Below are 70,095 nucleotides of genomic sequence, written 5' to 3'. Positions count from 1 at the left end.
TTGTATCTTAAAGCTCCCGGTGGAGGCCTGTCTAGTAGCAGTCTGGCTTGGGAGTTTGCCTCCTCGGTCTGCTGAACCTCGTCCTCAGGTGATTCCTCCAGGGAGGGGTCCTGGGTGACGGGGTGAATCAGCTCTGCTGGGTCTACAGTTCGGTGTACATGACTTTTGTGGATCCACAAGGGACGCTCCTTTACCTTCACTGCTGTGTGGGTGACAAGCAGCACTTGGAATGGTCCTTTCCACAGGGCTGCAAGGCAGTTCTTTCTGAGATGTTCCTTCACAAGCATGTAGTCACCTGGTCAGATGTTGTGGCACGGTACATCAGTAGGTACTGGGAGGGCTTCTTTCACCTGCAAATGTAAGCTGGGAGCAAGCTTAGTTAGTTGGATAACAAATTTGGTTAAAGAGTCAAACTCCTCACTTAAACTTTTTACAACTCTAGGGGGTGATTGTCCCACTGCCATGGGTCTGCCAAACCCTATTTCATGGGGTGTGAGGTTGTGTTTTCTATTAGGTGTATTTCTAAGATGCAATAGTGTTCAGGGTAGGGCTTCTGGCCACTTCAGTCCGGTGTCAGCACGCATCTTCCCTAACTGCCGTTTTATGTCAAGGTTCCTTCTTTCTGTGTGGCCGCTGGCCTGTGGGTTGAATGGAACTGCTGAGAGACATTTAAAGCCTTGCAGATGGCAGTCATAAGGGACGCAGTGAAGTGGCTCCCTCGGTCAGAATCAATTCGTAAGGGCACACCAAATCTGGGAATGATCTCAGTCAACAGCTTCTTAGCTACAGTCACAGCATCTGCTTTTCTGCAAGGGAAACACTCAATCCAGCCACTAAACAAACACACTATAACGAGGCAATACTGATACATCATACATTTTGGAAGTTCAGTAAAGTCTACTTGCAAATACTGAAATGGTCCTTCTGGCCATGGAGTGGCGCTTGGAGCTGTAGTTTCTCCTCCTGCAACATTAAACTGCTTACAAGTCATACATGAATTAGATATCCTTGCAGCTTCTATGTGCATGCCTGGGGCGTACCATTGTTTTAGGATCTGTGAGGCCACCCCCCTTTTGCTCATGTGTGTCATCTGGTGAGACACCTGAGCAAGCTGTCGTGTCAGAGTTCTCGGGGTGACCGGGCGACCGTCAGGTGCAACCATGATCCCTGCTGGGGATAAGGAGCAGCCTGCTTTCTCCCAGAGATTTTTCTCTGCAGGTGGAGCAGCCTTCTGTAGCTCTATCAGGTCCTGCAAAGAAACAGGGAGAGAAAGAGTGACCAGAATCTGAAAAGGAGCGAGAGGTCCATTTGCTGCTGCATGTCTGGCCGCAGCATCAGCACTTGCATTGCCCATAGAAACAGGATCAGTGGCACCAGTGTGAGCCGGGCAATGGGTAATGGAGAAGGACATAGGGAGCTGAATGACATCGAGAAGTTGGGAGATAAGGGGACCATGGGAGACAGCAGAGCCAGAGGAGGTAAGGAAACCTCGCTGTTTCCAAATTTGTCCTGTAGCATGACAAACAGAGAAAGCATATTTTGAGTCAGTGTAAAAAGCAGCAGACTGTCCAGAAGCTAGGAGACATCCACGGGTTAAAGCGATAAGTTCAGCTGCTTGAGCTGATCTGATACCTTGGAGAGAAAATGCTTCTAGAACATCATTATCTGAAACCACTGCATACCCAGTCTGCAGTTCACCAAATGGATTTCTTAAACATGACCCATCAGTGTACAATACCAGATCTGCATTTTCCAGGGGCTGATCAGACAGATCAACGGGAGGCTTAACACAGTGTTCAAGCAGCTCTTCACAGTCGTGGATATGAGGTTCACCATCAGAGGGTAAAGGAAAAAGAGTAGCTGGGTTAAGCACATTACACCTTTGAATGACAACATTTGGAGAAGAAAGGATAACATTTTCATAGCGGGTCCGTCTCTGAACAGACAGATGCTGGGTGCGGTGTCGCTGCAAGAGAGCAGAGACAGCGTGGGGGACTGGCAGGATAACACTCTGTCCTAATACGATAGGTTGAGCTTTTTCAAGTAATTCAGCAGCAGCTGCAACTGCTCGTAGCCAGGGTGGAAACCCACGGGCTACTGAATCCAGGGTTGCTAAAAAATAAGCTACTGGGCGGGGTGTGGACCCAAAGGGTTGGCAGAGAACCCCTGATGCAATTCCATCCCGCTCATCACAAAATAGGGTAAAAGGTTTCACATAGTTGGGTAACCGAAGTGCTGGGGGCTGTGAGAGAAGAGTTTTAAGAGAAAGGAAGGCAAATTCGCAATCTGTAGACCATTCCACAGGATCAGAGGCTGCATCTAAGAGTAGTTCAGTCAGGGGTCTGGTGAGCACAGAGAAATGAAGAATCCATTGTCTGCAATACCCAGCAGCAGCCAGAAATTTGCGTACCTGACATTTGGTTAATGGGCGAGGAATGGAGAGTACTTGTGAGATTCGCTCAGGTGTTAACTGGCGGCCATCTCCTGAAAGTAAATGTCCCAAGTACTGAACCTGTTGTTTTACAAATTGCAATTTGGCTTTGGAGGCCTTATGACCTCTTTCAGCCAGGCATTTTAACACATGCAGAGTATCAGTTCTACAATCTTCCGCAGTCTCACTGGCAATTAACACATCATCCACATACTGAACTAGTGCAGACCCAGAGGGGAGAGCTATAGAATCAAGATCAGCTTTCAGAAACTGAGAAAACAGGGTAGGGCTTTCACAATAACCTTGGGGAAGACGTGTCCAGGTTAACTGACGACCCGGAAAAGAAAAGGCAAAGAGGAACTGGGAATCCTCATGCACTGGAATAGAGAAGAAGGCAGAACATAAATCTATTACAGAGAACCATTTAGATGTGGGTGGAACAGAGGAAAGAAGAGTAGCAGGGTTAGGTACTACTGGAAACCTGGGGATTACAAATTTGTTGATGGCTCTCAGGTCTTGCACAAACCTATAGATTTGTTTACCCTGGTTATCAAATTTTCCTTCCTTTTTCACAGGTAGTATAGGTGTGTTACATGGTGAGGTTGTGTAAACAAGTATCCCTTGTTCAAGGAGGGAAGAGATTACAGGCTTAATGCCCTCTTCTGCCTCCCTCAACAACGGATACTGGGGTACCTTGGGAAAGGCTTATTGTGTTTGTATGTTATTTGCACTGGTGTCGCAGAGGCTAGCAACCCAACTTCATTTGCATGGGCTGCCCACAATGTCTCTGGGATATCTGAGAGGTCCAGGAGGGGTGCATGTCCTGAGGCCTCATCAGATTCCACTGAGAGTAGTAATGCCATCAAAGTTGGAGTCTGATAGGGAGGAAGGTCAACAAATATCGGTTCCTCTCTACAATAGAGGTTTGCTCCCAATTTACACAACAAGTCATGTCCCATACGGTTTACAGGAGAACTGGGAGATAACAGGAAAGAATGCTCAGCTGATGAGGGTCCAACAGTCACTGACATGGTTTCTCAGAGTGGATGAGGAATACATTGACCTCCTATTCCCACAGCATTAATCACAGAAGGAGTTTTTTTGGAGGGAGGTTTCAGACTATTTTAAAGTAGAAAGGGTAGCTCCAGTGTCAACCAAAAATTTGTGGGGTTGTCCATCCACAGTTATTGAAATAAAAGGTTCAGGAACTTGTGGGGAAGTCTGATGGGGTAATGTGAGGACCTCACGGCATTGTCAATAATTACAGGCATAATTTTGATCAGCTCCCAAGTGGCTAACACGTGGGTTAGGCTGTGGAAGCAGATTTTGGCTGCTTGGGGGATCAGGCCAAGGAGCAGCAGCAGGATTGAGTTGGCTCTGGTGGTGTAAGAGACCCCGATTTTGTTGTGCCATGTCCTGCTGGTGCTTGCGGCATTCATTTTTCCAGAGGCCATTTTTCCCACAGTAATGACACTGCCCAGTTCTTAGGAGTCCCCGGTGCTGAGATAGTGAGCGTTGCTGTTGTTGTTGGGGAAAGTTAGGTTGGCCAGAAAAAGGAATAAAGTTTCCACTTCTAGGTGGCAGTGGTGCACTAGTTGGGCGCCGTTTAGGGTTTCCCTTTTTCTGCAGATCTGCAATTTGCATGGCCATGAGAGTTGTTTTTAATTCCTTTTTCTTTGCTTTGTCAGCTTGCAAGTTTTCCCAAAACTGTGTAGCTGCCCCCTGAATTTGAAGGATTGTGTTCTCTCTCCAGCCTACAACGTTGTTTTTAATCCTGTCTCTGATTTCAGGGAGGAGATTGTCCACTACAACTGCAATAATAATGGGACGATTACCTTCCACTTCTGGGTCATTTTGGGAGAATTTTCAAAAGGCAGACAGGAGGCGTTCAATGTATGAGACAGGAGGGTCATCTGGCTTTTGTTTTACAGCTCGTATTTTTGACCAGTCCTGCCGCACTGGGACAATCTCAGTGATTGCATTAAGGAGTCCCTTGAAGTCATTATTTAAAACATTTTGCTCATTATCGTTAGTGGGGGGGCCAGGGAGAGGATCATTTGGCCACCGAGCACCCTCATGATGTGGGGCTTCTAATTGAGCCTGCCGAATTAAAGCTACATAATCATGTGGAGGCAGATTACCTCTTAAGAGCCAGTCCATGTCCCGATGCGTGGGGTTATAAATGTTAATAAGCCTTTGTACTTCCTCACGGAATCCTTGGGGGTCCTCTCGGAAAGGAGGCAAAATGCTCTTAAAATTTAAAATAGCAGCAGCAGTCCATGGTACATGGATTCGCTGTGGAGCCTCTCCTGAAGCCCCTGGAAACAGCCTAAGGGGAGCCTCTATGACTTGTGATGAGTTTCCCTGATCAGAAATAATGGTGGCTGGTGACAACTCTTGTGAGTTCTTAAATAAGGTCGGGAAGTAGCGTTGCTCAAAGGAAACTTTAGATGGGGGAGCACCCTTCACAATTGCAACAGGGTCTGTGTCAGTGTGGATTCCAGTTGGCTTCCAACCAGCTTTAAGCAATATAGGGTTAAGGCCATTAATCAACTCCTGAAGAGGATGTTCCTTAAGAGGCTTAATGGGTACAAAAATCATATCAGGATGGTCTGGTTTAAGTAAGGTGAGGGATACTTCAACCTGGCGCAGAGATGGGGGCTGTTCTGGCTGATTAAGCAGTGTCTGGTTTATTCGTGAGGAAAAAGCAGTGTGATCTGGTGGAGGGGATGGATGTGTGGGAGGAAGGGGTGGCGGTAGCCAGCCTGTCCACATGTCCAAAAGGTCCTCTGGCGGGTCAGGGATTGGGGCTGGGGTAGCGTTATTGTCAGGCAACTGAGGATGTAATTGTGCCGTTGCTGAGTAGAGTGGGGGTGCAGACGGCGATTCTGGGGAATCGGGCTGTTTCTTTAGAGTAGCCAATTGTTGCTGCAGCTTCTCAATAGAGTCTTTTTGGCTAGCCATTATGCTTTGGTTCTTTTCCTTTTCTGCCACATCCTGCCAGAGGTACCAATATTCCATCTGGTTAGGATGTGTTTCCTCGAGGAAACCTCGAAGGTGGGCAAGCTTTTCCAAATCAAAACTGCCCTCTAGTGGCCACTGTTTTCGGGGATTCCCATAAGTGGAGCCATTCCAAATGTCCATCAATTTCTTAAGTCTCCTACGTTTGAAGCCTGCCGGCAATTTCCCCAGCTGACTGTAAATTCTTATTATCTGAGACAAGGGAGTCCCAGGCTGTGAGGTGCCTTTCCCCTGAGCTGGAGACAAACTGGAGGGAACATTCCCACCCATGTTAGCACTGTCCTGTCCCAGGACAGTACAGGAGCCCAGCAGTGCTACCCTCTCCAAGGGCAGCACAGGCGTCCAGCAACACTACCCTCTCCAAGGACAGTGTGGGAGTCCAGACAAACTCTCAGCTTCACTCACACTTCTCACGCGCCGGAGAGAAACCGCCCTTGCTTTCGGCAGCTGTTCAGTAGCACTGACAGCGCCGGTGCGGCTGCGGTTCTATTCCGGACTTCACTCACTCAAAACCATGCGCTTGGACTCGCCACCAGTCAGTCGGCAACAACCCAACCCCTATTTTGGCTATACCCAACCTTTTAAATCTCTCTCGAGCCTCCTGGAGAAAATTTAGGAAGGAAAGATGACTCTTACCACCAACCGGTTCAGCCAGCGAGGAGAACAGGGAGGCGGACCGGAGATTTTAAATGGATCCCTCACCCTTTAGGTGCGCGCTGTGGCCCGATCCTGTTCCCCGTCCTCAGCCTGTCCAGCTGGAGTTCCAAGCCGTCCCTTCGCGGTCGCCAAATTGTCGGGGAAGCCACTTTTCCCTGGGGTACAGAGTTCCCCAAAGGTCCGAGGCTGGAGGTCAAAGCAGTGAGGCAAGAGAGAGATCCAAAAGGAAAGTTTATTTGCATATCTGCAGGCTGCCAGCTTCCAGAGAAGTGGGAGCCCTGAGAATCAGTTTTCAGGCCTTTTTATACAGTTTGTTGAGACACTTTGGTAGTTAATTGTCTTCTTTAACATAGCAAAGTCTCAGCCAACTTCTCCTGAGATCTGTCTGCAAACACCAGCTCTGCTGACTTCAGTTTACCCGACAAAAGTACATGATGACCAAAACAAAGGAGTGTTCAGGGTAAATTGTCTCTAAGTGACAAGGTAAGAACTTCAAAGAGGTGCAGATGACCCCCTAATATCCTCTCACAGAGTGGGGTCTGCTTATTTTGGAAAAGGTAAAAATTTTAACCCCTACAGCAGTTTTTCTTTTTTCTTTTTCCCCCCACACAGCGCCCAGCAATTTGGGGACCTGACGTTTGGTTAATGGGCGAGGAAGGGAGAGTACTTGTGAGTTACGCTCAGGTATTAACTGGCGGCCATCTCCTGAATGTAAATGTCTGAAGTACTGAACCTGTTGTTTTACAAATTGCAATTTGGCTTTGGAGGCCTTGTGACCCCTTTCAGCTCGGCATTTTAACAGGTGCAGAGTATCAGTTTTACATCCTTCCTCAGTCTCACTGGCAATCAACACATCATCAACATATTGAACCAGTTCAGATCCACAGGGGAGAGATATGGAATCAAGGTCAGCTTTCAGAAACTGAGAAAACAAAGTAGGGCTTTCACAATAATCTGGGGGAAGACGTGTCCAGGTTAAGTGACGACCCTGAAAAGAAACAGCAAAGAGGAATTGGGAATCCTCATGCACTGGAAGAGAGAAGAAGGCAGAACATAAGTCTGTTACAGAGAACCATTTAGATGTGGCTGGAATAGAGGTAAGGATAGTAGCAGGGTTAGGTACTACTGGAAACCTGGGATTATAAACTTGTTGATGGCTCTCAGGTCTTGCAGAGACCTATGGACTTGTTTACCCTGGTTATCAAATTTTCCCTCCTTTGTCACAGGTAGTATAGGTGTATTACATGGTGAGGTTGTGTCAACAAGTATCCCTTGTTCAAGGAGGGAAGAGATTACAGGCTTAACGCCCTCTTCTGCCTCCCTCAACAATGGATCCTGGAGTACCCTTGGGAAAGGCATGTTGTGTTTGTGTGTTATTTGCACTGGTGTTGCAGAGCCAAGCAACCCAACTTCATTTGTGTTGGCCGTCCACAATGTCTCTGGGATATCTGAGATTCCGATGAGAGTAGTAATGCCATCAAAGTTGGAGTCTGATAGGGAGGAAGGTCAACAAATATCCCTTCCTCTCTACAATAGAGCTTTGCTCCCAGTTTACAAAACAAGTCACATCCCATAAGGTTTGCAGGAGAACAGGGAGAGAACAGGAAAGAATGTTCAGCTGACAAGGGCCCAGGAGTCACAGGTGTGGTTTCTGAGACTGGAGGGGGAATACACTGACCTCCTATTCCCACAACATTCATCGCAGAAGAAGCTTTTTGGCGGGAGGTTTCAGATGGTCTAAAAGTAGAAAGGGTAGCTCCAGTGTCGAGGAAAAATGTGTGGGGTTGTCCGTTCACAAGTATTGATATAAAAGGTTCAGAAACTTGTGGGGAAGTCTGAAGGGGTAATGTGAGGACCTCATGACACTGTTCATAATTAGAGGCATAATGTTGGTCAGTTCCCAAGTGGCTAACACTTGGGGATAGTCTGTGGAAGCAGATCTTGGCTGCTCGGAGGATCAGGCCAGGGAGCAGCAGCAGGATTGAGCTGGCTCTGGTGGTGTAAGAGACCCCGATTTTGTTGTGCCATGTCCTGCTGGCATTTGTGGCATTTATTTTTCCAGTGACCTTTTTTGCCGCATTAATGATAGTGCCCAGTTCTTAGGGGTCCCTGGGGCTGAGCTAGTGAGAGTTGCTGTTGTAGTTGGGGAAAGTGCAGTTGGCCAGAAAATGGAATAAAGTTTCAACTTCTAGGTGACGGCGGTTCATAAGCTGGGCGCTGGTTAGGGTTCTGCTTTTTCTGCAGATCTGGAATTTGAATGGCCATGAGAGTTGTTTCTAATTCCTTTTTCTTTGCTTTGTCAGCTTGCAAGCTTTCCCAAAACTGCATTACAGCCTCCTGAATGTGAAGTATTGTGTGCTCTCTCGAGCCTTCAACGTTATTTTTAATCCTGTCTCTGATTTCAGGGAGGAGATTGTCCACTATAACTGTGATAATAATGGCATGATTATCTTCCCCTTCTGGGTCAATTTGGGAAAATTTGCGAAAGGCAGACAGGAGGCGTTCAATGTATGAGACAGGAGGTTCATCTGGCTTTTGCTTTAGAGCTTGTATTTTGAACCAGTCCTGCCGCAGTGGGACAACCTCTGTAATTGCATTAAGGAATCCCTTCAAGTCATTGTTCAAATCATTTTGCACATTATCATAGTCGGGAGGTGGACCAGGGAGAGGATCATTTGGCCGTTGAGCACCCTCATGATGTGGGGCTGCTAACTGACCTTGCTGAATTAAAGCTGCATAGTCATGTGGAGGCAGATTACCTCTGAAGAGCCAGTCCATGTCCCGATGAGCTGGGTTATAAATGTTAAGAAGCCTTTGTATTTCCTCACGGAATCCTTGGGGGTCGTCTTGGAAAGGAGGCAAAATGCTCTTCAAGTTTAAAATGTCAGCAGCAGCCCATGGGATGTGGATCCGCTGTGGAGCCTCTCCTGAAGCCCCTGGAAGCATACTAAGGGGAGCCGCTATGACTTGTGATGAGTTTCCCTCATCAGAAATATCGATGGCTGGTGACAACTCTTGTGAGCTCTAACATAAAGTCGGGAAGCAGCGTCGCTGAAAGGAAACTTCAAATGGGCGAGCACCCTTCGCAGTTATAACAATGTTTGTGTCCGTGCAAATTCCGGTTGGCTTCCAGCCAGCTTTAAGCAACTCAGGGTTAAAGCTAGGAATCAACTCCTGAAGAGTATGTTCCCTTAGGGGCTTAATGGGGTCATAAATCATATCAGGATGGCCCGGCTCAAGCGGGGTGAAGGGTGCTTCTCTCTGGCGCAGAGATGGGGCCTGCTCTGATTGATTAGACAGTGTCTGGCTTATTTGTGCACAAGCCGCCTGATCTGGTGGAGGCGGTGGATGTGTGGGAGGCAGGGGTGGCGGTAGCCAACTGTGCACAGATCCAGAAAGTCATCTGGCAGGTCAGGGACTGGGGCTCGGGTAGCCTTATTCTGAGGCAACTGAGGATATAATTGTGCTGTTGCTGAGTAGAGTGGGGGGCAAAGACAGTGATTCTGGGGAATCGGGCTGTTTCCTTAGAGTACCCAATTGTTGCTGCAGCTTTTCAATAAAGTCTTTCTAGCGAGCCATTATGCTTTGGTGGCTCTTCTTTTCTGCCACATCCTCCCAGAGGTACTAATATTCCATCTGGTTAGGATGTGTTTCCTCGAGGAAACCTCTATGATAGGCAAGCGTTTCCAAATCAAAAATGCACCCTAGTGGCCACTGTTTCCAAGCCTTCCCGTAAGCATAGCCATTCCAAATGTTCATCAATTTCTTGTCTACTAAGTTTCAAACCTGCCGGCAATTTCCCTAGCTCACTGTAGGTTCTGATCATCTGAGACAAGGGAGTCCCAGGCTATCAGATGCCTTTCCCATCAGTTGGAGACCATCTCGAGGGAGCATTCCCACCCATGATAGCACAGTATCATGTATCACTTCGATTCCCACCCATCCAAGGACAGCACAGTAGCCCAGCAGCACGACCCTCTCAAAGGGCAGCACAGGCGTCCAGCAACACAACCCTCTCCAAGGATAGTGTGGGAGTCCAGACAGACTGTCAGCTTCATTCACACTTCTTGGGTGCCGGGGAGAAACCTCCCTTGCTTTCAGCAGCTGTTCAGTAGCACTGACAGTGCCAGTGGAGCTGTGGTTCTGTTCTGGATTTCACTCACTCAAAACCACGCGCTTGGACTCACCACCAGTCAGTCAGCACCAACCCAATACCTTATGTTAGCTATACCCAATGTTTTAAATCTCTCTCAAGCCTCCTGGAGAAAATTTAGGAACAAAAGATGACTCTTACCGCCAGCCGGTTCAGTTGGGGACGAGAACCGGGAGGGAGACCAGGGGATTTTAAAGGGATTCCTTACCCTTCAAATGCGTGCTATGGCCCGATCCTGTTCCTCATCGTCGACCTCTCCAGCTGGAGTTCCAAGCCATCCTCCTCACAGCGCCAGTTGTCAGGGATGCAACTTTCCCCTGGGGTACAGTGTCCCCCAAAGGTCCGAGGCTGGAGGTCAAAGCAGCGAGGCAAGGGTGAGATCTGAAAGGAAACTATTTTTGCATCCATGCAGGTTGCCGGCTTCCAAAGAAGTGGGAGCCCTGAGAATCAGTTCTCAGCACTCTTTATCTCTGAACTTGAAATCATCATCAACGAACAGGCATTCAAACAAGACCTCACAGTACAAAACTTTACCACTGCCAGACAAGATATTTAGAAAACACACTTCCTCTCTCTACAGAAAAGAAAAGAGCTGACCTAATAAACTATTTTGCTAGTCTTTAAAATGCTACTTGACTGCTTTTTGTTTTGATAGTGTAGAGACTAGCAAGGCTTACTCTCTGTTACTATTCAACATGCAAGGCTAGACTACATTTAGCCCTTTGGAAGGGAGATCCATCAACTACACGAAAAAACTCGCCCAGATCCAGACACACATCATCTTTCTCTCCAAATGCAAGAAAATGGGCATTATACCCAAGGGACTGGCTGTGAAAAACCCATTACAATCAACATACTACACTGACTGAAGTCAACATCTCTGCAAGACGCTTTTGAAGAAACTGCGGAACCACTCGATCAAAAGCCTCTCCAATAAACAAATGATGATCAAAAATGAACACTCTCATCTTGAAATTATCATTAACGAACAGGCATCTACACAAGACCCCACAGGATGAAACTTTACCAATGCCAGACAAGATATTTAGAAAACACACTTCCTCTCTCTTCAAAAAAGAAAAGAAAATAAATTTTCTTGATTACTTCAGTCCTCAGGATACTTCAATCAGAACAACAGTAGCTCGACCAACAACATTGTTAACCTCTCAAACTACCAGCTCAGCCCCGCAGAGGAGTCTCTCTTATCCCGGGCTCTTTCCTTCTGCCCTACTTCCCCCACAAACTTCATTCAATTCTGTAGGGACGCTGAAGCCTTCTTTCGCCACCTCCGTCTAAAGGAATTTTTTCAGCACACCCAGGAACAACAGTTTGACTCTCTCGACCCCCCCCTACCAACAACAAAAGAAGAACTCTACGTGGACTCCCCCTGAGCCTGGTAGTCTAAGTCCGGACTTCTCCGTACACTGCTTCCGCAACCGCGCTCAGTCTGACATGATACACAAACAATGCCAAAGGAGACCCAATCTCAACTGTGCTGAAGGCTATGCTGTCCAGAGTCTCAAAAAGAACCAAGACATCAGAGTCAAACCTGCTGAAAAAGGGGGTGCTGTTGTCATCCTGAAGAAGTCAGACTATGAAAAGGAGGCAGCCAGACAACTCTCCAACACCACATTTTACAGACCTCTCTCCGCTGATCCACTTGGGAATTCCAAAGGAAATTACAACAACTACTGAAGGAACTCCCTGCTGCTGCTACTCGGGACCTCATTAACTCACACACCCCATCTGAGCCGCAGCCTGGATTATTCTCTTGACTTCCCAAAATCCACAAACCTGGGAACCCTGGACGCCCTAAGATTTCAGGTATTGGCACCCTTACCACCGCACTATCCAGTTACGTGGACTCCCTCCTCAAACCCTATGCCACCAACGCTCCCAGCTATAGCCGAGGTTCCACCGACTTCCTGAGGAAATTACAAAACATCGGAAAAGCTCCTGATAATGCCATCCTTGCCACAATGGATGGAGAGGCTCTGTACACTCATATTCCACATAAAGATGGATTACAAGCAATCAGGAACACCATCCCTGATGCCACCACAGCCAATCTGGTGTCTGACCTCTGTTACTTTCTTCTCACACACAATCACTGCCGTTTTCGGGACAATTTCTACCTCCACATTAGTATTAGCTAGTGGCCTCCTGGCTCATCCCCTCCCAGTTGAATGAGTTGCTCAACCGGGCTTTGGTTCGGCTCACCCCAGTATGGCCACTAGGATGATCATGGGCTAAGCCTCAGTGGTTTTCCTGGTACTTAGTTGGGACCACCAACTGTCTCTGAGGATGCCAGTCCTCTTGGTGCCCATGGGAAAGGGACTCCCCGTATAAAAGTCCTCTTTCTAACACAAACCTGGTTCTGCTCGAAGGTCTGAGAGGCAGTGGGTCATTTCTGGCCGCCGTCCAAGATCCTTGGAGCCTCTCATCTCCTTCTTGTTCTGCCTGGAACTGGTCTCTGAGAGCTGGAGATGTCAGATCATGTCCCACAAGAGGCCATGTAGGAGCATAGGGCACCTGTACAGAGGAGCGATCACTTTCTTCTGAGGTATGGGGGAGCATTGTAGATTCAGCCGTCGCCGCTGACTCCATGGTGTCCCCCGTGGCCAACTGTGACCCTGGCACTGGCTGCGCCACCCCCTCTGGGTCTGGAGCCAACCTGGCCTGGGGCTCAGGAACTGTGTCACAGGCCGTATTTGCAGCTACTGGTCTGAGTTCAGGCACCATCACTGCAGGATCCAGGGTGTCTGGGTATACAGCCTGATCCCTGTTCGGCTCAGGAGAGTTTTTAGGTGTGGAGGTCTGGTTAGCCTTGCTTCGTGTGATCACTCCCACCCTCTTAACCTGGTTCACGTGGTTGGCTAAATCTTCCCCAAGTAGCATAGGAACAGGGTAGTCATCATGGACTGCAAAAGTCCAAGTCCCTGACCAGCCCTTGTACTGCACTGGTAACTAGGAAGTAGGCAGGTCAAAGGGGTTATCCTTGAAGGGTTGAATGGTTACCAGTGTCTGTGGGTCTATGGCCTTGGGGTCTACTAGAGATTGGTGGATCGCTGACACCTGTGCTCCGGTGTCCCTCCATGCAACAATCTCCCACCCTCCCACACTCACAGTCTCCTGCTGCTCTGTGGGGATCTGTGAGACATTGGGGCCTGAGGCTTCGGGAGGCAACCCCAGAGTGATGAGCTGCAGCCTATTGGTACTCTTGGGACAGTTGGCCTTGACATGCCCCATTTCATTCCTTTTAAAGCATCGCACGATGGGTGCACTACTGGAGAGTGGAAGGTTCCCAGCGGATGGAATGGAGGGACAGGGAACCCCAGAGTCTTGCTGGAGGTGTGTCGGGCTCTTTCCTTCAAAGTGGGGGTCTGGATGGTTCCTGGTTGTTGAAGGTCCCTCTCAGACTGCTCTCCTGGCTGCTCTTCCCCCTCAGGTCAATCCATTGGGCACTGAGTATTCCTGCCTCTCTCAGGTTTTTTAGTTTTTCATCCAGGATGTATCCTCTAATTTCTCCCGGAACCCCCTCAAGGAACTGTTCCCTCTGCATCAGGAGAGATATTTCTTCCTGGGTGTGGGCTTTCTCTCCAGAGAGCCATGTTTCCCAGTTTTTTTAGTGCACAACTGGCATGTTTGGGGAAGGGTATGGTTGGGGTCCACTGGAGGCCCTGCAGCGACACCGGGCCTGTTCAGGAGGGAGTCCCATCCTGAGTCTGGCCTCTTGCTTAAACAGTTCATAATCTTTCGCCATGTCCCCTGGCAGGTCAGCTGCCACCACTAGTAGAGGACCAGTGATTCGTGATCTTAAGTCCATCATGTACTGACAAGGAGGAATGTTGTACCCATGGCAGGCCCTCTCAAAGTTGAGGAAAAAGTCATGAACATCATCCTCTACTTGGTACACGGGGAGTCTCCTGGGGGCAGAATGGTGATGGGGTTGTTGGGTGGAGTACCTGAAACATCCGCCCGCTTAGCTTTTTCCAGTGCTCCTTGGGCCTTTAGTTCCGCGCTCCTCGTCCCTGCCGCTATCTCGGCCGACTTTACTTCTGCACGCCTGTCCTCCATCTGCATGAGGAACTCCATCTCTTTGTCAGTTAGAGTCCCGCCTGCCTTTGAGGCATAATCCCACATAAAGAAAGCTGGGGAGGGGGAAGTAGGGCAGCTGCCAACCCCTCCTGCCTCCTCAAGGTCACTTCCCCTTGCACTCATCAGAACATGCTCCTGTTTCCCCTCTCCAGGGTGTGAATCTTCCCTGGAGCTGGACATCTTGCCTTGCTCTGAGGCTCCTTCTACGTCAGGGTGTTGTTTAGGAAGGGTTGGTCTCTCTAGGGCTGTTTTGCCCGATCGCAAAAGCGTGTACTGGGCTCCTTCCCTGCCCTCTTCTAGCTTAACCATCCAGTTGTCCTGAAAGCTAGGAAAAAAACCCAACTCTTTGGGATGGTCTGTGTGTGGCTAAAAGTTAACCTTCTGTCTGCCCCACCCTGAGGCAGCACAAAAACAAAACAACAAAAACAAAGGGGAAAAAAAAAAAGAAAAAAATTGCAGATCTTGCAGTACAAAAGAAAAGCTTGTGTCCTTTTAAAAATCCTGGGTTCTCAACACCACGGCCACCATGTCATGGCTCCTTCCCCACTCTAGCAAGATAAATGCAGAAGTGGGGGCCAGCAAAACTTCCTCCAAGACCTCATCTACCAGGGTTTGGTGCAAACTTTCCCCAAAAATCCTACAAACCTTAGATTTTGGGGATAAAATTCGCTGCCACCACCCAAGTAATAATAAGGAAGCCAGGGAGAGACTACTTGGGATATCTTTGCCCCAGAAGTAAAAACTGGGACACAAATATTAACCAATACCAAGTTAATAAAAAGAAAAAGAGAGAACTTTTATTTTGACAACAGTATTTGTGTTGCAAACCTCATGACTAGATTCCAAAGTGACAAAAAGTAAAAAAAAAAAATTCTATAAAGGGCCCAGACATCAGACCCTGCTTCCCAAACCATAAAACAATCAAGCCTAAGAGATCGATCTAAACTTTACCCCACTTACAGGAGACTGGAGGGCCTGTTCTTGGAGGGAGATATTCTGTCTCTCTCTCCCTCATGGCTGGAAAGAAGAAGAAAAGAAAGCAGAGAACAGAAGAGGGAAGAGACAAAATTCAATTCTTACCTACATTCCTATAGGCCAACCCCACCTGGCTAAGGAGGTTAACCCTTTTACTCCCAGGCTGCTGGCTAACCCTCGTGATCATGACACAGGCCCTCCCCCCTTGTTCCCAGTTCAGAGCCAGGGGGCCTGTGTGGCTGCTGGCTGGTGGGGAGGGTTCCCCTTGTTATGAGCACTGCAGCTCTTCCCTGGGTCACTTCCCCAGACCAGTTCTCCCACCTGTAGTGGCCGTGGCAGGAGCAGCAGCAGGAGCCTGTTCTTCCTTCTGGCTTGGCTGCTCCTGTGTGTTGAGCCCTCCAAGCCTTTCCCCCAATCCCAGGGCCTCCTGGGCAGCACTTTAGCCCCTTGTGGATGAGCATTGCTCTCCTCCTCCTGCTGCCTCTGGAAAACTCCTCCTTCTGTTCTGTTCTGTTCTGCTAAAAGCAAGCTTAAGTGAGACCAGCTGGCCCCTCTTCTCTCAGGGCAGCCCCCTCCCCAGCTGCTCACACCCTGTAGAAGACCTGCAGGACTGCTGTGGGGTCCATCCCCCCACTTGGGAACCCTCCCCACATATTGGAGACCGGGAAGTGGGCAGGTGTGGTGCTGGGGGTGAGCAGCCCCTGTGGGGCTGTCTTCCTGGGACCCCCACCCCTTCTTGGGCCAGCTTCTCTCCTGCCCCGGCAGGGAGGCTGCTTCTTCCCCCCCGGCCCTGACTCCCCCACCCTTTCCAGCTAGTTTTCTCAGGAGCTGCTGGGTGGGTGGAGTGTGGGGGACTCTTGCCCCCTGCCCCTCAGAAGGAGGGCCCCCCCTTTCCATCCTTTGTGGGGAGACTGCTGGCCCCCTCTTTGGCTCCACGCTTTCATCTGCCGGCTGCTGCACCCTCACTGCTTTGGAGGAGATAAGGGGCATTCTTAAAGCGGCAGTTGGGCTCCCCTCCACAGCCTCCTGTGGAGCTGCTTGGGGAGCGGTGAGTTTGGGCGGGGCCCCTCTCCACCGCGGATCCAGAGGGGTTTCTGCATAGTCGGGGGTGGGGTGTTAGGGTGTGGTCCCTGCCCTGCCCCTGCAGCCACCCCCTTTCCCACTGGCCTTCCCACACCCAGCCACTGCTGGGGCCCTTCCCATCTGAGCCCCACTCTAACCAGCTGCCCCTTCCCACTTGCTCCTGTGAGGCTCTGCAGCAGCTGTTTTGGGCCCACCCTCTGGCACCCGTGGGCACACTCCTCCCCCCAACCCCCCTCCTTTGGTTGGTTCTACCCCCCTTCCATTTTGCCCCCCCCCTTCTTGGGCCCATGGCTCCCCCCTTTTTGCTTTCTGTTAGGTGCCTGAGCCCCTCCCCTTCCACTCACTCCCCCCCCCATCCCTGCACAACTGGAGGAGCAGCTTACCTTCCTGAGCTGGGAGCTCTGACCTTCCTTGCACCTCCCTTTCCTCCCTCTCTCCTGCTGCCCCGCCCCCACCTGACCAGGTCCTCAGCCTGGCCACTGAGGGAGGGGAGGCAGCCACTTTCTTCCTCCCTTCTACTCTCCTCCCGCTCTCTTAAAGTGCCCCAACAATAATTTCCCTCACCCTTGCACCCCTCATCAAGGCCTCTACAGCCACTGGGGGGTCATCTGGTGATGCCCTCCTCCTCCACTAGCACCCCCTCTACCCCTGAAATGGCGGCCTCCTCGTCCAGGGCCACTGGGGTCCTCGCCATCTTGTTGGCCAAGGGCAAGGGCGTAGGCTCTGTGGTTCCTGCCGTCCCTGCTGCTGCGTCCTCCGGCGACCCCACCCCCAACCCCACCCCCCAAAAGGGTACGAAGGGCCAGGGGAAAAAGAAAGGCAAGAGCCCAGCCGGGAAGGCTAAACCTCCCGTGGCAGGGGCTCTGACCCCTGCTGCTGCTGCAACATCCGGCGCAGCTCCCCCTTCCCCCTGCCCCACTGTTCCCACCTCCGTGCCTGGGGGCTCCGATTCTTTGGCCCCCAGGTCGTACACCCAGGTGGCAGCTGCTGCCTCGCACCCTCCTCCCTCCACCTCCACCAGGACGACCACCCCTGACGGTCCCGGCCCCTTCACCGCGCTCACCAGGAGGCACGGAGTCCGCTGCCTCCTGGTGGTTGACTTCCCACACGTGGAGACCGACGTGCGAGCGTTGGCACAGGTGGTGGCGGCCCCCGGATTTTCGGGAAGATTGTTTTCTTCCTGGCTTCAAAGGCCACCGCCCAGGAGGCGGTGGAGAGGCGCTTGGCGGTAGGGGGCATGCACGTGCCCCTGGAGCCGCTGGAAGACCTGGGTGTGTGGTTGGTGTTCCCCTCCGTCCCGTCCTTCCTCCCCAACTCCGCCCTTCGGCCTTTTCTCACTGCCCTGGGCCGGCCTCTGTCTGTCCTGAGTCCCCACCCCCTAGGCTGCAAGGATCCCGCCATATGGCACGGCAGGGCGGGATAGCCCAGGAGGGGGCTATACTGGTGCCTTACCAAGGGGCCCAGTATCGGGTCTTTTATACCCTGGGGGAGGTCTAGTGTTTCGTGTGCCAGGCGACGGGGCACATCCGGAGGGATTGTCCCCTGGCGTGGTGCGAAGAGGAGCCCGGGACCTCCTCCGACCCAGGGGGTGCCAGCCACGAGACCGGCGGTGCCCCAACCGCGACAGACCCTGGGACCGCCCCTCCTCCTCTCACCCCAGACGGATCCATTGCTGCTCGCGCCTCAGAGGACGCCCAAACCGGTGGTGCCGGGCAAGAAGAAGCGGACGCTGGCGTCCGAGCGGGCACAAGAGCCGGGTCCGTGGAGGAGAGCGAGGCAGGGTTGGCAGGAGGACCTGGGCAGGGCGCACCCCAGGGTGGGCCGTCCCTTCTCCCTGCTGTCCCGGCCCCTCCCTTCCCCCCTCCCTCTTTGTTGCCTCAGCCCCCTGACCCTTCCTCCTGTGCTGCCCAGCCCCCCTCCTTGGAGGACTGGGTGCTGGCAGAGGGAAAAAGAAAAAAAAGAAGTGCGCGCGACCGGCACCCCACCCCAGCGGAGGACGGGTGGGTGTGCCCAGCAAGGCACCAAAAAGAGCCGCCAGCCCGTCCACTGATCACCTGCCGGGGGTGACCGGGGTCACCGTGGTGGCCATAGAGGACTCCACCCCTTCTGCCCTGGAGCCGGAGCCTCAAAAAACGGAGACTCCCTCTGTCGCCCCCTCTCCCCCCTCTGACACCTCTCTCGCCGCTTCCCAGCTTGCCCCTGTGGAGCATCCGGAGGAGGTGAGCCTCGGCCTCGCACTCCTCTCGCAGGAGGTCGAGGCGCTGGGTCTTGCCACGTCGGCCCTGGATGCGCACGGTCGACTATTGGAGGCCTGCGGGCCGTCCCTCTACTCCCCACCCCCCTCGCTGCCCCCTCCCCGTCCATTAGCACCCCTTTAACCGCCCCCATTCCCTGCTCCGGGTCGTCGCAGGGTGCGGCCCCATTCTCAATCGGGGATGACCTCCCGGCGGGGGTCGTCCAGCCCCCGGACGCCCCGGGAGAACTGGTGTTCCCATTATGCCCTCCCTCCCCTTTCAGACCTGACAACCCTACCACCATTCCCCCCACCCCGTCGATGCCCGCCGCCGAGTGCGTGGGCACCTTGCCGCTAACCCCAACTCCCCTTCCACTGCCCGTGGAAGTTCCCTCTCCCGAGATCCCCTCCGCTCCTATCCCAGCCCCTACCCCCACCCCGATCCCCTCTCCAATCAATGTCCCATCCCAAAACCTGCATCCCTCCCCCCTCCAGGCCCTCCCCTTCCCCCTCCTCTGCCACTCGCACCCCCCTTCCTCCTCCCCCTGCTCCCCCCACCTCCTCCAGACCCCTTCCCTCCCCCTTCAACCCTCATCCTCCACACCTTTACCCCCTCCCCTATCTACCCCTCCCTTCAACACTTGTCCACCCACGTCTGGCCCCGATGCTGTGATTGTCTGGGAGGCCTCTGCTGTACCACCCACTCCCAGCACCTCCAGGGCTGCTCTCCCTCTGCCGCCCCCATCACCCCCCGAACTTAGACCCCACCTCCCGCTTTGACTTTTTTTTCCGGCTGCGGGGCCCAGAAGAAAACGGAGCTCATGGGTGCTCGGCCCCCCGAAACCCCAGCACCCCATGCGCTGGCGGGCGAGATACACCAGTTCTTGGATGACGTTCGCGGGTCCAAGAACAAGGTCGCTCTCACCCTCCAGCGCTGGGGTGACTTCCATGCCATCCTACAGTCCTTGAGCCCTTTTAAAAGAGGGCAAGGGGACCGGGAGGAGGAATGCCATGGCCTACCAACGGGCCTTCAACTTCCATGATGCCTTAATTGCTTTCGGCGTCGGTCAGAGCTTGCTGCGTGGCCCCACGGGGGCCGTCGGTGCTCCCTCCGGCGAGGATCCTCCCCAGCCCTCCAAATATCGCCGATCATCTTTGCCTCATTAATTTGCAGGGGCTGCGGGTCAGGTCTCCGCAGGCGCCGAGTGCTCTCCTTCCTCCCGAGGTTCTCAGTCATCTTCTTCCAGGAGACCCACACTACTCCAGCCGCCAAAGCCAGCTGGCGGCTGTAGTGGGGAGACGGGCTCCACCTGAGTCACCTCTCAGCCCGTCGGGTCGGGGTAGCGACCCTGTTCTCCCCAGACCTGCAGCCCGAGGTGCTGGGGAGCATCGAGGTTGTGCCGGGCCGCCTGCTGTATCTCCAGGTGTAGGTGGAGGGGCTGCCCCTCCACCTGGTCAAAGTCTATGCCCCGACATCCGGCCCGGAGAGAACATCGTTCTTCCAGCAGGCAGCGGCTTTCCTCGACTCCATCCATCCTCGCAAGTGCCTGATCCTGGTGGGGATTTCAACTGCACCCTCGAGAAGCAGGACTGTACGGGGACCAAGCAGTTCCAGGCTGCTGCGGACGTCTTCAGGGAGCTCATCAATCATCGCTCCTTACTGGACGTCTGGCACAGACACCACGCGGACGAGGACACCATCTTTACCTACGTCCGGGTGGCAGGACACAAATCCATGCAGTCCCGGTTGGACCGCATCTACATCTCCCGACAACATCTCTCTCGGGCCCGCTCTTCCAGAGTGCGGCCGGCCCCCTTCTCGGAGCACCATTTGGTGGCCGTGAAGGCTTCCCTTTCTCCGGGGAAGCAGGGGTCGTCCTACTGGCATTTTAATAACAGCCTGCTGGAGGACGTGGGCTTCATGGAGTCCTTCCGGGAGTGCTGGCTGGCCTAGCGGATGCAACGGCATGCCTTTCCCTCGGCACGGAAGTGGTGGGATCTGTGAAAGTTGCACACGTGGCTTTTCAGCTGCGACGATACCCAGGGGGCCAGCCGGCAGCGGGATGTGCTGATAGGGCAGCTGGAGCGGCAAATTCTTGAGCTGGAGAGGTGCCTATCTGTCAGCCCTGGAGCTTCATCCCTCTGCGGCACGTACCGGGAGAAGAGGGACGAGCTGAGCGCCCTAGACACCCTTCGGGCACACGGGGCCTTGGTTAGGTTGCGAATCCACCTCCTTCGGGAGATGAATCGTGGCTTCTATGATTCTTCTAAGCCCTGGAGAAAAAGACGGGTGCCAAAAAATATATGCTCTGCCTTGTTGCAGAGGATGGCACCCCTCTTACAGATCCAGCGGAGATGCGCGAGACGGCTCGTGCCTTCTACGACGCCCTTTTCTCCCTGGATCCCACTGACGCCGACGCCCGCAGGGTGCTTTGGGACCAACTCCCTTCGGTCAGCACGGCCGACCGGGAATGGTAGAGCTTCCTCTCACTCTAGCTGAGTTCTCAGAAGCCCTCCGTCTCATGCCTGCCAATAAATACCCGGGCATGGAGGGGCTGACCGTGGAGTTTTACCGCGGTTTGGGATGTCCTCGGCCCAGACCTGGTCAGCGTCTGGGCTGAGGCTTTGCAAAGCGGGTCCTCCCCCTGTCGTGAAGGCGGGCTGCCCTCACTCTGCTGCCTAAAAAAGGGGACCCCTGCGACCTTCGAAACTGGTGTCCCATCTCGTTCCTCAGCACGGGCTACAAGATAATCGCCAAAGCCATCTTCCGCCACTTGGGGTCCGTGCTGCAGGACGTGGTCCACCCCGACCATACTTACACCGTCCCAGGCCGCACCATCCTCCACAACCTGTACGTGGTCCAGGATCTCTTAGAGCTTGGGTGTAGGGATGGCCTGTCGTTCACCCTCCTGTCCTTGGACCAGGAGAAGGTGTTCGACAGGGTGGACCATGGGTATCTCCTGGGCACCCTGCAGCCCTTTGGCTTCGGGACCCACTTCGTCAGGTGTCTCTGGGTGCTGTACGCTGCCTCGGAGTGCATGGTCAAGCTCAACTGGACCCTGACCGCTCCGGTCGGGGAGTACGACAATGCTGCCCCTCTCAGGACAGCTCTACCCCTGGCCATCGAACCCTTCCTCTGTCTCCTTTGTCGAAGGCTGACGGGGTTGGTGCTTTGAGAGCTGAGGCTGCAGCTGGTCCTGTCGGCGTACGGCGACGACGTGCTTCTCGTGGTTCAGGACCCGGGAGACCTGGAGCGGCTGGAGGCTTGCCAAGCCGTCTATTCAGCAGCCTCCTCCGCCTGGGTCAACTGGGTCAAGAGCTCTGGCCTGGTGTTCGGAGCTGGATAATAGACGAGCCGCCCCCCACCCGCGCTCCAGGCCATCCGGTGGAGCGTGGGTCTGCTGCTTATCTCGGCGTTCATTTATCCACCACGCATCCCTCCCCGCCGGAAAACTGGCAAGGTTTAGGGAGCAGAGTGGCTGAGCGGTTGCAGAGGTGGACAGGACTACTCCGGTGTCTCTCCCTGCACGGGAGGGGACTGGTTCTCAACCAGCTGATCCTGTCCATGCTCTGGCACCACCTCAACACCCTGGTCCCACTCCCGGAGTTCCTGGTCCAGCTCCAGAGGTCAATCGTGGACTTCTTCTGGCCAGGACTGCGCTGGGTCCCTGCAGGGGTACTCCATCTTCCCCTGGAGGAGGGAGGACAGGGCATGACTTGCATGCGCACTCAGGTCCACATCTTCCGCCTCCAGGCTCTTCAGGGACTGCTCAACACCAGCAGTGCAGATGGTCCGGCATGGAGTACGCTGGCGCCTCTTTTCCTCCACCGTTACCGGGGGCTCCAATACGCCCGGCAGCTCTTTATTTACCCAAGAGACTGTGCGCAAAGCCTCTCAGAGCTGCCGGCCTTCTACCAGGACCTCCTGCGCACTTGGCGGCTGCTCACAGAACTCCAGGTCCTTAGGGGCCACCACAGGGGAAGACCTCCTCATGGAGCTCCTGCTACACAACCCTGACCTTTATGTGCAGGCATCAGTCTCCCGCAGTGCACTGGAGGTTGGTCCTCGGTGGAATCACCAGGGTCGGAGACCTCCTGAACTACGACCAGGGATACTGGATGGAGGCCCCGGCACTCGCTTGGCGCATGGGGCTCTCGACCCTACGTTTCCCCCAGAGCGTACTCGAGGAGGTGAAGGCTGCCCTGCCGCCCGCTGCTCATGTCTACCTCAATTGGGTCCTGCGAGAGGGTGCGCCACTCCTCCCTCTTACTCCTGGCCCTCCGGATCTCTCCGTGGGCCCCCGGCCTCGTGACCCCACCCAAACACCCCCCTCCTCATCATCCCAGCCGTCTGCACACCTTGCAGCCGGTCGCCTTCCGACCTGCACCTAGACATCTTTTGTACATGCTCGTGCTTCACACGCGCCACTTCCCCACTCTTGTGTACCGCCCTGACCATAAATGGCGGGACCGGTTGCCACCATCGGAGGGTGGGCCAGCTTCTATTCTACCTTGATTCCGTGGCCCACCGAGGACATCAGCTGGAGGATTCGCCATGGAGCGGTGAGCACGGGCGTGTACTTGGCGTGGTTCACCCCTACCCCAGACACCTGCACCTTCTGTGGTATGACGGACGACCTGGTGCACATCTACACTGAGAGCACCAGGCTGCAGCCCCTCTTCCGGCTCCTCCACATCCTCCTCTTGAGGTTCTGGCTGCACTTCTCCCCACACCTCCTCATGTTATCACACCCTAGCCGTGGCCCCACAAAGTCACAGGACCTCCTAGTCGGCCTCATCCTGGCCATGGCCAAAGTGGCCATTTACAAAACCAGGGAGAAGGAGGCTGGCAGAGGGGGTAACCTGCGACTTTGGGGCCTACTTCCATTCCTCCATCTACTCACGAATCCCAGCAGAGTTCCTCTGGGCAGCGTCCACCCACTCCCTGGACACCTTTGAGGAGCAGTGGGCATTGTCCGGGGTTCTCTGCTCGGTGTCCCCCTCTGGTTCCCTCATTTTAAACTTTGACCCTCACACCGGCCCTGGTTTCTCTTTTTTTGTCCCCCGTGTGTATTTGGAGCTGCGGTTCCTTTAGTGGGTCCCTCCTTGTCCTACGAACGGTCTTTCAGTTGTGGGTGGGCTGTTTCCACCAACCCACCCAGCCTTCCAATAGGTGCTCACACCCAGCAGGAGACCTGCAGGACTGCTGTGGGGTCTGTCCCCACCCTTGGGAACCCTCCCCACGGTGGGCAGGCGTGGTGCTGCGAGGTGGGCAGCCCCTGGCTGCTTGAAGCCTCCGTGGGGCTGTCTTCTTGGGACACCCGCCCCCGCTTCTTGGGCCAGCTTGTCTCCTGCCCTGGCAGGCAGGCTGCTTCTGCCTCCCCCCACTCCCGCAACCTTTCCAGCTAGTTTTCTCAGGAGCTGCTGGGTGGGTGGAGTGTGGGGGACTCTTGCCCCCTGCCCCTTAGCAGGAGGGCCCCCCCCTTTCCATCATTTGGAGGGAGACTGCTGGCCCCCTGTTTGGGTCCATGCTTTCATCTGCCAGCTGCTGCACCCTCAGTGCTTTGGAGGAGGTAAGGGGCTTTCTTAAAGCGGCAGTTGGGCTCCCCTCCACAGCCTCCCGTGGAGTGGCTTGGGGAGCGGTGAGTTTGGGTGGGGCCCCTCTCCATTGGGGCTCCAGATCTACGTCTACACGTGAAGCCTACTTCGAAGTAGCCTATTTTGATGTGGAGACATCGAAATAGCCTATTTCGATGAATAACGTCTCCATGTCCTCCAGGGCTGGCAACATCGATGTTCAATATCGACGTTGCACAGCACATCGAAATAGGCGCAGCGAGGGAACGTCTACATGCCAAAATAGCACACATCTAAATAGGGGTGCCAGGCACAGCTGCAGACAGGGCACAGGGCGGACTAGCACTTCCAGGGCAACAGCTAGCCGCTCCCTTAAAGGGCCCCTCCCAGACACACACAGCCTGCACAGCATGCAGTCTGAAGAGCCATAGGTATGCAGCCCTCGGTCGACACAGTCATGGACCCCCAGCAGCAGCAGCAGCAGCAGCCGCCGCCAGAGGTCCTCCCAGCCGCCCTTGCAGGAGCAGTGCTCACCCTGCTCCATGCCATGTGGGAGGCAGCTGAGCACCTTCTTGCCACACAGGAGGAGGAGTGGCCCGCAGGGGAGGAGGACTCAACCCCCAACCTCGCAGCACCCCAACCCCCCCCGCCCCACCTCACATGCCACCGCCTGTGGAGCTACCCCACCAGCACCGACTGGGGGGAGTGGCTGGTGCTTGGGGAGTGGGACGACGACCGCTGGCTCAGGAAGTTTAGGATGAGCTGGCAGACATTTTTGGAGCAATGCCAGTGGCTCACCCCGCACTTAGGCACCAGGACACCGCCATGCAGCGTGCCCTCCCTGTGGAGAAATGGGTCGGCATCGCTGTCTGGAAGCTGGCCACTCCGGACAGCTACCGATCTGTGGGACAGCAGTTTGGCGTCAGCAAGGCCACCGTCGTGGCTGTCCTCATGGAGGTAAGAGGACCCACGGGGGGAGGGGGGAGAGGCAGCCCTGGCAGGGCAGGGGGGCCCGGGCAGGGGAGGAGAGGGGAGGGCAGGGCGGCCCGGGCAGGGCAGGGCAGGACAGGGGAGGGTCACGCACACCCTGCTCACCCCTCATTGGTGCTCTCCCATGTGCTTCCTCTGCAGGTCGTGCGCGCCATCAGTGTCATGCTCCTCCACAGGCTCAAGAAGCTGGGGGACCCAGATGCCACCATCGCAGGCTTTGCCACCCTCGGATTCCCCAGTTGCTTCGGGGCTCTGGATGGGATTCACATCCCCATCCGCGCCCCGGTGCACAGTGGAGGACGCTACATAAACCGCAAGGGCTACCACTCAGTGGTCCTCCAGGCCTTGGTGGACAGCCGGGGCCGTTTCCAGGACGTTTATGTGGCCTGGCCTGGCAGCACCCACGACGCCCGGGTTTTCCCTGCCCCTACGCCCACACCACGGAGCACCCAACAGCACACACACACGCCCACTTTTCCTGCACAAATAAAAGCACGCACTTGTTTGTAAAATCAAACTGGTTTTCTTTGAACTGTTATTTTAACTAATACTAAACTATATACAAGAACTTCGAACTATAATTGAATATTAAATAAGGATGCATATATTAACCAAACAAAACAGGGATTACAAGGAAGGGGAGAACTATTTACATGGGGGGGAAGGATCAGACTGGGCCAAAGGGGGGCACAAATAAATAAATCCAAACTATATACAAGGGGTGGGGCAGGTCCTGGGCCCCATGCCCTTTTTGTCCGGCACTGGGGGTGGGCGGCCGGGAGCCCCGCCTCAGCTGCAGCCCTGTCCAGGGCTGGCTGGGGGCCAGGCAGTCCGGCAGATACGTCCTGTGAGTCTCAGCTGGACCCAGGTCTCTTTCGGCGGAATGGCCCTCAGTGGCGGGGCGACGGCGGAGAGCGCGGCGACGAGCAGAGCAGCGGGTGGCACGGCGGGTGGCGCACTCAGGGCGGGCACAGCGGCGGCTGGCGCAGCATGGGGGGCCAGGTAGTCCACTAGCCAGTTGAAGATGTCCATGTAGGCCCGCCATGCCTCTTGGCGCCAGGCCAGCGCCCGCTCCTGGAGATGGAGGCGGCGTTGCTCCACCCGCAGGCGCTGCTCTGCGACCTCCAGCTGCCGGCGGTGGAGGGCCAGCAGCTGGGGGTCCATCGCTGGCGGCTGGTGCTGGGTCGGCCGTCTTGCCCGCCATGGGGCCGGTCATATGAACATAAGAACATAAGAATGGCCATACTGGGTCAGACCAAAGGTCCATCCAGCCCAGCATGCCATCTGCCGACGGTGGCCAATGCCAGGTGCCCCAGAGAAGGAGAACAGAAGACAATGATCAAGTGATTTATCTTCTGCCATCCATCTCCTGCCCTTGTTCTGAAGGCTAGGGCACCATACTTTATCCCTGGCTAATAGCCATTTAAGGACCTAACCTGCAAAAATTTATCAAGCTCTTTTTTAAACCCTAATAGAGTCCTGGCCTTCACAGCCTCCTCGGGCAAGGAGTTCCACAGGTTGACTGTGCGCTGTGTGAAGAAAAATTTCCTTTTATTAGTTTTGAACCTACTACCCATCAATTTCATTTGGTGTCCCCTAGTTATTGTATTATGGGAAAAGGTAAATAATTTTTCTATTTTCACTTTCTCCACACCATTCATGATTTTATATACCTCTATCATATCGCCCCTCAATCGCCTCTTTTCCAAACTGAAAAGTCCCAGTCTCTCTAGCCTCTCCCCATATGGGACCCGTTCCAAGCCCCTAATCATCTTAGTCGCCCTTTTCTGAACCTTTTCTAATGCCAAGATATCTTTTTTGAGGTGAGGAGACCACATCTGCACGCAGTACTCAAGATGTGGGCGTACCATAGTTTTATATAGGGGAAGTATGATATCTTTTGTCTTATTATCGATCCCTTTTTTAATAATTCCTAACATCCTATTTGCCTTACTAACTGCCGCTGCACACTGCGTGGATGTCTTCAGAGAACTATCCACTATAACTCCAAGATCCCTTTCCTGATCTGTCTCAGCTAAATTTGACCCCATCATGTAGTACGTGTAATATGGGTTATTTTGTCCAACATGCATTACCTTACACTTACCCACATTAAATTTCATTTGCCATTTTGCTGCCCAATCACTCAGTTTGCTGAGATCTTTTTGTAGTTCTTCACAATCCCTTTTGATTTTGACTGTCCTGAACAACTTGGTGTCATCTGCAAACTTTGCCACCTCACTGCTTACCTCATTTTCTAGATCATTGATGAACAAGTTGAACAGGATCGGTCCCAGGACTGACCCCTGGGGAACACCACTGGTTACCCTCCTCCATTGTGAAAATTTACCATTTATTCCCACCCTTTGTTTTCTGTCTTTTAACCAATTCCTGATCCATGAAAGGATCTTTCCTCCTATCACATGACCACCTAATTTACATAAAAGGGTCGGTCCTCCGCCGAGGGGCTGGCCTGGAGTGATGGCCCCGGAGGGGATTCCGGGACCACTAAAGCGTCGCCGGCGCTCTCCAGTCCTTCCGATGGTGCAGCTGTGGAACACAGGAGGGCGGGGGAAGAAGAGTGGAGACAGGCATTAGTGTGGGCCCCGAGCCGTGACCCTTGTCCCCTCACCCCTGTGCTGCAGGTTCCCCATCCCCGTCCCTGGGAGATGCTGCTGTGATGGGGTTCAAGGGTCCGCCTGCACTGCACCACGTCCCCCGGAGGGAGCGACTCTCACTTCACTCAGCAGGGTCTGACAGGAGAGGTTTCTTAGGCAACAGATGCCCAGTTTCTCCCAGAAGTGACAGTACAGCAGTCAGAGACAGTCCTTCCAACCCGTCCTGGGGAGAAGACCCCAAGGGGTGCCCCTCTGGGGTGTAGCTTTCCCCCTCCTCAGGCTGGCTGCCTTCCAGCTCTCCCTTCCCCTAGCCTCTACCTGTGCCCCCCCCTCCCCTGATTCAAAGCCAGCTCGGCTCCTCCCTCCTCTTTGTTCAGGGCAGAGGTGTAACCTGCCAGTTGTAGCCCCAGGATCATCCTTAGCCACTGGGAGCTATTCAGCGTGTTGCCCAGATCTCGCCTGAGACTCACATTTGCACTCCCCCCACTCCATCACATGCTGCTGCTGCTGCTGCTGCTGCTGCGGGGTGTCCCACCCCCTCCTCCCGGGGGACCCTAGAGGTTCTGCTCCCCCCAGCACCGGGGATGGGGCATGGTACTGTCGTGCTGGCGGGAGGGGGCAGGGGCTGATGCCCTCTTTTGAGGGACATGGCACTGCTGTCCTTGGGGCCATGGCCATCTGGGCATGTGGAGGGCCCTGGCCACATATCTCTTACCCCCGCCCCTCAACCCCGGGCGTGTACACCGGGGGGGAACAAACCTGTAGGTCCACTTCCGTGGTCGGGGGACACCCGGGGGGTGGACGACCGGCTGCTGATCCAGGATGGCAAGAGGATCTGGAGCCCGGTGTCGGTGGAGGAGGAGTCCCGCTCCTCTTACTCCTCCTGCTCCCGTGCCCCGGGAGTGGGCTCCGGGGGGGCCCCCAGGGTGTGGGGCTTACCTCCGGGGCGGACTCCGACCCTGGGGCCTGCTGGGGCTCCTCAGCCAAGGTGTCAAGCGTGGCCGGAGTGGAGGAGGTGTATCGGGGGCCCAGGATATCCCTAAGCTCCCTGTAAAAGGGACAAGTGACTGGGGCGGCCCCAGATTGGCTGGCCGCATCCCGGGCCCGGGCACAACCCTGCCGCAGCTCTTTGACTTTACTCTGGACATGGTCTGGAGCGCAGGCAGGGTGACCCCGGGCGGCCAGGCCCTCGGCCAGTCGAGCAAACGCATCCGTGTTCCGCCTCTTGCTCCCCATTACCTGGAGCACCTCCTCCTCGCTCCAGAGCCCAGGCAGGTCACGAAGCTCGGCCTCCATCCAGGAGGGGTCCCGCTGCTGCTTCCCGGCCTGGCTGCCAGCCCGCGTGCCCTGGCTGCCCTGGCTCCCCTTGGGGGGGGGTCTCCTGGGGGCGCTGGTGTGGCTGCCAGGTGGCCATCGCAGCTGGGGTGGCAGACAGTGGTGGCTCAGAGACATGCAGGCTGGCCGCGTGTCTGGGCTGCCGCCTGCACACTCTCTCAGCTTCCTGCACAGGAAGGGAGGGGGCGGGGACATTAAAGGGGCCGCTCCACATGGCCACCATTGACCTGAGGGGCTGGAGAGAGCGTCTCTCAACCCCTCAGCTGATGGCCCCCATGGTGGACCCCGCAATTTCGATGTTGCGGGACACGCAATGACTACACGGTCCCTACTTCGACGTTCAACGTCGAGGTAGGGCGCTATTCCCATCCCCTCATGGGGTTAGCGGCTTCGACGTCTCTCCGCCTAACGTCGACGTTAACATCGAAATAGCGCCCAATACGTGTAGCCGTGACGGGCGCTATTTGGAAGTTAGTGCCGCTACTTCGAAGTAGCGTGCACGTGTAGACACGGCTCAGAGGGGTGCCTGCATAGTCAGGGGAGGGGTGTTAGGGCTCAGTTCCTGCTCCACCCCTGCAGCCACTGCCTCCCTTATTGCCCTCCCCACCTCCAGCTGCTGCAGAGGCCCTTTCCATGTGGGCCCCCCACAACCAGATGCCCCTTCCACTTCCCCCCCACTTCCTGTGAGACTCTGCAGCAGCTGCTGTGGGCCCACCCCTCAGGTGTCCGTGGGCACATCCCTCCCTTTAAGGCCCGCCCCTTGGTCAGCTTTGCCACTCCCCCCGCTTCTTCTGAGTGCCCACGCTCCCCCCCGTTCTGCTTTGTTTGGCACCTGAGCAGCCCCAATCACACCCCCACACATGCACATATTTTGAATCCCCCCCACGTCCCAGTGCAGAAACAGGAGCCATCTTCACCATCTACTGCTGGGAGTTGTGGCCATTTCTGTGCTCCCCTTTCCCTGTCTCACTTCCCTCTCTCCCTTCCATTGCCCTTCGCCGACCTGACCAGGTCTCTGGACACTGTTGGAGGGGCAGCTACATTCCTCCTTCCCCTCTCCTCTCCTCTCCCCCTTCCCCCGCTCTCTTAAAGACCCTCACTCTCAATAAATTCCCTCCCTCTTACAGCTGCCATCTTAGGCTCCGTGCCCACTGGGGGGGGGGTCATCCAATGATGCCCCCTACCCCTCCCCTCCACTGCTACCCATCCCACCCATGAAACGGTGGCCAACTCGTCCAGAGCTGCCGGGATTGTTACCATCATGGCGGCTGAGGGCGCAGGCTCCGGGGCTCCTGCCACACCCATGGCAGCGTCCTCCAGCGACCCTGCCCCAAAGTCACCCCCCCGAAAAGACAGGAAAGGCCAGGGGACCAAAAAAGGGAAGAGCCCCGCCTGGAAGGCAAAACCTCCCACAGTGACCACTCTCACCCCAGCTGCAAATACATCCGATGCAGCTCCCCCTTCGTCCTGCCCCACTGTTGCTTCCACCAATCCTGGGGGCTCTGACTTCTCGGCCACCAGGTCGTACTCCCAGGTGGCGGCCACTGCTTCGGACCCTGTTCCTTCCGTCTTTGCCAGGACTACCACCCCGACGGTCGTGGCCCATTCCACGCACTCGCCAGGAGGCACGGAGTCCGCTGCCTCCTGGTGGCTGCCTCTCCCCACGTGCAGACCTACGTGCGGGCGTTGACATGGGTGGTGGGGACCGTGGCCGTGGTGGCGGCCTCCCGGATGTTCGCAAAGATCGTTTTGTTCCTGGCGTCGGAGGCCGCCTCCCAGGAGGCGGTGGAGAGGGGCCTGGCGGTTGGGGGCGTTCATGTGCCCCTGGAGCCGTTTGAAGACCTGGGTAAGTGGGTAGTGTTCTCTTCTGTCCCACCCTTCCTCCCCAACTCCGCCCTTCTGCCATTCCTTCCTGCCCTGGGCCGGCCTTTGTTGGTCCTGATTCCCCTCGCCCTAGGCTGTAAAGACCCCGCCCTTCCGCATGTGTTCTCCTCCTGCCGGCAGGCCCATGTCCAACTTCCGCCGGCAGCAGCACAGGGCTGGGTAGTCCAAGAGGGAACTATACTGGTGCCTTATCAAGGGGTCCAGTACCGGGTCTTGTACACGCTGGGGGAGGCCCGGTGCTTTGTGTGCCAGGCGGCAGGGCATGTCCGGAGGGATTGCCCCCTGGCCTGGCACAAAGAGGAGCCCGGGACCACCTCTGACCCGGAGGGGGGTCAGCCACGAGACCGGCAGCACCCCAACCACAGCAGGCCCTGGGACTGCCCCTCCTCCTGCCCTGCACCACTGGAGCGGGGAAGGTTCCCAGCGGATGGAATGGAGGGACAGGGGGAACCCCACAGTCTTGCTGGAGGTGTGTCGGGCTCTTCCCTGCAAAGTGGGGCTCTGGATGGTCCCCGGTTGTTGAAGGTCCCTCTCGGACTGCTCTCCTGGCTGCTCTTCCCCCTCAGCTCAATCCATTGGGCACTGAGTATTCCTGCCTCTCTCAGGTTTTTCGGTTTTCCATCCAGGATGTATCCTCTAATTTCTCCTGGAACCCCCTCAAGGAACTGTTCCATCTGCATCAGGAGAGATATTTCTTCCCGGGTGTGGGCTCTCTCTCCAGAGAGCCATATTTCCCAGTTTTTTTAGTACACGACTGGCATGTTTGGGGAAGGGTTTGGTTGGGGTCCACTTGGAGGCCCTGAAGCGACACCGGGCCTGTTCAGGAGTGAGTCCCATCCTGAGTCTGGCCTCTTGCTTAAACAGTTCATAATCATTTGCCAGGCCCCCTGGCAGGTCAGCTGCCACCACTAGTAGAGGACCAGTGATTCGTGATCTTAAGTCCATCACGTACTGACAAGGAGGAATGTTGTACCCATGGCAGGCCCTCTCAAAGTTGAGGAAAAAGTCCTCAACATCATCCCCTACTTGGTATACGGGGAGTCTCCTGGGGGGCAGAATGGTGATGGGGTTGTTGGGTGGAGTACCTGAAACATCCGCCCGCTTAGCTTTTTCCAGTGCTACTTGGGCCTTTAGTTCCGCGCTCCTCGTCTCTGCGGCTATCTCGGCCGGCTTCACTTGTGCACGCCTGTCCTCCATCTGCATGAGGAACTCCATCTCTTTGTCAGAGTCCGGCCTGCACTTGAGGCATAATCCCACATAGAGAGAGCCCCACCTGAGGCAGCACAAAAACAAACAACAAAAACAAAGGGGAAAAAAGAAAACAAAAAAAATTGCAGATCTTGCAGCACAAAAGAGAAACTTGTGTCCTTTTAAAAATCCTGGGTTCTCAACATCACTGCCACCATGTCATGGCTCCTTCCCCACTCTAGCAAGATAAATGCAGAAGTGGGGGCCACCAAAAGTACCTCCAAAACCTCATCTACCAGGTTTTGGTATAAACTTTCCCCCAAAACCCTACAAACCTCAGATTTGGGGGATAAAATTCACTGCCACCACCCAAGTAATAATAAGGAAACCAGGGAGAGACGACTTGGGAAATCTTAGCCTCAGAAGTAAAAACCAGGACACAAATATTAACCAATACCAAGTTAATAAAAAGGAAAAGAGAGAACTTTTATTTTGACAAAAGTATTTGTGTTGCAAACCTCATGACTAGATTACAAAGTTACAAAGAAAGTAAAAGAACATTTCTAAAAAGGGCCCAGACATCAGACCCCACTTCCCAAACCATAAAACAATCAAGCCTTATGGATCTATCTAAACTTTACCTGACTGACAGAAGACTGGAGGGCCTGTTCTTGGAGGGAGCTATTCTGTGTCTCTCTCCCTCATGGCTGGAAAGAAGAAGAAAAGAAAGCAGAGAACAGAAGAGGGAGGAGCCAAAATTCAATTCTTACCTACATTCCTATAGGCCAACCCCACCTGGCTAAGAAGGTTAACCCTTTTACTCCCAGGCTGCTGGCTAACCCTCATGATCATCACACAGGCCCTCCCCGCTCGTTCCCAGTTCTGACCCAGGGGGCCTGTGTGGCTGCTGGTGGGTGGGGAGGGTCCCCCTTGTTATGAGAACTGCAGCTCTTCCCTGGGTCACTTCCCCAGACCAGTCCTCCCACCTGTACCTGCTCCAGGTAGTGGCCGTGGCAGGAGCAGCAGCAGCAGCCGCCTGTTCTTTCTTCTGGCTTGGCTACTCCTGTGTGTTGAGCCCACTTAGCCTTTCCCCCTATCCCAGGGCCTCCTGGGCAGCACTTTAGCCCCTTGTGGATGAGCATTGCTCTCCTCCTCCTGCTGCCTCTGGAAAACTCCTCCTTCTGTTCTGTTCTGTTCTGCTAAAAGCAAGCTTAAGTGAGACCAGCTGTTCCCTATTCTCTCAGTGCAGCCCCCTCCCCAGCTGCTCACACCCTGTAGGAGACCAGCAGGACTGCTGTGGGGTCCTTCCCCCCACCTTGGAAACCCTCCCCACATATTGGAGACCAGGAAGTGGGCAGGCGTGGTGCTGGGAGTGGGCAGCCCCTGGCTGCTTGAAGCCCCTGTGGGGCTGTCTTCTTGGGACCCCCACCCCTTCTTCGGCCAACTTCTCTCCTGCCCCGGCAGGCAGGCTGCTTCTGCCTCCTCCCACTCCCCCACCCTTTCCAGCTAGTTTTCTCAGGAGTTGCTGGGTGGGTGGAGTGTGGGGGACTCTTGCCCCCTGCTCCTTAGGGGTGAGTTTGGGTGGGACCCCTGTCCACAGGGGCTCCAGAGGGGTGGCTGCATAGCTGGTGGTGGGGTGTTTGGTTGTTGTCCCTGCCCCACCCCTGCAGCCACAGCCTTTCCCACTGGCCTTCCCACACCCAGCCACTGCTGGGGCCCTTCCCATCTCAGCCCCACTCTAACCAGTTGCCCCTTCCTCCCCCTTGCTCCTGTGAGGCTCTGCAGCAGCTGTTGTGGGCCCACCCTCTGGCACCCGTGGGCACACTCCTCCCCCCAACCCCCCCTCCTTTGGCTGGTTCTACCCCCCTTCCATTTTGCCCCCCCTTCTTGTGCCCACGGCCCCCCCGTTTTTCTTTCTGTTGGGTGCCTGAGCCCCTCCCCCGACAACACATCCCAGTGCACTCGCAGGAGCCGCTTACCATCTTGTGCTGGGAGTTGTGACCTTCCTTTCCTCCCTCTCTCCTCCTTCCACTCCACCACCTGACCAGGTCCTCACCCTGGCCAGTGGGGGAGGGGTAGGCAGCCACTTCCTTCCTCTCCTCCTCCCTTCCCCCAACCTCTTAAAGTGCCCCAACAATAAATTCCCTCACCCTTGCACCCCTCATCATGGCCTCTACAGCCACTGGGGGGTCATCTGGTGATGCCCTCCTCCTCCACTAGCACCGCCTCTGCCCCTGAAATGGCGGCCTCCTCGTCCAGGGCTTTTCGGGTCCTTGCCATCTTGTTGGCCAAGGGCAAGGGCGTAGGCTCCGGGGCTCCTCCCACCCCCACTGCGGCATCCTGCAGCGACCCTGCCCTGAACCCCACCCCCCAAAAGGGAAGGAAGGGCCAGGGGAAAAAGAAAGGCAGTAGCCCAGCCCGGAAGGATAAACCTCCCGTGGAAAGGGCTCTTACCTCTGCTGCTGCAACATCCGGTGCAGCTCCCCCTTCTCCCTGCCCCACTGTTCCCACCACCATGCCTAGAGGATCCAATTCTTCGGCCCCCAAGTCATACACCCAGGTGGCAGCTGCTGCCTCGCACCCTGCTCCCTCCACCTCCACCAGGACGACCACCCCTGACGGTCGCGACCCCTTCCCCACGCTCACCAGAAGGCACGGAGTCCGCTGCCTCCTGGTGGCTGCCTTGCCGCACGTGGAGACCGACGTGCGAGCGTTGGCACGGATGGTGGGGCCGCGGCTCTGGTGGCGGCCCCCGGATTTTCGGGAAGATTGTTTTCTTCCTGGCTTCAAAGGCCACCTGCCCAGGAGGCGGTGGAGAGGGGCTTGGTGGTAGGGGGCATGCACGTGCCGCTGGAGCTGCTGGAAGACCTGGGTGTGCGGTTGGTGTTCCCCTCCGTCCTGTCCTTCCTCCCCAACTCCACCCTTCCGCCTTTCCTCACTTTCCTGGGCCGGCCTCTGTTGGTCCTGAGCCCCCTTCCCCGAGGCTGCAAGGATCCCCCCCTATGGCACGGCAGGGCAGGGTAGCCCAGGAGGGGGCTATACTGGTGCCCTACCAAGGGGCCCAGTATCAGAACTTTTATACCCTGGGGGAGGCCCAGAGTTTCGTGTGCCGGTCGACGGGGCACATCCGGAGGGATTGTCCCCTGGCCTGGTGCGAAGAGGAGCCCGGGACATCCTCTGGCCTGGGGGGTGCCAACCACAAGATCGGCAGTGCCCCAACCAAGACAGAACCTGGGACCGCACCTCCTTTTCTCGTCCCGGACAGATCCATCGCTGCTGGGGCCTCGGAGGGTGCCCAAACCGGTGGTGCCGGGCAAGAAGAAGCGGACTCTGGCGTCCGAGCGGGGACAAGAGCCGGGTCTGTGGAGGAGAGGGAGGCAGGGCTGGGAGCAGGACCTGGGCAGGGCGCACCCCAGGGTGGGCCGTCCCTTCTCCCTGCTGTCCCGGCCCCTCCCTGCCTCCCTTCCTCTTTGTTGCCTCAGCCCCCTGGACCTTCCTCCTCTGCCGCCCAGCCCCCATTCTTGGAGGACTGGGTTTTGGTAGAAGGAAAAAGAAAAAAAAGAAGTGCGCGTGACCGGCACCCCACCCCAGCGGAGGATGGCCATAAAGGACACCACCCCTTCTGCCCCGGAGCCGGAGCCTCAAAAAACAGAGACTCCCTCTGTCGCCCCCTCGCTCCCCTCTGACATCCCTCTGACCGCTGCCCAGCTTGCCCGTGTGGAGCATCCGGAGGAGGTGAGCCTCGGCCTCGCCCTTCTCTCGCAGGAGGTCAAGGCCCTGGGTCTCGCCCCGTCGGCTCTGGATGCGCACGGCCAACTATTGGAGGCCTGTGGGCCATCGCTCTCCTCCCCACCCCCCTCGCTCCCCTCTCCCCGTCCATTAGCACCCCTTTAAGTGGCCCCCTTCCCTGCTTCGGGACGTCGCAGGGTGCGGCCCCCCCATCTCAATCGGCTACGACCTCCTGGCGGGGGTCGCCCACCCCCCGGACGCCCCGGGAGAACTGGTGTTCCCATTATGCCCTCTCTCCCCTCTCGGACCTGAAGACCCTACCACCATTTCCCCCACCCCATCAGTGCCCGCCACCGAGTGCATGGACACCTTCCCCCTAACCCCAACTCCCCTTCCACCGCCCGTGAAAGTTGCCCCTCCCGAGATCCCCTCCGGTCCCATCCCAGCCCCTACCCCCATCCCTGATCCCCTCTCCAATCAACGTGCCATCCAAAAACCTGCAACCCTCCCCCCTCGCAGTTCTTCTGCTGCGACTATACCCCGGGGGCCAGCCGGCGGCGGGATGCGCTCATAGGGCAGCTGGAGCAGGAGGTTCTTGAGCTGGATAAGTGCCTAGCTGCCAGCCCCAGAGCTTCATCCCTCGGCGGCACGTACCAGGAGAAGAGGGACGAGCTGAGCACCCTCGATGCCCTTCCGGCACAGGGGACTTGGTGAAGTTGCGAATCCACCTCCTTCGGGAGATGGATCGTGGCTTCTATGATTCTTCTAAGCCCTGGAGAAAAAGAGGGATGCCAAAAATATATGCTCTGCCTTGTTGCGGAGGATGGCACCCCTCTTACGGATCCAGTGGAGATGCGCGAGATGCCTCGCGCCTTCTACGCCACCCTTTTCTCCCTGGATCCCACTGACGCTGACTCCCACAAGGTGCTTTGGGACTAACTCCCTTCGGTCAGCACGGGCGACCGGGAACGGCTACAGCTTCCTCTCACTCTAGCTGAGTTCTCAGAAGCCCTCCGTCTCATGCCCACCAATAAATACCCGGGCATGGACTGGCTGACCGTGGAGTTTTACAGCATTTTGGGATGCCCTTGGCGAAGACCTGTTCAGCGTCTGGGCTGAGGCCTTGCAAAGCGGGATCCTCCCTCTGTCGTTCAGCTGGGCTGTCCTCACCCTGCTGCCTAAAAAAGGGGACCCCCACGACCTTCGGAACTGGCGTCCCATCTCGCTTCTCAGCACGGAATACAAGATAATCACCAAAGCCATCTTCCGCCACTTGGGGTCCGTGCTGCAGGACGTGGTCCACCCCTACCATACCTACACCGTCCCTGGCCGCACCTTCCTCCACAACCTGTACGTGGTCCAGGATCTCTTACAGCTTGGGTGTAGGGATGGCCTGTCGTTCACCCTCCTGTCCTTGGACCAAGAGAAGGTGTTCGACAGGGTGGACCATGGGTATCTCCTGGGCACCCTGCAGCCCTTTGGCTTCGGGCCCCTCTTCGTCGGATGTCTCCGGGTGCTGTACGCTGCCTCGGAGTGCATGGTCAAGCTCAACTGGACCCTGACCGCTCCGGTCGGGGAGTACGACAATGCCGCCTTCTCATGACAGATCTACGCCCTGGCCATCGAGACCTTCCTCTGTCTCGTTCGTCGAAGGCTGACGGGTTTGGTGCTTTGAGAGCTGAGGCTGCTGCTGGTCCTGTTGGCGTATGGTGAGGACGTGCTTCTTGTGGTTCAGGACCCGGGGGACCTGAAGCGGCTGGAGGCTTGCCAAGCCATCTACTCGGCAGCCTCCTCCGCCTGGGTCAACTGGGTCAAGAGCTCTGGCCTGGTGGTCGGAGCAGGATGGTAGACGAGCCGCCCCCCCACCCACGCTCCAGGCCATCCGGTGGAGCGTGGGTCTGCTGCTCTCTCTCGGTGTTTATTTATCCTCCCCGCCGGAAAAACTGGCAAGGTTTAGGGAGTAGGGTGGCTGAGAGGTTTCAGAGGTGGACAGGACTACTCCGCTGTCTCTCCCTGCGCGGGAGGGCACTGGTTCTCAATCAGCTGATCCTGTCCATGCTCTGGTGCCGCCTCAACACCCTGGTCCCACTCCCGGAGTTCCTGGTCCAGCTTCAGAGTTCAACCCTGGGGTCCTTCTGGCCAGGACTGTGCTGGGTCCCTGCAGGGGTACTCCATCTTCCCCTGGAGGAGGGAGGACAGGGCATGACTTGCATGCACACTCAGGTCCACGTCTTCCGCCTGCAGGCCCTGCAGGGACTGCACCACACCAGCAATGCAGAAAGTTCGGCATGGAGTACGCTGGCGCATGCTTTCCTCCACCGTTACCGGGGGCTCCAATACGACCAGCAGCTCCTTTATTTACCCAAGAGACTGTCCGCGAGGCCTCTCGGAGCAGCCGGCCTTCTACCAGGACCTCCTGCGCACTTGGCGGCTGCTCGCAGCCTCCAGGACCTTAGGGGCCGCCACGGGGGAAGACCTCCTCATGGAGCCCCTGCTACACAGCCCTTACCTTTATGTGCAGGCATCAGAGTCTCCCGCGGTGCACTGGAGGTTGATTCTCGTTGGAATCACCAGGGTCGGAGACCTCCTGGACTACGACCGGGGATACTGGATGGAGGCCCCGGCACTCGCTCGGCGCATGGGGCTCAGCACCCTACGTTTCCCCCAGCGTGTACTTGAGGAGGTGAAGGCTTCCCTGCCGCCCACTGCTCATGTCTACCTCGATTGGGTCCTGCGAGAGGGTGCGCCCTGCCTCCTTCTTACTCCTGGCCCTCCGGATCTCTTCCTGGGCCGCCAGCCTCATGACCCCACCCACCACCCCCCTCCTCATCATCCCAGCCAGCTGCACACCTTGCAGCCGGTCCCCTTCCGAACTGCACCTAGACATCTTTTCTACATGCTCGTGCTTCACACGCTCCACTTCCCCACCCTCGTGTCCCGCTCTGACCATAAATGGCGGGACCGGTTGCCACCATCGGAGGGGGGGCCAGCTTCTATTCTACCTTGATTCCTTGGCCCTCCGGGGACATCAGCTGGAGGATTCTCCATGGAGCGGTGAGCACGGGCGTGTACTTGGCGCGGTTCATCCCTACCCCAGGCACCTGCACCTTCTGCGCTTTGAGGGAGGACCTGGCGCAGATCTACACTGAGTGCACCAGGCTGCAGCCCCTCTTCCAGCTCCTCAAGAACCTCCTCTTGAGGTTCTGGCTGCACTTCTCCCCACACCTCCTCATGTTATCACACCCTATCCGTGGTCCCACAAAGTCGCAGGACCTCCTCGTCGGCCTCCTCCTTGCCATGGCCAAAGTGGCCATTTACAAAACCAGGGAGAGGAGGCTGGCAGAGGGGGCAACCTGCGAGTGTGGGGCCTACTTCCGTTCCTCCATCTGCTCACGAATCCCAGCAGAGTTCCTCTGGGCGGCATCCACCGACTCCCTGGACACCTTTGAGGAGCGGTGGGCACTGTCCGGGGGGTCTCTGCTCAGTGTCCCCCTCTGGTTCCCTTATTTTAAGCTTTGACTCTCACTCCTGCCCTGCTTTCTCTTTTGTTGTCCCCCGTGTCTATTTGGAGCCACAGTTCCTTTAGTGGGTCCCTCCTTGTCCTGAGAGGGGTCTTTCAGTTGTGGGCGGGCTGCGTCCACCAACCCACCCAGCCTTCCAATAGGTGCTCACACCCTGCAGGAGACCTGCAGGACTGCTGTGGGGTCTGTCCCCTCCCTTGGCAACCCTTCCCATGGTGGGCAGGCGTGGTGCTGGGGGTGGGCAGCCCCTAGCTGCTTGAAGCCCTTGTGGGGCTGTCTTCTTGGGACCCCAGCCCCTTCTTCGGCCAGCTTCTCTCCTGCCCTGGCAGGCAGGCTGCTTCTGCCTCCCCACACTCCCCCACCCTTTCCAGCTAGTTTTCTCAGGAGCTGCTGGGTGGGTGGAGTGTGGGGGACTCTTGCCCCCTGCCCCTTAGTAGGAGGGCCCCCCCCTTCTATCCTTTGGGGGGAGACTGCTGGCCCCCTGTTTGGGTCCACGCTTTCTTCTGCAAGCTGCTGCACCCTCACTGCTTCGGAGGAGGTAAGGGGCTTTCTTAAAGTGGCAGCTGGGCTCCCCTCCACAGCCTCCTGTGGAGTGGCTTGGGGAGCAGTGAGTTTGGGTGGGGCCCCTCTCCACCGGGGCTCCAGAGGGGTGGCTGCATAGTCAGGGGTGGGGTGTTAGGGCTCAGTCCCTGCCCCACCTCTGCAGCCACTGCCTCCCTTATTGACCTCCCCACCTCCAGCTGCCGGGGCCCTTTCCATGTGGGCCCCCCCCCAACCAGCTGCCCCTTCCTCCTCCCCTCGCTTTCTCTGAGGCTCTGCAGCAACTGCTGTGGGCCCACCCCTGAGGTGTCCATGGGCACATCCCTCCCTTTAAGGCCCCTCCCTTGGTTCGCTTTGCCACTCCCCCGCCTTCTTTTGCTCCCCCCATTTTGCTTTGTTAATCACCTGAGCCCCCCCACTCACACCCCCACACATGCACATATTTTGAGTGCCCCCCCCACGTCCCAGTGCAGAAACAGGAGCCATCTTCACCATCTAGTGCTGGGAGTTGTGGCCATTTCTGTGCTCCCCTTTCCCTGTCTCACTTCCCTTCCCCTGCCCTTCCCCCACCTGACCAGGTCCCTGGCCACTGTTGGAGGTGCAGCTACATTCCTCCTTCCCCTCTCCTCTCCCCCTGCCCCTGCTCTCTTAAAGACCCTCACTCTCAATAAATTCCCTCCCTCTTACAGCTGCCATCATGGCCTCTGTGCCCACTGGGGGGTCATGCATTGATGCCCCCTCCCTCTTGCCTCCACTGCTACTCCTCCCACCCATGAAACGGTGGCCCACTCGTCCAGAGCTGCCGGGATTGTTATCATCATGGCAGCTAAGGGCGCAGGATCCGGGGCTCCTGCCACACCCGCAGCAGCGTCCTCCAGCGACCCTGTCCCGATGTCAGCCCCCACAAAAGGACAGGAATGGGCAGGGGACCAAGAAAAGGAAGAGCCCCGCCCGGAAGGCAAAACCTCCCACAGTGAGCACTCTCACCCCAGCTTCAAATACATCCGATGCAACTCCCCCTTCTTCCAGCTCCCCGTTGCTTCCACCCATCCTGGGGCCTCCGACTTCTCAGGCCCCAGGTCTTACGCCCAGGTGGTGGCCACTGCCTCGGACTCTGCTCCTTCCGCCTTTGCCAGGACTACTACCCCTGACAGTCGTGGCCCCTTCCCCGCACTCGCCAGGAGGCACGGAGTCCGCGGCCTGTGGTGGCTGCCTCGCCCCACGTATAGACCTACGTGCGGACATTGGCACGGGTAGTGGGGTCCGTGGCCGTGGTGGCGGCCTCCCGGATGTTCCAAAAGTTCGTTTTGTTCCTGGCGTCGGAGGCTGCCTCCCAGGAGGCGGTGGAGAGGGTCCTGGCGGTTGGGGGCGGTCATGTGCCCCTGGAGCCGCTTGAAGACCTGGGTAAGTGGGTGGTGTTCTCTTCTGTCCCACCCTTCCTCCCCAACTCCGCCCTTCTGCCATTCCTTCCTGCCCTGGGCCGGCCTTTGTTGGTCCTGAATCCCCTCGGCCAAGGCTGTAAAGACCCCGCCCTTCGGCATGTGTTCTCCTCCCGCCGGCAGGCCCATGTCCAACTGCTGCCGGCAGCAGCACATTTCAGCCTAGAGTCCGTGAGGGCCCTTCTGAAAGAGGGCAAGGGGACCCCGAGGAGGGATGCCACAGCCTACCACTGGGCCTGCAGCTTCTGTGACACCCTAATTGCTTTTGGGGTCAGTCACGGTTTGTTGTATGGCCCCGGGGGACCTTCGGCGCTCCGTCTGGCAGGGATCCTCCCCAGCCCTTCAAATGGCGCTGCTCATCTTTGCCACACTAAATGCCAGGGGCGGCGGGGCAGGTCACCACAGGTGCCGAGTGCTCTCCTTCCTCCGGCGGGGAGGGTACTCGCTCACCTTTCTGCAGGAGACCCACACTATCCCAGCCGCCGAAGCCAAGTGGCGGCTGGAGTGGGGAAACAGGGCCTATTTTAGCCATCTCTTGGCCCACCGGGCTGGGGTAGCAACGCTGTTCTCCCCAGACCTGCAGCCCGAGGTGCTGCGGAGCGTCCGAGGTCATGCCACGCCGTCTGCTTTATCTCCAGGTGCGGGTGGAGGGGCTGCCCCGTCGCCCTCTTAACGTCCATGCCCTGACACTCCCCCCGGAGAAACCACCCTTCTTCCGGCAGGTGGCGGCCTTCCTCGGCACTATTGATCCTTGTGAGTGCCTTGTCCTCATCGGGGATTTCAATTACACCCTCCAGGAACGGGACCGCACATGGACGGAGCAGTGCCAGGCTGCTGCGGACATCTTCAGGGGGCTCATCAACCATCGCTCCCTGGTGGACGTCTGGCGCAGCCACCACCCCGACGAGGACACCATCTTCACCTACGTCTGGGTGGTGGGCCATAAATTTGTACGCTCCTGGTTGGACTGCATTTATATTACCCGTCAACATTTCTCTCGGGCCCACTCCTCCAGCGTGCAGCCGGCCCCCTTCTTGGACCACAATTTAGTGGTCATAAAAGCTTCCCTTTGACCGGGGAAGCGGGGGTTGGTCTACTGGCATTTCAACAACAGCCTGCTGGAGGACGTGGGCTTCACTGCGTCCTTCCAGGAGTTCTGGTTGGCCTGGCGCGGGCAACGGTGCGCCTTACCCTCGGCACGGCAGCGGTGGGATCTGGGAAAGGCGCGTGCGCAGCTATTTTGCTGCAACTATACCCGGGGGGCCAGCCAGCGGCGGAAGCGCTGATAGGGCAGCTGGAGCGGGAGGTTCTTGAGCTGGAGAGGCACCTAGCTGCCAGCCCCAGAGATCCATCCCTTCACGGCACGTACTGAGAGAAGAGGGACGACCTCAGGGCCCTCGACACCTTTCAGTCACAGGGAGCCTTGGTGAGGTCACGAATCCAACTCCTTTAGGAAATGGACCGCGGCTCCCGCTTCTTTTATGCCCTGGAGAAAAAGAGAGTTGGCAAGAAACATATCCTCTGCCTTCTTGCAGAGGATGGCACCCCTCTTATGGATCCAGCGGAGATGCTCGAGAGGGCCCGTGCCTTCTATGCCACCCTTTTCTCCCCGGATCCGACCGACGCCGATGCCTCCAGGGTGCTTTGGGACCAACTCCCCTCGGTCAGCGTGGGCGACCGGGAACAGCTGGAGCTTCCTCTCACTCTCTCCGAGTTCTCGGAAGCCCTCCGTCTCATGCCCGCCAATAAATACCTGGGCATGGATGGGCTGACTGTGGAGTTTTACCGAGTGTTTTCGAACGCCCTTGGCCCAGACCTGCTCAGCGTCTGGTCTGAGTCCTTGCAAAGCGGGGTCCTCCCCCTATCGTTCAGGCGAGCCATACTCACCCTGCTGCCCAAGAAGTGGGACGCCTGTGACCTCAGGAATTGGCGTCCCATCTTGCTCCTCAGCATGGACTACAAGATCATCGCTAAAGCCATTTCCCACCGCTTGGGGTCCGTGCTGCAGGACGTGGTTCACCCCAACCAGACCTACACCGTCCCGGGCCGTACCATCCTCCATAATCTGCATTTGGTCCAGGATCTTCTTGAGCTTGGGTGTAGGGATGGCCTGTGGTTTGCCCTCCTGTCCTTAGACCAAGAGAAGGCGTTTGACAGGGTGGACCACGGGTATCTCCTGAGCACCCTGAGGGCCTTCGGCTTCGTTCCCTGCTTCATAGGGTTTCTTCGGGTGCTGTATGCTGCCTCGGAGTGCATGGTCAAGCTCAACTGGACCCTGACCGCTCCGGTCAGCTTTGGACGGGGAGTACGACAAGGCTGCCCGCTCTCAGGACAGCTTTATGGCCCGGCCATCGAGCCTTTCCTCTGTCTCCTTCGTCAGAGGTTGATGGGATTTATGCATTGGGAGCTGAGGCTGTAGCTGGTCCTCTTGGCTTACGCCGACGACATGCTCCTCGTGGTTCAGGACCCAGGAGACCTGGCGCGGCTGGAGGCTTGCCAAGCTGTCTACTCGGCAGCCTCCTCTGCCAGGGTCAACTGGGTCGAGAGCTGTGGCCTGGTGGTCAGGGCTGGATGGCAGACAAGCCTCCTCCCACCCGCGCTTCAGGCCATCCGGTGCAGCACGGGTCAGCTGCTCTATCCCGATGTCTATTTATCTACCACAAATGATGGGACCTCCTAATATCTTTGGAGGGTGGGGAGCCACGGTGGGCCAGCCTCCATTCCACCTTGGTTCCGTGGCCCACTGGGGACATCAGCTGGAGAATCCTTCATGGAGCGGTGAGCACGGGTGTCTACCTGATGTGGTTCACCCCTACACCGGACACTTGTACCTTTTACAGCATGAGGGAGACCTTGACGCATATTTATGTCGAGTGCACGACCCTGCAGCCCCTCTTCTGGCTCGTTCACAACCTCCTCCTGAAGTTCTGGCTGCATTTTTCCTCAAAAGTCTTTAGCCTCTCACACCCTATCCGTGGCTCCATGAAGGCGCGGGACCTCCTCATCAGCCTCCTCCTGGCTGTAGCCAAAATGGCCATCTCTAAAACTTGGAAAAGGAGGCTGGCAGAGGGGGCGACCTGCGACTGTGGGGCCTAATTCGTTCCTCCCTCCAGTCACGAATCTGGGCAGAGTTCCTCTGGGCAGCATCCACCGACTTCTTTAAGGAGCGGTGAGGACTGTCCGGGGTTCTCTGCTCGGTATGCCCCTCCGGCTCCCTCATTTTGAACCTTTGGCCCTCACTCCCATCCCTGTTTTTTCTTTCACTGTTCCCTGGAGTCATTTGAAGCCAGTTTTATCCAGTAGGTCCCCCCTCGCTGTGAGAGGAGACTTTTAGTCATGGGCGGACTACACCCGCCCACCCACCTGGCCTTCCAATAGGTCTTCCCTCTTGTTCTTACTCCTCCCAGCCTTACCTTGTCACATATCCCCCCTCCCCAGCTCAACACAATGGGCTTCAGCTACCTGCCTAGGGCCTCTAACAGCCGGGCCCAGGGAGTGGGAGGCGCCTCCTTGCCGCACCTTCCTTCCTCCACAAGGGGTCATGTGAGAGCTCGGGTGCTTGTCTGTCTCTCCATGAGAGCCAACATTTCATTTTATGAGGATGGGTCATTCAGGCAGACCCATCCCTGAAGTCCCAGTGGTGGCCCCCCTCATGTACCGGTCCAACACAATGGTCTGCAGGATCTTTTCTGGGCCACGAGTCTTGGGCTGTAGCCATTTTCTGGCCAGATTGATTAAGGAGAACAGCTGGGCCCTCAGTGCTTCTCCTTTCCGGTACTTCCATTTGTGGAACCTCTGGGCTCTGACGGCCATTGTCACCCCAGTCTGGGCCAGGATCTCGGCTTTCAGCTGGGTGTAATCTGCAGTCACCCACTCCAGTGGGTGGAAGTAGGCCTCCTGGGGCTCTCCGCAGAGGAATGGAGCCAGGATGCTGGCCTATTGGTCTCAGGGCCAGCCTTCCCGTATGGCCGTCCTCTCAAAGGCCAAAAGGTATGCTTCTCCATCGTCCTCCACTGTCATCTTCTGGAGGTAGTTGCTAGTCCGTGTCGGGGAACTCCTTTCCCCTGGGGTACAGTGTCCCCTAGAGGTCTGAGGCTGGAGGTTAAAGAAGTGAGGCAAGAGTGAGATCTAAAAGGAAACTTTATTATGTATGCATGCAGGCTGCCAGATTCCAAAGAAGTGGGAGCCCTGAGAACCACTTCCAAGAAGTCTTTATTGAGTTTGTTTAGATGGTTTAGTAATTAATTGTCTTCTTTCACATATGAAAGTCTCAGCAGAATTGCCCTCACATGTGTCTGCAAACACCAGCTCTTCTTGAGGCCAGTTTATACTAGAAAGGTACATGATAACCCAGACAGAGGAGCCTACAGGATAAATTGTCTTGTGGTGACAAGGAAGGGACTTCAAAGAAGTACAGATGACCCTCCCCTCTAGTATCCCCTTACAGAATGAGGCTAGTGAGTGTGGGAAAAAAAACCTCTTTTTACCCTTTGAGCAGTTTTTCCCCCACAGATCTCGTCTTTGATGCTCATCAGGAGGATCACTCTAATTCTATGTTGGACATTCTCAGCTATTCTTCTTTTGCTAAGATGCTTAGCCCATCCTTATCTTCTAAATCTACCATCACCAGTACTTCTTTGGTTGTGTTCTGATTAAATCTTTGGGTTTTCTTATTGCATTGCTTCATCGTGCACTTAGTACAGGTAAGGCAGGAGTTAATGAGCACATACACGATAACAAATATAACAATAATGATTATCAGGTATTTCAGTAAGATTTTTAAGCTTCCTTCAAACCATCCTGCAACATCTGGGAGCCAATTCCATGGGTCCCATGTTTGGACCTCACCGGCCCTTTTAAACACTTCGATTGCTGATTTTATTTTTGAGAGATCTCGTTCTATAATACCTGATTTATTAACATAGGAAAAGCAGGAAGGGATAACAATAGTATAAACTTCTACTTGCTGAGTTCGGACCAAGTCCAGTGCTTGTCAATTTTGAAAGTCTAGTCTAGCTATGGAATCCGTTTCCTTTCCTAGGGACTGGACAGCCTCAGCGGTGGCATTAAAGCTCTGTTCTAATACTCTAGAGATGTTGCGAACTGCTCATTCCAATTCATTAACCCCCAAGCCTGGTAATATAGCATGCACCATGGAATGAAAAACAGTGGGCCAATGGGTTAATATCATTGGGTGCATCACTCCTTGCTCTGTGTATGAAACTGCCTAAGCTTGTAATAGTATCTGCCTGGAAATGCTCAACTAATCCTGCTACTGGGGTCACATAGCCTATGGTGCACCTGCCCTTCCACCCCGGTGGTAAGGCCTCATAAGCAAAGTTTCCACAAATGAAAAACATACCAGGCTTGCTGAGGATCAAAGTTAAAAGGTTATCCTTATACCAGGTGCCTTTAATCCTTTTGCCCTGTTTCACGAAGAAAGGATCACATCGCCTATGGAACTGGGGCCATCCAGAGACATTATGGCCCTGCATCAGGTTATATGCAGAAAAAGTGACAAGATGAATTTCTTCTAGGGCTCTGCCAGAGATTAGGGGCTTATTTGAGCAATCAGGTGCTTTCCAGGAATTATTAAATCAGATTCCATTATCCATGATTGGAAACAGGGAATGGTTATACCTATCTCAGGTCTCGTTTACCCATAAGGGGGAGTTAAACTTTCTGGGTTTGATAGTAATGCCGCTCAGAGAAGAAGTATATCTAGGAGTAATGGGGAAGGTGATTGGTATCCTTGAGAGAAATTTCCTTAATCAGCTGGGTTGGTGACCCACTGTCCATCATCTGACTCTAGCCATGACCACATATATTTTCTGCGACCCACCCCAGGTCCTTACCAGTGCCAATTTCTTTTCAAAACGCAATGGATACACAGTCCTGGATGGATGTAGTGCTTGAGTTAGGGGTATCCCTGAGGCACTCAGATTTTTATGCCAGATCTGCCTGTTTCCAGAGGCCTATGTACTCCTCGCTGTGCAGTTTCATTCTGGGCATTCACCCACTACCCTTTAGAATACTGATTACCAGTAATTCTGAAATTTCGGGATTTTGCCCAAAGGGAGGCAGGAGTTGGGACAAACTGTAATGAGCCTCCACTAAGCTGTTCACATACCCAACAGTCCCTTGCGTTGGGGAGGGACACACTTTCCTGCAGGGCCTCCCGATAAGGGTGGGGAAAGTTATATGCTAAGGCTTGTCTTACTAATAGGAGAAGGACAACAATCCCCATCTTATTATAGTATCTTAAATCTCAAAAATAGAAAGGATAGTAACAGCACAGTAACTTGGAAGCAAATAGCACAACAGTTTCCTGAGTTAAGCTCAGTCATTCAGTATTGTTTGGCTTGCCTCTACAGGCACTCTGAGATTTTGTAGTCTCTTAATTCACTCAGTACTGCAGGGAGTTTCCTTTTTGTGAGAATTACAGGGTGCTTGGCTCACCTGTAGGTCTTTGGTGGCACAGTCCTACTTCTCAGGTTATATCTTGAAGCTGCCAGTGGAGGCCTGTCTGGTAGCAGTCTGGCTTGGGAGTCTGCCTCCTCGGTCCGCTGAACATCGTCCTCAGGTGATTCCTCCAGGGAGGGGTCCTGGGTGACAGGGTCAATCAGCTCTGCTGGGTCTACAGTTCGGCGTACGTAACTCGCGTGGATCCACAAGGGGTGCTCCTTCACTGCTGTGTGGGTGCCGAGCAGCACTTGGAATGGTCCTTCCCACTGGGCTGCCAGGCAGTTCTTTCTGCAATGTTCTGTCACGAGCACGTAGTTACCTGGTTGGATTTTGTGGCACGGTACATCAGTAGGTACTGGGAGGGCTTCTTTCACCTGCAAATGTTAGCTGGAAGCAAGCTTAGTTATTTGGATAACAAATTCAGCCAGAGAGTCAAACTCCTCACTTCAACTTTTTCAACTCTAGGGGGTGATAGTCTTTGGCTGACTCATGGCAGTGGGACTATTTCATGGGGTGTGAGGTTGTGTTTTCTATGAAGTGTATTTCTTAGATGCATTAGCACTAAGGGTAGGGCTTCTGGCCACTTCAGTCCGGTGTCAGCACACATCTTTCCAAACCGTTGTTTTATGTCAAGGTTCCTTCCTTCTGTGTGGCTGCTGGCCGGTGGGTGGTATGGGGTATGGATATGCTCAGACACATTTAAAGCCTTGCAGATGGCAGTCGTAAGGGATGCAGTGAAGTGGCTTTCTCGGTTAGAATCAATTCGTAAGGGCACACTGAATCTAGGAATGAGCTCAGTCAATAACGTCTTAGCTACAGTCACGGCATCTGCTTTTCTGCAAGGGACACATTCAATCCAGCCACTAAACAAACACACTATAACAAGACAATCGTGGTAGGTCATACATTTTGGAAGTTCAATAAAGTCTACTTGCAAATACTGAAATGGTCCTTCTGGCCATGGGGTGGTGCTTGGAGCCATAGTTTCTCCTCCTGCAACATTCAACTGCTTACAGATCACACATGAATTAGATATCCTTGCAGGTTCTATGTGCATGCCTGGGGCGTACCATTGTTTTTGGGTCTGTGAGGTCACCACCCTTTTGCTCATGTGTGTCATCTGTTCAGACACCTGAGCAAGCTGTCGTGTAAGAGATCTCGGGGCGACGTGGAGGCCATCAGGTGCAACTAGGATCCCTGCTGGGGATAAGGAGCAGCCTGCTTTCTCCTAAAGATTTCTCTCTGGAGATTGAGCGGCTGTTTGGAGTTCTATCAGGTCCTGCAAAGAAACAGGGAGAGACAGAGAGACCAGAATCTGAACGGGAGCCGGAGGTCCATGTGCTGCTGCATGTCTGGCCGCAGCATCAGCACTTGCATTCCCCTAGAAACAGGACTGGTGGCACCTGTGTGAGCCAGGCAATGGGGAATAGAGAGGGATGTGGGGAGCTGAATGGCATCAAGGAGTTGGGAGATAAGGGGACCATGGGAGATAGCAGAGCTGGAAGAGGAAAGGAAACCTCGTTGTTTCCGAATTTGTCCTGTTGCATGACAGACAGAGAAAGCATATTCTGAGTCAGTGTCAACAGCAGCAGACTGTCCGGAAGCCAGGAGGCAAGCAGGGTTTAAAGAGATAAGTTCAGCTGCTTGAGCTGATCCGATACCTGGAAGAGAAAAGGCTTCTAAAACATCCATATCTGAAACCACGGCATATCCAGCCTCTCGTTCACCAAATGGATTTCTTTTACATGACCCATCAGTGTACAATACCAGATCTGCAATTTCCAGGGGTTGGTCAGACAAATCTTGGCGAGGCTTAACACAGTGTTCAAACAATTCTTCACAGTCATAGGTGTGAGGTTCACCATCAGCCGGCAAAGGAAAAAGAGTCGCTGGGTTAAGTACATTACATCTTTGAATGAGAACATTCGGGGAAGAAAGGAGAACATTCTCATATGGCTCTGCCTCTGAACAGACAGATGCTGGGTGCAGTGTCGCTGCAAGCGAGCAGAGACAACATGGGGGACCTGGAAGATAACACTGTGACCTAATCAAAACAAAAAGCAGTCAAGCAGCACTTTAAAGACTGGCAAAATGGTTTATTAGGTGAGCTTTCATGGGACAGACCCACTTCTTCAGACCATCGTGTGGGGCAAAAAGAAAAAAGAAAAACTGCTGTAGGGGTTAAAATTTTTACTTTTCCACAATAACCAGACCCCACTCTGTGAGAGGATATTACGGGGTCATCTGCACCTCTTTGATGTTGTTACCTTGCCACTTAGAGACAATTTAGGCTAAAGACTCCTTTGTTTTGGTCAACATGTACCTTTGTTGGGTAAACTGAAGTCAGCAGAGCTGGTGTTTGCAGACAGATCTCAGAATAACTTAGCTGAGACTTTGGTATGTTAAAGAAGACAATTAATTACCAAACTATCTAAACAAACTGTATAAAAGGGCCTGAAAACTGATTCTCAGGGCTCCCACTTCTCTGGAAGCTGGCAGCCTGCAGATATGCAAAGAAACTTTCCTTTTGGATCTCTCTCTTGCCTCACTGCTTTGACCTCCAGCCTTGGACCTTTGGGGAACTCTGTACCCCAGGGTAAAGTGGCTTCCCCGACAATTTGGCGACCACGAAGGGACGGCTTGGAACTCCAGCTGGAGAGGCTGACGACGGGGAAGAGGATCGGGCCACAGCGCGCACCTAAAGGGTGAGGGATCCATTTAAAATCCCGGGTCCGCCTCCCTGTTCTCCTCGCTGGCTGAACCGGTTGGCGGTAAGAGTCATCTTTCCTTCCTAAATTTTCTCCAGGAGGCTCGAGAGAGATTTAAAAGGTTGGGTATAGCCAAAATAGGGGTTGGGTTGTTGCTGACTGACTGGTGGCGAGTCCAAGCGCATGGTTTTGAGTGAGTGAAGTCCGGAATAGAACCGCATCCGCACCGGCGCTGTCAGTGCTACTGAACAGCTGCCGAAAGCAAGGGTGGTTTCTCTCCGGCGCGTGACAAGTGTGAGTGAAGCTGAGAGTTTGTCTGGACTCCCACACTGTCCTTGGAGAGGGTAGTGTTGCTGGACGCCTGTGCTGCCCTTGGAGAGGGTAGCACTGCTGGGCTCCTGTGCTGTCCTTGGACAGGACAGTGCTAACATGGGTGGGAATGCTCCCTCCAGTTTGTCTCCAGCTCAGGGGAAAGGCACCTCACAGCCTGGGACTCCCTTGTCTCAGATGATAAGAATTTACAGTCAGCTTGGGAAATTGCCGGCAGGTTTGAAACGTAGGAGACTTAAGAAATTGATGGACATTTGGAATGGCTCTACTTATGGGAATCCCCGAAAATAGTGGCCACTAGAGGGCAGTTTTGATTTGGAAAAGCTTGCCCACCTTCGAGGTTTCCTGGAGGAAACACATCCTAACCAGATGGTATATTGGTACCTCTGGCAGGATGTGGCAGAAAAGAAAAAGAACCAAAGCATAATGGCTAGCCAAAAAGACTCTATTGAGAAGCTGCAGCAACAATTGGCTACTCTAAAGAAACAGCCCGATTCCCCAGAATCGCCGTCTGCGTCCCCACTCTACTCAGCAACGGCACAATTATATCCTCAGTTGCCTGAGAATAAGGCTACCCCAGCCCCAATCCCTGACCCGCCAGAGGACCTTTTGGACATGTGGACAGGCTGGCTATTGCCACCCCTGCCTCCCACACATCCATCCCCTCCACCAGATCAGACTGCTTCTTCCTCACGAATAAACCAGACACTGTCTAATCAGCCAGAACAGCCCCCATCTCTGCGCCAGGTTGAAGTATCCCTCACCTGACTTAAACCAGACCATCCTGATATGATCTTTGTACCCATGAAGCCTCTTAAGGAACATACTCTTCAGGAGTTGATTAATAGCCTTAACCTTATCTTGCTTCAAGCTGGTTGGAAGCCAACTGGAATCCACACTGACAGAAACACTGTTGCAATCGCGAAGGGTGCTCGCCCATCTAAAGTTTCCTTGGAGCAATGCTACTTCCCGACCTTATTTAAGAACTCACAAGAGTTGTCACCAGCCACCAATATTTCTGATCAGGGAAACTCATCACAAGTCATACAGGCTCCCCTTAGAATGTTTCCAGGGGCTTCAGGAGAGGCTCCACAGCGAATCCATGCACCATGGACTGCTGCTGCTATTTTAAATTTTAAGAGTATTTTGCCTCCTTTCCGAGAGGAAGTACAAAGGCTTATTAACATTGATAACCCCACGCATCGGGACATGGACTGGCTCTTAAGAGGTAATCTGCCTCCACATAATTATGCAGCTTTAATTCGGCAGGCTCAATTAGCAGCCCCACATCATGAGGGTGCTCAATGGCCAAATGGTCCTCTCCCTGGCCCCCCCACTAACGATAATGAGCAAAATGTTTTAAATAATGACTTGAAGGGACTCCTTAATGCAATCACTGAGGTTGTCCCAGTGCGGCAGGACTGGTCAAAAATACAAGCTGTAAAGCAAAAGCCAGATGAACCTCCTGTCTCATACACTGAACGCCTCCTGTCTGCCTTTCGAAAATTCTCCTAAATTGACCCAGAAGTGGAAGGTAATCGTCCCATTATTATTGCAGTTGTAGTGGACAATCTCCTCCCTGAAATCAGACAGGATTAAAAACAACATTCTAGGCTGGAGAGAGAACACAATCCTTCAAATTCAGGGGGCAGCTACACAGTTTTGGGAAAACTTGCAAGCTGACAAAGCAAAGAAAAAGGAATTAAAAACAACTCTCACGGCCATGCAAATTGCAAATCTGCAGAAAAAGAAAAACCCTAAATGGCGCCCAACTAGTGCACCACCGCCACCTAGAAGTCAAAGCTTTATTCCTTTTTCTGGCCAACCTAACTTTCTCCAAAAAAACCAGCAACGTTCACTATCTCAGCACCGGGGACCCCTAAGAACTGGGGAGTGCCATTACTGTGGGAAAAATGGCCACTGGAAAAATGAATGCCACAAGTGCCAGCAGGACATGGCACAAGAAAATCGGGGTCTCTTACAACACCAGAGCAAACTCAGTCCTGCTGCTGCTCTCTGGCCTGATCCCCCAAGCAGCCAAGATCTGCTTCCACAGCCTAACCCACGTGTTAGCCACTTGGGAACTGATCAAAATTATGCCTGTAATTATTGACAACGCTGTGAGGTCCTCACATTACCCCGTCAGACTTCCCCACAAGTTCCTGAACCTTTCATTTCAATAACTGTGAATGGACAACCCCACACATTTTTGGTTGACACTGGGGCTACCCTTTCTACTCTAAAATAGTCTGAAACCTCCCTCAAAAAAACTCCTTCTGTGATTAATGCTGTGGGAATTGGAGGTCAATGTATTCCTCATCCAGTCTCAGAAACCACGTCAGTGACTGTTGGACCCTTATCAGCTGAGCATTCTTTCCTGTTATCTCCCAGTTCTCCTGTAAACCTTATGGGACGTGACTTATTGTGTAAATTGGGAGCAAACCTCTACTGTAGAGAGGAAGGGATATTTCTTGACCTTCCTCCCTATCAGACTCCAACTTTGATGGCATTACTGCTCTCAGTGGAATTTAATAAGGCCTCAGGACATGCACCCCTCCTGGACCTCTCGGATATCCCAGAGACATTGTGGGCAGCCCATGCAAATGAAGTTGGGTTGCTAGCCTCTGCAACACCAGTGCAAATAACATACAAACACAATAAGCCTTTCCCAAGGGTACCCCAGTATCCGTTGTTGAGGGAGGCAGAAGAGGGCGTTAAGCCTGTAATCTCTTCCCTTCTTGAACAAGGGATACTTGTTTACACAACCTCACCATGTAACACACCTATACTACCTGTGAAAAAGGAAGGAAAATTTAATAACCAGGGTAAACAAATCTATAGGTTTGTGCAAAACCTGAGAGCCATCAACAAATCTGTAATCCCCAGGTTTCCAGTAGTACCTAACCCTGCTACTATTCGTTCCTGTGTTGCACCCACATCTAAATGGTTATCTGTAATAGATTTATGTTCTGCCTTCTTCTCTATTCCAGTGCATGAGGATTCCCAGTTCCTCTTTGCCTTTTCTTTTCAGGGTCGTCAGTTAACCTGGACACGTCTTCCCCAAGGTTATTGTGAAACCCTGTTTTCTCAGTTTCTGAAAGCTGATCTTGATTCCATAACTCTCCCCTGTGGGTCTGCACTAGTTCACTATGTGGATGACGTGTTAATTGCCAGTGAGACTGAGGAAGAATGTAGAACTGATACTTTGCATGTGTTAAAATGCCTGGCTGAAAGAGCTCATAAGGCCTCCAAAGCCAAATTGCAATTTGCTAAACAACAGGTTCAGTAGTTGGGACATTTACTTTCAGGAGATGGCCACCAGTTAACACCTGAGGGAATCTCACAAGTACTCTCCATTCCTCGCCCATTAACCAAACGTCAGGTACGCAAATTTCTGGGTGCTGCTGGATATTGCAGACAATGGATTCCTAATTTTTCTGTGCTCACCAGACCCCTGACTGAGCTACTCTTAGATGCAGCCTCTGATCCTGTGGAATGGTCTCCAGATTGCGAATTTGCCTTCCTTTCTCTTAAAACTCTTCTCCCGCAGCCCCCAGCACTTGGGCTACCCGACTATCTGAAACCTTTTACCCTATTTTGTCATGAGCAGGATGGAATTGCATCAGGGGTTCTCTGCCAACCCTTTGGGTCCATACTCCGCCCAGTAGCTTATTTTTCAGCAACCCTGGATTCAGTAGCCCGTGGGTTTCCACCCTGCCTACGAGCAGTTGCAGCTGCTGCTGAATTACTTGAAAAAGCTCAAACTTTCACATTAGGACACAGTGTTATCCTACAGGTTCCCCACGCTGTCTCTGCTCTCTTGCAGCGACACCGCACCCAGCATCTGTCTGTTCAGAGACAGACCCGCTATGAAAATGTTCTCCTTCCTTCTCCAAATGTTGTCATTCAAAGGTGTAATGTGCTTAACCCAGCTACTCTTTTTCCTTTACCCTCTGATGGTGAACCTCATATCCACGACTGTGAAGAGCTGCTTGAACACTGTGTTAAGCCTCGCCAAGATCTGTCTGATCAACCCCTGGAAAATGCAGATCTGGTATTGTACACCGATGGGTCATGTCAAAGAAATCCATTTGGTGAACTAGACACTGGGTGTGCCGTGGTTTCAGATAATGATGTTCTAGAAGCATTTTCTCTCCCAGGTATCAGATCAGCTCAAGCAGCTGAATTTATCGCTTTAACCCGTGCCTGTCTCCTGGCTTCTGGACACTCTGCTGCAATTTACACTCACTCAAAATATGCTCTCTCTTTGTCATGCTACAGGACAAATTTGGAAACAGCGAGGTTTCCTCACCTCGTCTGGCTCTGCTGTCTCCCATGGTCCCCTTATCTCCCAACTTCTCAATGCCATTCAACTCCCTATGTCCCTCTCCATTACCCATTGCCCGGCTCACACAGGTGCCACTGATCCTGTTTCTATGGGCAATGCAAGTGCTGATGCTGCGGCCAGACATGCAGCAGCACATGGACCTCCGGCTCCTTTTCAGATTCTGGTCTCTCTTTCTCTCCCTGTTTCTTTGCAGGACCTGATAGAGCTACAGAAGGCTGCTCCACCTGCAGAGAAAAATCTCTGGGATAAAGCAGGCTGCTCGTTATCCCCAGCAGGGATCATGGTTGCACCTGACGATCGCCCGGTTGCCCCGAGATCTCTTACACAACAGCTTGCTCAGGTGTCTCACCAGATGACACAGATGAGCAAAAGGGGGGTGGCCTCACAGATCCTAAAACAATAGTATGTCCCAGGCGTGCACACAGAAGCTGCAAGGATATCTAATTCATGTATGACTTGTAAGCAGTTTAATGTTGCAGGAGGAGAAACTACAGCTCCAAGCGCCACTCCATGGCCAGAAGGACCATTTCAGTATTTGCAAGTAGACTTTATTGAACTTCTGAAATGTATGATGTATCAGTATTGCCTTGTTATAGTGTGTTTGTTTAGTGGCTGGATTGAGTGTTTCCCTTGCAGAAAAGCAGATGCTGTGACTGTAGCTAAGAAGTTGTTGACTGAGATCATTCCCAGATTTGGTGTGCCCTTACACATTGATTCTGACCAAGGGAGCCACTTCACCGCGTCCCTTATGACTGCTATCTGCAAGGCTTTAAATGTCTCTCAGCAGTTCCATACCCCATACCACCCACAGGCCAGCGGCCACACAGAAAGAAGGAACCTTGACATAAAACGGCGGTTAGGGAAGATCTGTGCTGACACCGGACTGAAGTGGCCAGAAGCCCTACCCTTAGTGCTAATGCATCTTAGAAATACACCTAATAGAAAACACAACCTCACACCCCATGAAATAGTCCCACTGCCATGAGTCAGCCAAAGACTATCACCCCCTAGAGTTGTAAAAAGTTTAAGTGAGGAGTTTGACTCTTTAACCGAATTTGTTATCCAACTAACTAAGCTTGCTCCCAGCTTACATTTGCAGGTGAAAGAAGCCCTCCCAGTACCTACTGATGTACTGTGCCACAACATCCGACCAGGTGACTACGTGCTTGTGAAGGAACATCGCAGAAAGAAATGCCTCGCATCCCGGTGGGAAGGACCATTCCAAGTACTGCTTTTCACCCACACAGCAGTGAAGGTAAAGGAGCGCCCCTCGTGGATCCACGCAAGTCACATACGCCGAACAGTAAAGCTGGCACAGCTGATTGACCCCGTCACCCAGGACCCCTCCCTGGAGGAATCACCTGAGGACGAGGTTCAGCAGACCGAGGAGGCAGACTCCCAAGCCAGACTCCTGCCAGACAGGCCCCCACTGGGAGCTTTAAGATACAAACTGAGAAGTAAAACTGTGCCACCAAAGAACTGCAGGTAATCCTAACACCCTGTAACTTTCATAAAAAGGAAACTTCCTGCAGTATTGAGTGAATTAAAAGACTACGAAATCTCGAAGCGTGCCTGCAGAGGCAAGCCAAACAATACTAAATGACTGAGCTTTACTAAGGAGACTGTTGTGCTTACTGATTACTGTGCTACTACTATCCTTTCTGTTTTAGAGCTTTAAGATACTATAATAAGATGGGTTAAGTATCTTAGCAGAAGAAGAACACCTAAGATTGTCTAAAATAGAATTAGAGTGATACTCCTGTGGAGTATCAAAGGGGGGATTTGTGGGGGAAAAAGGAAAAAGAAAAACTGCTGTAGGGGTTAAAATTTTTACTTTTCCACAATAACCAGACCCCACTCTGTGAGAGGATATTAGGGGGTCATCTGCACCTCTTTGAAGTTCTTACCTTGTCACTTAGAGACAATTTACCCTGAACACTCCTTTGTTTTGGTCATCATGTACCTTTGTAGGGTAAACTGAAGTCAGCAGAGCTCGTGTTTGCAGACAGATCTCAAGATAACTTGGCTGAGACTTTGGTATGTTAAAGACGCCATTTAATTACCAAACGATCTAAACAAACTGTATAAAAGGGCCTGATAACTGATTCTCAGGGCTCCCACTTCTCTGGAAGCTGGCAGCCTGCAGATATGCAAATAAACTTTCCTTTTGGATCTCTCTCTTGCCTCACTGCTTTGACCTCCAGCCTCGGACCTTTGAGGAACTCTGTACCCCAGGGAAAAGTGGCTTCCCCGACAATAGCCAGACCAGTACAGACTCAATATTGAAGGCACAGAGAACCAAAAACAGTAAGCAAGAAGGACAAATCAGAAAAAGATAATCAAGGTGAGCAAATCAGAGAGTGGAGGGGTGGGGGGGAAGGTCAAGAATTAGATTGAGCCAAGTATGCAGACAAGCCCCTGTAGTGACTCAGAATGTTCCCATCACGATTTAAACCAAGTGTTAATGTGCCGAATTTGAATATAAAAGCCAGCTCGGCCTAATGTGATAGGTTGAGCTTGTTCAAGTAATTCAGCAGCAGCTGCAACTGCTCACAGGCAGGGTGGAAACCCACGGGCTACTGTGTCCAGGGTTGCTGAAAAATAAGCTACTGGGCAGGGTGTGGACCCAGAGTGTTGACAGAGAACTCCTGCTGCGATTCCGTCCTGCTCATGACAAAAATAGGGTGAAGGGTTTACTATAGTCAGGTAAATCAAGAGCTGGGGGCTGCGAGAGACGGGTTTTGAGGGAAAGGAAAGCAGATTCACAGTCCGGAGACCAGTTCGCAGGACCAGGTGCTGAGTCTAAGAGTAGCACAGTAAGGGGTCGGGTGAGTCCAGAGAAATTAGGAATCCATTGTCTGTGCTGCCTCCTCCTCGAGGTGGCACAGTGGCAGTTCGTGCCCGGTGTGCAACACTGGCCCAATAACACACCGAGAGTGGAAGAGATTAACCTAAGTACTGTATTTGTTATACCAAAATAGCGTGGAAGGGGGATATATTCCACAAAGCCTGCCCACCTTACAACAAGAAGTGAGCAATACTTATACCTCCTCTCCTCTTTTGTTCACCCCCCTCGCAACAAACCAGGGGAGAGCTTCTCATAATTCCCTTATCCACTCCTCCAGCTCAAACTGAATTCCTACTGCTCATTTGACATTCCGCTTGGTAATTCCCTATGGAGCAGGAGGTAAAGTTCCTATAGATTATGAACAGAAGGTAAGTTACAGGGAGGTAGAGTTATTCAGTCGTATAGAACATGAACAGGATTTCATTAACAGAACAATGCTGAATATCATGAGAATATGAAGGAGGATTCACTAACAATGCTGAATTGAACTTCATGGGAACATCAGTAGGCATTCATTTACAAAACAATGTTTCTATGAGAACAGAATATAACATTCCCCCTGCCACCATCTGCAATATCCTGAAGCACCCATGAATTTGGGGACCTGACGTTTGGTTAATGGGCGAGGAACGAAGAGTACTTGTGAGGTCCGCTCAGGTGTTAAGTGGCGGCCATCTCCTGAAAGTAAATGTCCCAAGTACTGATCCTGTTGTTTTACAAATTGCAATTTGGCTTAGGAGGCCTTGTGACCCCTTTCAGCTCGGCATTTTAACACATGTAGAGTATCAGTTTCACATCCTTCCTCAGTCTCACTGGCAATCAACACATCATCAACATATTGAACCAGTTCAGATCCACAGGGGAGAGATATGGAATCAAGGTCAGCTTTCAGAAACTGAGAAAAGAAAGTAGGGCTTTCACAGTAATCTTGGGGAAGACGTGTCCAGGTTAACTGATGACCCTGAAAAGAAAAGGCAAAGAAGAATTGGGAATCCTTATGCACTGGAAGAGAGAAGAAGGCAAAACATAAGTCTGTTACAGAGAACCATTTAGATGTGGCTGGAACAGAGGTAAGAATAGTAGCAGGGTTAGGTACTACTGGAAACCTGGGATTACAAACTTGTTGATGGCTCTCAGGTCTTGCACCAACCTATGGACTTGTTTACGCTGGTTATCAAATTTTCCCTCCTTTTTCACAGGGAGTATAGGTGTATTACATGGTGAGGTTGTATAAACACATATCCCTTGTTCAAGGAGGGAAGAGATTACAGGCTTAACGCCCTCTTCTGCCTCCCTCAACAACGGATCCTGGAGTACCCTTGGGAAAGGCATGTTGTGTTTGTGTGTTATTTGGACTGGTGTTGCAGAGGCTAGCAACCCAACTTCATTTGTGTCGGCCGTCCACAATGTCTCTGGGATATCTGAGATTCCGCTGAGAGTAGTAATGCCATCAAAGTTGGAGTCTGATAGGGAAGAATGTCAACAAATATCCCTTCCTCTCTACAATAGAGCTTTGCTCCCAATTTACACAACAAGTCACGTCCCAGAAGGTTTGCAGGAGAACAGGGAGAGAACAGGAAAGAATGTTCAGCTGACAAGGGCCCAGTAGTCACAGGTGTGGTTTCTGAGACTGGAGGGGGAATACACTGACCTCCTATTCCCACAACATTCATCACAGAAGAAGCTTTTTGGCGGGAGGTTTCAGATGGTCTAAAAGAAGAAAGGGTAGCTCCAGTGTCAAGGAAAAATGTGTGGGGTTGTCCGTTCACAGGTATTGAGATAAAAGGTTCAGGAACTTGTGGGGAAGTCCGAAGAGGTAATGTGAGGACCACACGGCACTGTTAATAATTACAGGCATAATGTTGGTCCTTTCCCAAGCGGCTAACACGTGGGGATAGTCTGTGGAAGCAGATATTGACTGCTCGGAGGATCAGGCCAGGGAGCAGCAGCAGGACTGAGGTGTCTCTGGTGTTGTAAGAGACCCCGATTTTGTAGTGCCATGTCCTGCTCGCATTTGTGGCATTCATTTTTCCAGTGGCCATTTTTGCTGCATTAATGACACTGCCCAGTTCTTAGGGGTCCCTGGGGCTGAGCTAGTGAGCGTTGCTGTTGTTGTTGGGGAAAGTTCAGTTGGCCAGAAAATGGAATAAAGTTTCAGCTCCTAGGTGACGACGGTGCATAAGCTGGGCTCTGTTTAGGGTTCTGCTTTTTCTGCAGATCTGCTAGGCCATGAGAGTTGTTTCTAATTCCTTTTTCTTTGCTTTGTCAGCTTGCAAGCTTTCCCAAAACTGCATTGCTGCCCCCTGAATGTGAAGGATTGTGTGCTCTGTCGAAACTACAACGTTATTTTTAATCCTGTCTCTGATTTCAGGGTGGAGATTGTCCACTACAACTGCAATAATAATGGGACGATTACCTTCCACTTCTGGGTCAATTTGGGAGAATTTTCGAAAGGCAGACAGGAGGCGTTCAGTGTATGAGACAGGAGGTTCATCTGGCTTTTGCTTAACAGCTTGTATTTTTGACCAGTCCTGCCGCACTGGGACAACCTCTGTAATTGCATTAAGGAGTTCCTTCAAGTCATTGTTCAAATCATTTTGCTCATTATGATTAGTGGGGGGGTGGATCAGGGAGAGGATCATTCGGCTGTTGAGCACCCTCATGATGTGGGGCTGCTAACTGAGTTTGCCGAATTAAAGCTGCATAGTCATGTGGAGGCAGATTACCTCTGAAGAGCCAGTCCATGTCCCGATGAGCAGGGTTATAAATGTTAATAAGCCTTTGTACTTCCTCACGGTATCCTTGGGGGTCGTCTTGGACAGGAAGCAAAATGCTCTTCAAGTTTAAAACGTCAGCAGCAGCCCATGGGATGTGGATCCGCTGTGGAGCCTCTCCTGAAGCCCCTGGAAACATACTAAGGGGAGCCGCTATGACTTGTGATGAGTTTCCCTCATCAGAAATATCGATGGCTGGTGACAACTCTTGTGAGCTCTTACATAAAGTCGGGAAGCAGCGTCGCTGAAAGGAAACTTCAAATGGGCGAGCAGCCTTCACAGGTATAACAATGTTTGTGTCCGTGCAAATTCCGGTTGGCTTCCAGCCAGCTTTAAGCAACTCAGGGTTCAAGCTAGGAATCAACTCCTTAAGAGCATGTTCCCTTAGGGGCTTAATGGCTGCATAAATCATATCAGGATGGCCCGGCTCAAGTGGGGTGAAGGGTGCTTCTCTCTGGCGCAGAGATGGGGCCTGCTCTGATTGATTAGACAGTGTCTGGCTTATTTGTGCACAAGCCGCCTCATCTGGTGGAGGCGGTGGATGTGTGGGAGGCAGGGGTGGCGGTAGCCAACTGTGCAGAGATCCAGAAAGTCATCTGGCAGGTCAGGGACTGGGGCTGGCGCAGCCTTATTCTGAGGCAACTGAGGATATAATTGTGCCATTGCTGAGTAGAGTGGGGGGCACAGACGGTGATTCTGGGGAATCGGACTATTTCCTTAGAGTACCCAATTGTTGCTGCAGCTTTTCAGTAAAGTCTTTCTGGCTAGCCATTATGCTTTGGTGGTTCTTCTTTTCTGCCACATCCTCCCAGAGGTACCAACATTCCATCTGGTTAGGATGTGTTTCCTTGAGGAAACCTCTAAGACAGGGAAGCTTTTCCAAATCAAAAATGCCCTCTAGTGGCCACTGTTTCCAGGGATTCCCGTAAGCATAGTCATTCCAAATGTTCATCAATTTCTTGTCTCCTAAGTTTCAAACCTGCTGGCAATTTCCCTAGCTCACTGTAAGTTCTGATCATCTGAGACTAGGGAGTCCCAGGCTATGAGATGCCTTTCCCCTCAGTTGGAGACCATCTCGAGGGAGCATTCCCACCCATGATAGCACAGTATCATGTATCACTTGGATTCCCACCCATCCAAGGACAGCACAGTAGCCCAGCAGCACTACCCTCTAAAAGGGGAGCACAGGCGTCCAGCAACACAACCCTCTCCAAGGACAGTGTGGGAGTCCAGACAGACTGTCAGCTTCACTCACACTTCTTAGGTGCCGGGGAGAAACCTCCCTTGCTTTCAGCAGCTGTTCAGTAGCACTGACAGTGCCAGTGCAGCTGCGGTTCTGTTCTGGACTTCACTCACTCAAAACCATGCGCTTGGACTCGCCACCAGTCAGTCAGCACCAACTCAATACCTTATGTTAGCTTTTCCCAACATTTTAAACCTCTCTCAAGCCTCCTGGAGAAAATTTTGGAACTAAAGATGACTCTTACCGCCAGCTGGTTCAGTCGGGGACGAGAAATGGGAGGCGAAAAAGGAGATTTTAAATGGATCCCTTACCCTTCAAATGCGTGCTGTGGCCCTATCCTGTTCCTCATCATCGACCTCTCCAGCTGGAGTTCCAAGCGATCGTGCTCACAATGCCAGTTATTGAGGAAGCCACTTTCCACTGGGGTACAGTGTCCCACAAAGGTACGAGGCTGGAGGTCAAAGCAGCGAGGCAAGAGTGAGACCTAAAAGGAAACTGTTTTGGCATGCACGCAGGCTGCCAGCTTCCGAAGAAGTGGGAGCCCTGAGAATCAGTTCTCAGGACTCTCTCTCTCTGAACTTGAAATTATCATCAACGAACAGGCATCCACACAAGACCCCACAGTTCGAAACTTTACCAGTGCCAGACAAGATATCTATAAAACACACTTCCTCTAGCTACAAAAAAGAAGAGAGAATAAATTTTCTTCATTACTTCATTCCTCAGGATACTTCAACCACAATAACAGTAGCTCAACCAACAACGACGTTAACCTCTCAAACTACCAACTCAGCCCCCACAGAGGAGTCTCTCTTATCCCGGGGTCTTTCCTTCTGCCCTACTTCCCCCACGAACTTAATACAATTCTGTGGGGACCTTGAAGCCTTCTTTCGCTGCCTCCGTTTAAAGGAATTTTTCCAGCACACCTAGGAACAACAGTATGACTCTCTCGATCCCCCCTACCAACAACAAAAGAAGAAGAACTCTACGTGGACTCCCGCTGAGGGTGGTAGTGAAAGTCTGGACTTCTACGTACACTGCTTCCGCAACAGTGCTCAGTCTGACATTATACAAAAACAATGCCAAAGGAGACCCAAGCTCAACTACGCTGAACGCTATGCTGTCCAGAGTCTCAAAAAGAACCAAGACAGCATAATCAAACCAGCTGACAAAGGGGGTGCTATTGTCATCCTGAAGAAGTCAGACTAGGAACAGGAGGCAGCCAGACAACTCTCCAACACCACATTTTACAGACATCTCTCCGCTGATCCCACTTTGGAATTCTAAAGGAAATTACAACAACTACTGAAGGAACTTCCTGCTGCTACTCGGGACCTCATTAACTCACACACACCATCTGAGCTGCAGCTTGGATTATTCTATTTACTTCCCAAAATCCACAAACCTCGAAACCCTGGACACCCGAACATTTCAGGTATTGGCACCCTTACCACCGCACTAGCCAGTTACGTGGACTCCCTCCTCAAATCCTATGCCACCAACGCTCCCAGCTATATCCAAGATACCACTGAGTTCCTGAGGAAATTACAAAATATCAGAAAAGTTCCTGATAACGCCATCCTTGCCACAATGCATGTAGAGGCTCTCTACACTAATATTCCACATAAAGATGGATTACAAGCAATCAGGAATACCATCCCTGATGCCACCACAGCCAATCTGGTGTCTGACCTCTGTTACTTTCTTCTCACACACAATCATTGCTGTTTTGGGGACAATTTATACCTCCAGATTAGTGGAACTGCTATGGGCACCCGCATGGCCCCACCACATGCTCATATATTTATGGCTCACCTGGAATGACGATTCCTCAGCTCTCGTCCCCTATTACCACTCCTCTACTTAAGATACATTGATGACATCTTTATGATTTGGACCCATGGGACAGAGGCTCTAGAAGAATTCCACAGAGACTTTAACAATTTACAGCCCACCACCAACTTATGCCTCGATTACAACATGCAAGAGATACATTTCCTGGACACTACAGTACTAATCAAGGATGGCCTGATCAGTACCACACTGTACTGAAAACCTACTGATCGCTATACTTAGCTACACCCTTCCAGTTTCCATCCTGCACACGTCACTAGATCCATTCTTTACAGTCAAGCTCTTAGGTATAATCGCATTTGCTCTGATCCAACTGACAGACACCAAAAAGTACAAGAACTTTACCAAATATTCATAAACCTCAATTACCCACCAGGAGAAGTAAAAAACCAATTGACAGGGCCAGACGCATACCCAGAAAGCAGCTACTCCAAGATCAGCCCAAAAAAGCCAAGAACAGAACACCACTGGTCATCACTTACAGCCCCCAACTCAGACCACTGCAACGAATTAGTAAAGACCTACAACCTAATCTTAATCAGGATGCTACTCTCCAGAAGGCCCTGGGTGACATGCCTGTTCTCTCCTACAGACAACCTCCCAACCTCACGAGGATCCTTACTAACAGCCACAGTCTATACCCCGGGAACACCAGTCCTGGAACCTTTCCCTGCAACAAAGCCCGCTGTCAGCTTTGTCCACATATCTTCTCTGGAAACACCATCACTGGACCTAACCAGGTTACTCACAGAATCACTGGCACTTTCTCATGCTCCTCTACTAACATCATATATGCCATCATGTGTCAACAACGCCCAGATGCTTTGTATATTGGACAGACTTCTAACTCCCTTAGACAAAGGGTCAATGGACACAAAACAGACATTAAAACACTCCAGATCCACAAACCACTTAGTCAATATTTTAATGGAATGGGCCATTCTGTCAATGACCTCAAGGTATGTGTGTTATTGAAAAGAAATTATCGCTCCTTCGTAGAAAGGGAAGCGGACGAATTGACATTTATATTCAAAGTCGGAACATTAACACATGGTTTAAATCAGGATGTGAACTTTCTGAGTCACTCTAGGGGCTTGTCTGCATACTTAACTCAATCTAATTCTTGATCTTCCCCCCCCACCCCTCCACCCTCTGATTTGCTCACCTTGATTATCTTTTTCTGATTTGTCCTCCTTGCTTACTGTTTTTGGTTCTCTGTATCTTAAATATTGAGTCTCTTCTGGTCTGGATATGGTCTGAAGAAGTGGGTCTGTCCCACGAAAGCTCACCTAATCAACTATTTTGCTAGTCTTTAAAGTGCTACTTGACTGCTTTTTGTTTTGATCAGGACTCTTTATACAGTTTGTTCAGACAATTGAGCAATTAATTGTCTTCTTTGACATATGTAAGTCTCAGAAGAATTGTCCTGAGAAGTGTCTGCAAGCCTCTGGCCACACTGGCTGTGATTTCTACCTGGAGGTGTGACATAAGGCATAGAAAACAAGCACATGCACGCTTTACATTCTTAGCAACTACCTGAGAAACAACAAAATGTTTCCACATTTGTGGAGTACCAACACAGATATTAAGAAAGTCCTTGTAACTGAGTCCAGAAATTCCTTTCGGGAGAGGGCGTCAGCTGCCTTATTTGAGACTCCTGAAATGTGCTGGACGTCAAGGTCAAAGTCTTGGAGTGCCAAACTCCACCGAAGGAGTTTCTTTTTGGTTCTTTTGATTGAACGAAGCCATTGAAGAACAGAATGGTCAATCTGAAGATGGAAGCGCCGTCCCCAAACATATGGTCTTAGCTTAACTAGCGCATATACAATCGCATAGCTCTCTTTCTCTGAGACAGACCAGTGGCTTTCTGTTTCAGACAATCTTTTGCTGAGAAATAGAAGAGGGTGAAGTTGTTGATCTGGTCCTTCCTGCATCAGAATTGCTCCTACTCCCCACTCAGAAGCATCTGTGGTAACAACAAAAGGCATATCATAGTCTGGGATCCTCAGCACAGGCTCAGACATCAGAGCCATCTTGAGCTGGTTAAAAGCTTCCCAGAGGTGTTTCATTGCCCTGCCACGGAATTGGTCCCAGAATCAGTGAGGATCTCTGAGGGCCAACCTACCCTGGCAAAGATATCTGTCAGTGCCTGGGCCATGTTCCTACCTGTCATGCTGCCTAGGACCACGGCTTCCAGCCATCGGGTGGCAAAGTCCACTAGGGTCAATATGAACTGTTTCCCTCTGGGGGTTTTCTTCTGGAATGGACCCGTAATATCCACAGCTACCCACTGGAATGGGACCTCTATGATGGGGAGTGGTTGGAGGGGTGCCTTGATGCGGTCTCGGGGCTTCCCCACCTACTGGCACATCTTGGAAGTACGGACATAGCTAGTGGCGTCCTGGCCCATCCCCTCCCAATAGAATGACCTTCTCAACCAGGCTTTCGTTCAGCTCACCCCAGCATGGCCACTAGGATGATCATGGGCTAACCTTCAGAGCTTTTCCTTGTACTTAGTAGGGACCACCAACTGTCTCTGAGGATGCCAGTCCTCTTGGTGCCTATGGGAAAGGGACTCCCGGTATAAAAGTCCTCTTTCTACCACAAACCTGGTTCTGTTCGAAGGGCTGAGAGGCAGTGGGTCATTTCTGGCCGCCGTCCAAGATCCTTGGAGCCTCTCATCTCCTTCTTGTTCTGCCTGGAACTGGTCTTAGAGCTGGAGATGTCAGATCAGGTCCCACAAGAGGCAATGTAGGAGCAGAGGGCACCTGTACAGAGGAGGGATCACTTTCTTCAGGGGTATGGGGGAGCATTGTAGATTCAGCTGTCACCGCCGACTCCATGGTGTCCCCTGTGACCAACTCTGACCCTGGCACTGGCTGCGCCACCCCCTCTGGGTCTGGAGACAACCTGGCCTGGGGCTCAGGAACTGGGTCACAGGCCGTGTTTGCAGCTACTGGTCTGAGTTCAGGCATCATCACTGCAGGGTCCAGGGTGTCTGGGTATACAGCCTGATCCCTGGTGGGCTCAGGAGAGGTTTTAGCTGTGGAGGTCTGGTTAGCCTTCCTTCGTGTGACCATTCCCACCCTCTTAAACTGGTTCACATGGTTGGCTAAATCTTCCCCCAGCAGCAGAGGACCAGCGTAGTCATCATGGACTGCAAAAGTCCAAGTCCCTGACCAGACCTCGTACTGCACTGGTAACTAGGAAGTAGGGAGGTCAAAGGGGTTATCCTTGAAGGGTTGAATGGTGACCAGTGTCTGTGGGTCTATGGCCTTGGGGTCCACTAGAGATTGGTGGATCGCTGAAACCTGTGCTCCGGTGTCCCTCCATACAACAATCCCCCACCCTCCCACACTCACAGTCTCCCGCTGCTCTGGGGGGATGTGTGAGACATCGGGGCCTGAGGCTTCTGGAGGCAACCCCAGAGTGATGAGCTGCAGCCTATTGGTACTCTTGGGACAGTTGGCCTTGACATGCCCCATTTCATTCCATTTAAAGCATTGCACCATGGGTGCACCACTGGAGTGGGGAAGGTTCCCAGGGGATGGAATGGAGGGACGAGGGAACCCCAGAGTCTTGCTGGAGGTGTGTCGGGCTCTTCCCTGCAAAGTGGGGGTCTGGATGGTCCCCGGTTGTTGAAGGTCCCTCTCGGACTGCTCTCCTGGCTGCTTTTCCCCCTCAACTCAATCCATTGGGCACTGAGTACTCCTGCCTCTCTCAGGTTTTTCGGTTTTCCATCCAGGATGTAACCTCTAATTTCTCCCGGAACCCCCTCAAGGAACTGTTCCATCTGCATCAGGAGAGATATTTCTTCCTGGGTGTGGGCTCTCTCTCCCGAGAGCCATGTTTCCCAGTTTTTTTAGTACACGACTGGCATGTTTGGGGAAGGGTAAGGTTGGGGTTCACTTGGAGGCCCTGAAGCGACACAGGGCCTGTTCAGGAGGGAGTCCCATCCTGAGTCTGGCCTCTTGCTTAAACAGTTCATAATCTTTCGCCATGTCCCCTGGCAGGTCAGCTGCCACCACTAGTGGAGGACCAGTGATTCGTGATCTTAAGTCCATCATGTACTGACAAGGAGGAATGTGGTACCCATGGCAGGCCCTCTCAAAGTTGAGGAAAAAGTCCTCAACATCATCCCCTACTTGGTACACGGGGAGGCTCCTGGGGGGCAGAATGGTGATGGGGTTGTTGGGTGGAGTACCTGAAACATCCGCCCGCTTAGCTTTTTCCAGTGCAACTTGGGCCTCTAGTTCCGCGCTCCTCGTCTCTGCGGCTATCTCGGCCGGCTTTACTTGTGCACGTCTGTCCTCCATCTGCATGAGGAACTCCATCTCTTTGTCAGTTAGAGTCCGGCCTGCACTTGAGGCATAATCCCACATAGAGACAGCTGGGGAGGGGGAAGTAGGGCAGCTGCCAGCCCCTCCTGCCTCCTCAAGGTCACTTCCCCTTGGACTCATCAGAACATGCTCCTGTTTCCCCTCTCCAGAGTGTGAATCTTCCCTGGAGCTGGACATCTTGCCTTGCTCTGAGGCTGCTTCCACCTCAGGGTGTTGTTTAGGAAGGGTTGGTTTCTCTACGGCTACTTTGCCTAATCACAAAAGCACGAACTGGGCTCCTTCCCTGCCCTCTTCTAGCTTAACCATCCAGTTGTCCTGAAAGCTAGGAAAAAAAACAAACTCTTTGGGGTGGTCTGTGTGTGGCTAAAAGTTAACCTTCTGTCTGCCCCACCCTGAGGCAGCACAAAAACAAAACAACAAAAACAAAGGGGAAAAAAAAAGAAAAAAATTGCAAATCTTGCAGCACAAAAGAAAAACTTGTGTCCTTTTAAAAATCCTGGGTTCTCAACACCACGGCCACCATGTCATGGCTCCTTCCCCACTCTAGCAAGATAAATGCAGAAGTGGGGGCCACCAAAAGTACCTCTAAAACCTCATCTACCAGGTTTTGGTGCAAACTTTCCCCAAAAATCCTAAAAACCTTAGATTTTGGGGATAAAATTCGCTGCCACCACCCAAGTAATAGTAAAGAAACCAGGGAGAGACGACTTGGGAAATCGCAACCCCAGAAGTAAAAACCAGGACACAAACATTAACCAATACCAAGTTAATAAAAAGAAAAAGAGAGAACTTCTATTTTGACAACAGTATTTGTGTTGCAAACCTCATGACTAGATTACAAAGTTACAAAGAAAGTAAAAGAACATTTCTAAAAAGGGCCCAGACATCAGACCCCTCTTCCCAAACCATAAAACAATCAAGCCTAACAGATCCATCTAAACTTTACCTGACTGACAGAAGACTGGAGGGCCTGTTCTTGGAGGGAGCTATTCTGTGTCTCTCTCCCTCATGGCTGGAAAGAAGAAGAAAAGAAAGCAGAGAACAGAAGAGGGAAGAGACAAAATTCAATTCTTACCTACATTCCTATAGGCCAACCCCACCTGGCTAAGGAGGTTAACCCTTTTACTCCCAGGCTGCTGGCTAACCCTCATGACCATCACACGGGCCCTCCCCGCTCGTTCCCTGTTCCGACCCAGGGGGCCTGTGTGGCTGCTGGTGGGTGGGGAGGGATCCCCTTGTTATGAACACTGCAGCTCTTTCCTGGGTCACTTCCCCAGACCAGTCCTCCCACCTGTACCTGCTCCAGGTAGTGGCCGTGGCAGGAGCAGCAGCAGCAGCAGCAGCAGGAGCCTGTTCTTCCTTCTGGCTTGGCTGCTCCTGTGTGTTCAGCCCACTTAGCCTTTCCCACTATCCCAGGGCCTCCTGGGCAGCACTTTAGCCCCTTGTGGATGAGCATTGCTCTCCTCCTCCTGCTGCCTCTGGAAAACTCCTCCTTCTGTTCTGTTCTGTTCTGCTAAAAGCAAGCTTAAGTGAGACCAGCTGTTCCCTATTCTCTCAGGGCAGCCCCCTCCCCAGCTGCTCACACCCTGTAGGAAACCAGCAGGACGCCTGTGGGGTCCTTCCCCCCACCTTGGAAACCCTCCCCACCTATTGGAGACCGGGAAGTGGGCAGGCGTGGTGCTGGGAGTGGGCAGCCCCTGACTGCTTGAAGCC

General features: G+C 53.3%; 1 protein-coding gene and 2 long non-coding RNA genes across 9 annotated transcripts; 1 reads left to right on the top strand and 2 right to left on the bottom strand.

Annotated features, from left to right (window-relative positions):
• Positions 1-25,741: 25,741 nt before the first annotated feature.
• LOC142004751 (uncharacterized) lies at positions 25,742-34,265 on the bottom strand. Of its 7 annotated transcripts, none has more exons than XR_012643029.1 (7): positions 34,223-34,265; positions 33,230-33,442; positions 32,885-32,950; positions 32,141-32,328; positions 29,076-29,337; positions 28,596-28,884; positions 25,742-27,768 (listed from the first exon to the last, which is right to left on the bottom strand). XR_012643029.1 is itself a non-coding variant. In XM_074982428.1 (5 exons), exons 3-5 carry the CDS (start codon positions 32,147-32,149, stop codon positions 27,727-27,729), a joined length of 711 nt encoding a protein of 236 aa, XP_074838529.1. In that variant the 5' UTR covers positions 32,150-32,328; positions 32,885-33,442; positions 34,223-34,265; the 3' UTR covers positions 25,742-27,726. The 7 variants fall into 7 exon arrangements, 1 of the variants encoding a protein (XP_074838529.1); XR_012643028.1 differs by having other exon boundaries at positions 33,236-33,442; XR_012643025.1 differs by having other exon boundaries at positions 32,885-33,442.
• A 16,163-nt stretch (positions 34,266-50,428) lies between these two features.
• Positions 50,429-57,495, top strand: LOC142005093 (uncharacterized). The gene is made up of 2 exons (XR_012643072.1): positions 50,429-50,708; positions 55,517-57,495. It is a non-coding gene; the product is annotated as an uncharacterized LOC142005093 (long non-coding RNA).
• Positions 57,496-65,029: 7,534 nt separating this feature from the next.
• On the bottom strand, positions 65,030-68,568 carry LOC142005110 (uncharacterized). Its single transcript, XR_012643073.1, has 3 exons — positions 68,247-68,568; positions 66,652-66,810; positions 65,030-66,008 (listed from the first exon to the last, which is right to left on the bottom strand). It is a non-coding gene; the product is annotated as an uncharacterized LOC142005110 (long non-coding RNA).
• Between the last annotated feature and the right edge of the window lie 1,527 nt (positions 68,569-70,095).

This window comes from Carettochelys insculpta, chromosome 32 (genome assembly GCF_033958435.1).
Source record: "Carettochelys insculpta isolate YL-2023 chromosome 32, ASM3395843v1, whole genome shotgun sequence".
In the NCBI taxonomy this organism is placed as follows: domain Eukaryota; kingdom Metazoa; phylum Chordata; order Testudines; family Carettochelyidae; genus Carettochelys; species Carettochelys insculpta.
This window is presented reverse-complemented; position numbering and strand designations above follow the sequence as displayed.

What these genes read in the sequence shown, in the direction of transcription:
- LOC142004751 (XM_074982428.1), bottom strand. An exon ending in CCACGGAAGTGGACCTACAG is followed by an intron (nt 27,769 to 28,595) that starts GTTTGTTCCCCC and finishes TGTGTTCCACAG; the next exon opens with CTGCACCATCGGAAGGACTG.